Below are 60948 nucleotides of genomic sequence, written 5' to 3'. Positions count from 1 at the left end.
ATACAGTACCCCCATTTACCTGCCCCATTCATACAGCACCCCCATTTACCTGCCCCATTCATACAGCACCCCCATTTACCTGCCCCATTCATACAGCACCCCCATTTACCTGCCCCATTCATACAGCACCCCCATTTACCTGCCCCATCCATACAGCACCCCCATTTACCTGACCCACACTTTTAACCCCATTATGCTGCACTTTGCAAATTTTCACACCAAAACTGACATGTCCTTATTGGCCAAATTAAGTTAATTAATAATTAGTCAAAAATAATTCATTAAGGACGGTGACCCAATGGTTCTGAACTAAGGGCCTGATTCAGACTTGGGAATAGAAAGTGATATCTCTCTCTCAACTGTGAACCTGAATAAATCATATTACAATGCAAGGAGTGTAGATACATATTCTTTTTTACATGTGGGGTAAATACTGGCTGCTTTTGCATGTAGCCCTCAAATACTGCACAGCTTTATTATTACTCTACAATTTAGATGTCAATTTGGAAACACTCCTCCCAAATCTAAATCTCTCTGCACATTTTAAATCTGCCCCACCTGCAGTGCAGCATGGTTTCACCAAGATGATCAGTTGAGAGAGATATCTCACTCTATTCCCAAGTCTGAATCAGGCCCTAAGTCCTAACATTTTTACTTTAAATTAGGGGTTTTGCAAAACATAGTACGTGCTCAAGGGGTCCCGTTAAAAAAAAGATACCAATACAGAATGACCGCGCGGTAACAGGCCACCTATTGTATTGTGTGAATTATTTTTTAACACCTTTTTATGCTATTTAACATGCAAAAACAGGTTATTGAGGCTAATTGAATTCTGCCCTTAGACTCTACTCCCACTGTATAAGGCATAACAAGAGTATAAAAAGAATGTCTTTAGAAGTAGAATTAATATATAAGCACTTTCCCTGCCAAGCATGCCAAGACCACACATTACACATTCCACCTTCCTGTAATATAACCCCGTAACAAAGTGTAAATGTTACTCAATGACTGGTATCCCGAATTGACCCATGCCGCCAAAATGTTTTACCTTGGTGCTGCCCCACCTATTTGCAAAATTTAGAACACGAGTATTTTGTACCCGTAAGTAAATGCAGTATACGTATCAGAAAAACTTAAAACTAACTTCAATCTATATCCCTTGGTAGAAATAGATAAAACTTTGTGCAGCCCCCAAATCTTTACATCAAATTGGGCGTACCAGTAACCCACGGAATAATCAGGAAATTTAGTTTCCATTGTTCTAATTATTTTTATAAGACCAACCAAAATAAAATCACATTTACTGAAACACAAATATAAAGTGTACTTATGAGGACTAAAGCTGCATACACACACAACGATTTTTTCAAACGATATCGTTTAACGATAATCATTTAAAAAAATCGTTCACTTTCTGGGTCAAACGATGAACGATTATCGTTCATGCGCGTTCACGTTTGTAGTTCAGTCAGACTTGTCAACTGAACGTTTTTCATTAAGGGAATATGCAAAAATCGTTTGTAGTTCAAAAAAATCGTTCATTACACTTCAAAAAATCTGACAGAAAATCGTTCATAAAATCGTTGGTAACAAAATCGTTGTGTGTGTATGCAGCTTAAGAATTAAAAAAAATAAAAAATAAAAAAATTCTTATGAAACTGCAATACAAAGATATTCCTGCACTTACTATACTTAGTACTCCGAACCTGCATGTACCACTAGTTGGTATATCCAACATTAGTAAGTCATATAAAATAATTTCAGAAAAAGGCATTTTGGGCTCCAAGGTTCTGGCCCTGTAAGTTGACATTCTGTTGCTTTCAGAAAATTCTAGGTTTTATTGTAATTTCTGACAAGCCCCATGAAATAGATGGCTGAGGGGAAGGAGTGCACATGTCTGACCTACTAAGAAGACCATAAAATGTGGAAGTGCAGTTAATGTGAGTAAAGACAAAACGTAAAGGCATAATTAAAAACAAACGTCTTAGGGGTTTATATACGAAGTGTTGGGTTGTAAAACTCCATGCTTTTTATAGTGTCTATACCAAAAGTGTAAAAGGGCAATGCTTTACTTGCCGTGACTTGCTAGTAAAAATAAATATCAGGCATAAACACAATCGGAAGCGCCAGGTTTTCCAACCCAGCGCTTTGTAAATAAACCCCTTAAATTTTTGTAGAGAAATAAGTGTTTATACACATGCTAAGACTTCGTAAGCGACAGGACCCTGCAAGGAGCCGGCGTCGGTAAGTGCATACACACTTGCCGGTGACGGCGGGGGTCATGCTGCATTCTGCAGCATGGCCCTCGCTAACTATGTTGCACATGGGACCTCGTGCAGGTCCGATGGGCGATGTCACTGATAACATGCATTGTTGGTGACATTGAGGGTACACACTAGACTATGAGCCCGATATGTCGTCCGATCCAGCCGGATCGGACACATCTAGTGTGTACCCGGCTTAACTGTTCTTCCTTAGGACTAAGGGTGGATCCCTCCTGGCACTTTAGAGATTACTGGAGTCTGCCTAATGCATTTATATGTGTTAAACACAGAAAATGGTACTGCAACACAAGTAAAAATGCAGATTACGCTTTTAAAAGTTGTCATTAGGTAGGAGGTCTAAGATGACAGCTGCAACACATTCTTTCCATGGGAGACGGTTACCTGCATTGAAAACCTTCATTGCCTCCAAATTACACCTGCCTGCAAGAACTGAAATGCAGTTTTTTTTAACGTTTGAGACTATCCACTAGAAACACCCTTATATGATTTATTAATAATGTCATTGTGGTTTCTGTTGGAATGACCAATCCTTTTAATGTCAATCATCTTTTTTTTGTTATAAAATTCCTAAAAATCATTATACTATGTAACTTCTCTAATGTGTTACTTACATTGCACAAGAAATATTGTTTGGCTATTTGACTTAACTTGGCCCCTTTTGGTCCTGTACTTCAGCCTGACCAAATAACCACAAGTAATCAAGCAATCGTGCCAGAACATTGAATTCCAACTGTCTTGTAACAGCTTTAGGGGTCTGTTTACAAAGCCTTGGATGGAGATAAAGTGAATTGAGATAAGGTACCAAACATTCAGCTACTAACTGTCATTTTTCAAACAGCCTGTGACATGGCAATTAGAAGCTGATTGGCTGGTACTTCAGTTCACTTTATCACCAGCCAAGGCTTAGTAAATAGACCCCTGAGTGCGATTTGTGTGTAGGTTACACAGATGCTTTAATAGAGCTGTTTTTTTTTACCAATTAGCTTCTACAGTGGAGTATTAGACATGATATACTGTTAAACATGTTATCAAACACACCTCATTTTTATTCATACCCAGCACATCTTGTGGGTTGTCAAATTAAATTGATGCCATAGCTGTAACTTCAACCCACATAAATGGGTTACTTTGTGTATCTGGATCAGCGATTTTATGCAAAAAAATAAAGGAAAACTGCAATTGCTTGTGTTTGGGTGCGGTCTTACAAGCTGCTCTGAGAGAGACAAGCCTAGAAACCAGAAGTCACCATTATCAAAGTAAGTTTCCATAGTGTTGCTGTTTCCATAATGTATATTTATTGCCAGTTAAGACATGCTAGTAGCCCATGAAAAGGGATCTGGGGTGCTGATTTTGAGTGGAGCAACTTTTAGTTCCTGCTGCAGGGTGTCCAAGGTGGACTGTGGAAACATTACATGCAAATATTTTGGATAACGTGAATAATTCATAATTTGCAACATTAATTTTTATACCGAATTGTTAGATATAGTGGTCAGGACGAGCTGATAACTAAAATAGCTTTAGGTAAGGGCCCTGCTTTGAGAGCTCAGAGTTAGAATATAGAGAAACGCGGTCCTCAAGGCTCCCCAACAGTTCAGGTTTTAGAGATATCCATGGTTGAGCAGAGGTCATAAAAAATTTAATTGACTGAGGTACTAATTAAGCCACCTGTGTTCCACCGTGGTTATCTTTAAAACCTGAACTGTTGGGGAGCCTTGAGTCCCATGTTTGGGAACCTCTGATATAAGCATTACTGTGCCCTGTGCATTGATGTACTCATCATAAATATATATTATCTGTTTTAGAAGTATGAAGAGATATAAAGATAAAGCATTGTTATTAGCAAACATTACAGAAGAACATGTACAAGACAAATCTAAAATATTGTGGTAAACCCCTTCAGATCTTTGTTAGAAATTAGTGTATTGTTATTGAGTATGGAATTAGTGCAGCAACACTCAATGATTACTCTGCAAGTTGGCCAAAACCTGTATGTAAATCTGTATTAAAGGATTGTTATCAAACAATAGTGCAAGCCCCATTGCTTAATGTCAAATATTTTCATCCAGATATTAATCCATAAGGAAATAAATATACATGCTGCTCCTTGCAGAGCCCCGTCTCTATGACAAGTTGGGAGGCTTGTCACTAATACCCCTTTTACACCAGAGCAAAAACCTGGGTTTTTGCTGGCTCTACCCGGGTCGCAGGTCAGTGTTAAAGGGTCCCTGAAAAATAACCCGGGTCAAGTGACTCGGCAATCCAACCCAGGTAGCTACATGGGTAATGGTGCAGTGTAAATGGCGCAACCCGGGTTATCCGACCTGGGTCATGCCTAAAATGAGCTGATTGGTGGTTGTGGAGCAGTCACCTCCCAGTTTTTATGACCTCACAAGTTTAGCAGGGCAGACCCAGGCTCAGTGTAAACGGGGCTAACCTGAGAATAACCCAGATCAATGGTGCTGTGAAAAATGCGGTGTCTGACCTGGGTTGGAACCATCTCTGAAAACCCAGGTCGGACCTGGGGTTTGGTGTAAAAGAGGTACTACATACAGAGCAACTTCACTCTGATTGGTCAGTGAGTAAGAATCATTCCAGATTAGTTAGTAGCAGCTACACTCCATGTACTGTAGGTTATAGCTAGTGTGAATGCCAATGATATAATGTACAGTAGTTTGTTGCATTTAGAACAATGGTACTCACTAGAATTTTTTTTAAGACCCACCAATCAGCACTAACAAGTCTTAAGAGGGCAGCAATTGTTTTTGTAATGAAAAAATCACAAGTTAGCCATGAATTAAACTAGAAATGTTAATTCAAACTGAATAGATTTAATTCTGATTTTTATGTTCCATTTTAGTAGTCCTTTTGTATGATTTGTTTTTATTTTATATGTTGATGGTTAGATGAATTAATAAAATAATCAAGAATAGCTTAAAAAATGTTTTCCTAAGAGCATAGTCTTCTAGCTGACAAGCTTCTGTTTTAAAAATTAAGAATTCCCTTTGACATGCCCCCTCCTTACCAAAAATGAACATTTTGGGACAACGTTCTGAACAAAATGGAATAGCTGGCTGGTGGCAGACTGGTTATAAACCGCGATCCAAAACACACAGCAAGGTGACTGTCTCCAATGAAGAATGCAAACTCCCTATAAGCTGATGGTTTACTAGCGGACATGGGAAGTAATGGAATAGTGGTCGCTAGGCTGTTAAATAGCAGCGTTCACAGTAAGTAGCAAAATAGCGGTCAAAGATAAAAAGATCCCTTACGTGATTCTCTGCTTAAAAATATAGCAGTTGCTTCCCTCATTGAAGACTGTCACCTTGCTGTGTGCTTGGATCATGGTTTATAACAAGCCTGCTGAGAGCCAGCTATTCCATCAACAGTGCACATCTAGATCCTAAGTGCGGTTCATCGCTATTGAAAGCTGCTTGGTTTATTTAACAATGCTGAGGAGCACCAATTAAAGGATAACATTTTACTTGTGATTGCTCCCTGAAAAATAACATTACAATGATATTTTCACATAAGCTATTTTAACCTATTGGCATTTGATTTAACACCTACATTAGCAGCTGAAAGGTGTGCATCTGATGTGATCTTACTACGGATCATCATGGACTAATCCTCTCGAGATCACAAGTAGTCTCCAAGAGTGAATTAATTACTGATTACCTTCTTTTAAGGGGGTTTTGATCCATCACCTATGGTCAGCATACAATCACTTCTGAGGCTATGGACCAATTTTTTTTTTAACATATATTACAGGTGCTCCTATGAACAGTTATAGGTTTTTTCTGTCTGAACCATGTGGTGTGTTTCACTTGCAATCTATTTTAACATTGTGGTATTTAATATTACATTGTTATTTTTAATACATTTTGTATTCTCGTTAGCACTCTTTGGATGTTCTATTTTCATTTATCATATCTCTCTCTCTCTGTATATATATATATATATATATATATATATATATATATATATATACACATATACACACAGATACAGTCAGGTCCATAAATATTGGGACATTGACAGAATTTTCAGATTTTGGCCTCTATTCACCACCACAATGGTTTTGGAATGAAACAAACAAGATGTGCTTTAACTGCAGACTTTCAGATTTAATTTGAGGGTAATTACATCCAAATCGGGTGAACGGTGTAGGAATTTCAACAGTTTCAATGCCTCAAACTTTTTAAGGGGCCAAAAGTAATGGGACTGTCAACTCAAAAGCTATTTCATGGACAGGTGTGGGCTATTCCCTCGTTATTTCATTATCAATTAAGCAGGTAAAAGGTCTGGAGTTGATTCTAGGTGTGACATTTGCATTTGGAATCAGTTGCTGTCAACTCTCAATATGAGATCCAAAGAGCTGTCACTATCAGTGAAGCAAGCCATCATTAGGCTGAAAAATCAAAACAAACCCATCAGAGAGATAGCAAAAACAGTAGGTGTGGCCAAATCAACTGTTTGGAACATTCTTAAAAAGAAAGAACGCACCGGAGAGCTCAGCAACACCAAAAGCCTCGGAAGACCACGGAAAACAACTGTGGTGGATGACAAAAGAATTATTTCCCTGGTGAAGAAAAACCCCTTCACAACAGTTGGCCAAATCAAGAACACTCTCCAGGAGGTAGATGTATGTGTGTCAAAGTCAACAATCAAGAGAAGACTTTACAAGAGAGAATATAGAGGGCTCACCACAAGATGCAAACCATTGGTGAGCCACAAAAACAGGAAGACCAGATTAGACTTTGCCAAACAACATCTAAAAAAGCCATTACAGTTCCGGAACAACATCCTATGGAAGAATGAGACAAAGATCAACTTGTACTAGAGTGATGGGAAGAGAAGAGTATGGAGAAGGAAAGGAACTGCTCATGATCCAAAACATACCACCTCATCAGTGAAGCATGGTGGTGGTAGTGTCATGGCATGGGCATGTATGGCTGCCAATGGAACTGGTTCCCTTGTATTTATTGATGATGTGAATTCTGAAGTGTTTCGGGCAATATTATATGCTCATATTCAGTCAAATGCTTCAGAACTCATTGGACGGCACTTCACAGTGCAGATGGACAATGACCCGAAGCATACTGCAAAATCAACCAAAGAGTTTTTTAAGGCTAAAAAGTGGAATGTTATGCAATGGCCAAGTCAATCCCCTGACCTGAATCCGATTGAGCATGCATTTCACTTGAGGAAGACAAAACTGAAGGGAAAATGTCCCAAGAACAAGCAGGAACTGAAGACATTTGCAGTAGAGGCCTGGCAGAGCATCACCAGGGATGAAACCCAGCGTCTGGTGATGTCTATGCGTTCCAGACTTCAGGCTGTAATTGCCTGCAAAGGATTTGCAGCAAAGTATTAAAAAGTGAAAGTTAGATTTAGGATTATTTAGTTTGTCCCATTACTTTTGGCCCCTTAAAAGTGGGAGGCACATATAGAAACCATTGTAATTCCTACACCGTTCACCTGATTTGGATGTAATTACCCTCAAATTAAATCTGAAAGTCTGCAGTTAAATCACATCTTGTTTGTTTCATTTCAAAGCCATTGTGGTGGTGAATAGAGGCCAAAATATGAAAATTCTGTCAATGTCCCAATATTTATGGACCTGACTGTATATATAGATAGATATCTCAGTCAGACACCCTTTGGCCACCGCTACTGAGTCTCGGACAGCGCTTTAAATTTTTTCCCAAGTTCCTCCAGGGCTGGTTATAGACTGTCCCACTTCCTCACTGAATCTGTGACTCAGTCTCAAACTGTGAGGCACGCCAGACACTTAAGACACCTCTCCTCACGAGTGTTGGGCATGATGACGGCACACACCGTGAAGTCATCACATCCAACATTCTTGGAGGGAGTGGAAGACACAACCTTCCTTTATATCTGGAGTGGTGATTGGGGAAGTGCGGCTGCACTCCCGGCCCCAGGCTAGTACAGCACTGGCGAGGGGACTGCAGCTGTGCCCCCAGGCCACCCTGGGTGAGTGCCCCGTCAGCCCTTGACCGCCCTGATTGGATTATTGATCTATATATGTTTAAAGTATTTCTTTAGGTGTGTCTTTAGGCAAAACCATTTGCTATTAAAATGTGTTTATAAATAGAGAATAGCTTCAGTTTGAAGACTGTCATGTGGTAAAGTCAAACATTACACAGAAAATATTTCCATTTCAAAATTGAAGATGCTTCTAACTATGCATTAGAGTCCGTAACCTAGAGCACTTTTCTGAACATTTTTTTGTTCAATTTACACTTTTTTTTTTATTGTATATATCATGTGGAAACCATTGAGTTATCCATTTTAGTGTGAAAAAAAAGCGTGAAAATTCAGCCATTTTGTTTACAAACTCCTATTGAAAATCTTTAAATTCACAAAAAAACAGCTTGGCCTAGCTTTCTATAATGGTTTGTTTTCAGCGTAAAATGAAGTATGGAAGTATATTTATGGCCTGAGTCAAGTTCAGATCATGTGGGTCACAACTTTTCAAAGCAAAATTGGCATGCCACTTTTCCTGAGCATTTAACATAGGGATCCTTGTCAAATTGGCCGTACAGGGTTTGCCTATAGAAAGAGTTTTAGGGGTCTATTTACTAAGCTTTGAATGGAGAGAAAGTGTACGAAGATAAAGGTCTATTTAGTAAGCCATGGAAGGAGAAAAAGTGAACGGAGATAAGGTGCCAGCCAACCAGCTCCTAACTGTCATTTTTCAAACACAGCCTGTGACATGGCAGTTAGGAGCGGATTGGCTGGTACCTTATATCCGTTCACTTCATCTCCATCCAAGGCTTAGTAAATAGACCACAAAGTACCATCCAATCAGTTTGTAAGTGCCATGTCACAGGCTGTGTTTCAAAAATGACAGGAGCTGGTTGGTTGGTACCTTATCTCCGTCGACTTCATCTCCATCCAAGGCTTAGTTAATAGACCCCACAATCTCTGAGAGCTTGGGCTGAGCAGCTGGATCTCTTACAGCTGTGCAACGGCATGTTACCGAGACCAGAAGATGACCTTGGACATAGACCAATGAATGTTAACTTCTAACCACACTTACCAATGCCTGATAATCTGAATGATTTTTATTACTTTATCAGTCTCTTATTGAAGTCACACAAGTGCAACATTGGGTTGGTTCCCCATATTTCTGCCAGTAATGTAGCCTGTGTGGCTAGTACAGCCTGCCTACAGCTGCCTTAACCCATTTGTGTTCCACAGGAACCGTGTTCAGGTGTTCCACAAAATATTCTGTTAAGGGTAAGATCCAATCACATGGAAGTGTCGCCTTATGTGGCCAGGAACTGGCCAACATTTTGAAGCATGGTACTTAGAGCGGCTCTTTACCTCTGCCAGTGTCACAAAAGCAGCTCACAGCCACTCTCCCTTTGTCCTTCTTTCAGAAAGCTCTGTATTGCCTTGCACACACCAGCTTCTTTCTGCTACTTGCGGATTTCTTCTTCCCTTCAGGTATGGTCAGTGGATGCTCCCAATATCCATATCTTCCACAAACAAAGCAAACACTCCACCTTTGCCTCATCAGTCATATACCACCCCCCCCTCCGGGCTGTGCAAGTGTGGTGCCAGTGTTACAGGTGCCTCTTCTCCAATATACATTACATTCCTGCTCCCTGTGAGCAGCTCAGAACTTGTATTTATATCCTAGCCTACCTTAATGCAGTGGTTACCTGAGAGTTGAAATTTATTTCCAGGGTTCCTCCAAGGTAAATGGTTGAGAGGCTGTATTCTCTGTGTGTTGGAAGTTGAGTGGTATATGCTATATGTTAGGGATGTGCAGGCTCGCATAGGTTCGAGTTTGCACGTTGAGTTCGGATTTTTCCCTCCAAAAAAACGGAACTCAGAAAGAGGCTAAACGTCATCTTACATGGACGAACATCATCATTCCTGGACAAAAGTCCAGGAATGATGATGTTCGTCCATGTAAGATGACGTTTAGCCTCTTTCTGAGTTCCGTTTTTTTGGAGGGAAAAATCCGAACTCAACGTGCAAACTCGAACCTATCCAAGCCTGCACATCCCTAACATATGTCATAGTATTTGTTCATGAGCCCACTTGTAATTGTAATACATTTACCATGAAAGACATCAAAATATTGATAGAACTGTATGTTGAAACACAACTGGTAATGTACTGCATTGCCATGAAAAGCTATGGTCATTTTTTTTTTTTAAACACATTATTTCTGCACCCTTTTTATGATGGTAGATTAGTTCCTATCTACAAAACTGCTTATCATCTGTTCCATTTGCCACTTGACAGGTTCATACATTCAGTGATTTGCATATTAATAATGTAAAAATAACCAAGAAATTGAGCTTATATTGGTTTTGCTCCTGCTTTCTTAAACATCTGCCATTAGGAAACTAGTCATTCCATCCCTACCGTATTATACTATTAATGGTTAAATGTTTGGGCAAATCTAATTGCCAACACACACATTCTCTAGCAATTGATTGTAAAATTAGATATTTCAGTCAAGCAAACAATAAACATTTACATACAAGCTTAAATATAGTAAATTGTTGAAGATAAATTTACCTTTTACAGGTATCTTGGTACAATTTTCTAAGCCAGCATTGATTTTTATTTTCTTCTCTGACTATTATGAGTTCACAGGATGGTATTCCTTTCTGAGGAGATAGAGAAATTGTGCCAGGAAGTTCTAAAATATGAAGGCACAAAGTCCTTGCATTGCACAGATATGTAGTTTGCAGCTTCTTAAGGGCAAGATGTTCACCAGTTGAGTTGTTGCAGCAATTAATTACAAAAAGCAGTTTGGTTCATTTGACATAACTGAAGATAATGGTAGCAGGGTTTAAATGTTCCAAAAATACATTAACCACAGATCTATGGAACAAGTATGAGGAGATTAAAAAACGAATAACATTTTATACTACATTGCTGACATTTTTGATCATTTACACCTGGAATCTAGATTGCCATTAAGATATACAGAAAGCTCTGTACTCTGCTCTATACAAGACCTACACTTGGGGCAGTGCCTTATATTCCTGGCTTGTATTTGGTTTTATTTTTTCTTTGTCTTTAGGGCGTAAAATGTTGCAGACTTCAAGAATACCCAGTGTTTGCCCGTTATTTCCCAAACTCTGATCCTACTTGATGACTAACGTTTTGATGGCTGTTGCAAATGCACGCTATAGGTCAGCTAGAATGTCCCATGTAAATACTAGATGAGATTTTTGAAATGCTGGTTTTATTTAACCTCTTGACTCAAATGCAGCATGCAGGAAAGGTTTACTTTGTGTTTTCCATGAGAAGCCGTCAAAGTGCTGAGAAAATGACTAGTATTCATGCACAGTGTTCAGAAGTTGAGGCCTTTTTAAACGTCTTGTACAGGTCTAAGCTGTCAGCGAGCAATCTCTGAAAACAGTTTTACAGTTCCACAACTTGTGTTTCTAGTTCATCCAGTCTGGCAGCAGTATTCACCACAAACCTTCTGTTTCTCCGACTGCATTGCTCTTGTGTAAACATTTGTTGACATGGCATGTGAAAGCAGTATACTTGTGTCGATGCCACACAAAGCCAATGAGCAGGATCGCCGCTTTGTGTTCAGCCCTCTTTTTTTATACTTTATGGACAAAAATGAGGAACAGATCCACATTTGGTGCACAAAGACCTGGGAGAAATCTCTCTTCCTTGTTTATCTCCATCCGTTTCAGCATTTAATACCAAAGAGCATACAGGTTGAGTTTAAATAGCTCCTGCTTCTCCTGTTCTTGGTCTTTAACCATGAACAGCAGTACAAGCCCAAAGCAAGATACAAAAAAAGCAACAGTAAATGACTGATGCCAAAAATGCAGTACTTAGAATAATATACTGCACAATAAGGGTCCAAAACGCAAAGAGGTATAAGACATCATGGCACTGTCCATGGTAGGAGATAAAGTTACGGAAAACCCAGACACTGCCTAAAAAAAAAAAAAAAAAAAAAAATTTAAAACAAAACATCATAATTTTGTATCTTAAAATAAGTCGTTAACTGTACTCAGTTTATTTATTTAATCATGAGACATGATTTTAAGGTTATATGAAGTAACCTACATGAGATATAGCACAGGTTCTCAAACTCGGTCCTCAGGACCCCAAACAGTGCATGTTTTCCATGTCTCCTCACATAATTGCAAGTGAAATAATTAGCTCCACCTGTGGATTTTTTAACCTGTGTCAGTGAGTGATGAATACACCTGTGCACCTGCTGGGTGACCTGGAAAATGTGACCTGTGTGGGGTCCTGAGGACCGAGTTTGAGAACCACTGAGATATAGGGTAGGGGGACCCAGCCTATGAAGCAGTAGGTGAAGAGGGACAGAAGTGTATCTGGTTGAGGAAGCAGATATAGTTTATATAGTTGAGGGTCTAGGTGTTGATAGGGTGAACAAACATGAAGAGGTAAGTTTTGAGGGAACATTTGAAGAAGTGTCGGTCAGGAGAGTCTTCAAGGACAAGGCAATGATTTTCATAGGTGGGGAGCAGTGTTGGAGATGGCAGTGACTTAAGGCAATATTCAATTTGGCTGCGAAAAGCAGTTACGTCATTTTTGCATGTTTCAATTATCCCCGTATTCAATTACAAAGACTTTTCGCCAGTGTAAAAAGTATTTGTTAAAAAAATGGTGAAAAAAGTGCAGAATTGGGGTTTAGGCTTTAAAAAAAAAAAAACTTGCACCCCTGGGAGACTCCCCTAAAAGTATACGGTGTCAATTTAAAAAAAAAAAAAGGCTTCAGGACCCCCCCCAAAAAAGGTACTTTAATTTTGTGGTACAAAAAAAAGAAGAAAAATGGGGGGGGGGGTGTTTACATTAGCTAAATTAATTCAGGGAGGGTTCCCAAATACGCGGCAGGTGTTTTCTTCATTGCGGGTGGTTGCGGCAGGTGCATTTATTAAGAATTTAAAAAAAATGACTTTAGGGACTTAATAATGTGCTTGCAGCACCCATTTTCAAGTACCCCAAATTTGATGGGACAAGTTATTTTTCACCAAAAAAAAACCTAAGTACTATTCTCTATTCTTCACCCCTTCCTCCTAAGCTGCATTTATGCACCTGCCGCAGCTATTAAAAAGCCTGACTAGGGACATTTCCCGAAAATTCCCAGGATTTTTCAATACTTACCTTTCCACCTGCTCCCGTTTTTGCCGATTCCTAATTGAATACGGGGATAAAGCGGGCACGCGCCCCATAACTTTATCCCTGTCAAAACCTCCAATGTGGAGCGAAAAGTCCAGCACAGACTTTTCGCTCCAAATTGAATACCCCCCTATGAGTGTGGAATAGAGTTGAAGGAACAAGGCAGAGTGGAGTGGTCAACCTGGGGTGTATTTCATGAGTGAAGTATGGAGGGGCAGTGTTAGTAAGGGTGAGCAGCTTGGACTGCATTCTGGAAGTAACAGGGAGCCAGTAAGAGACAATGTAAGATGAGCACGTGGAGAGGTAGATTAGTTTGGCTGTAGCATTCAGGGCGGAATGTAAGGAGGATAGGCACATAAATGGAAAGCAAGGGGGAGTTGCAGCAGTAAGCAAAGACTTTATTCCTGATTCTGACTGAAAAATGGACAAAATTTTACAATGTTGCTGAGGAGAAGCTAACAGGACAGGTCCAGGATGTGAATAAGTTCAGTTTAGAAATTAGAATGGCACTGAGGCAGCATGTTTGGGGGACATGGACATAAGCGATGCTGTAGACCACAGGTTCTCAAACTCGGTCCTCAGGACCACAAACAGTGCATGTTTTCCATGTCTCCTCACAGAATCACATGTGAAATAATTAGCTCCACCTGTGGATCCTTTAAAATGTTTCAGTGAGTAATGAATACACCTGTGCACCTGCTGGGTGACTTTGAAAACGTGAACTGCGTGGGGTTCTGAGGACAGAGTTTGAGGACCACTGCTGTAGACTGTAAGGGAAGTGTGTATAGGTTCATTAGCAGGGGAAGGGCAGATAATGAGCTCCATTTTAGTTGATTTGCTAAAGAAATGTTCGGTTATCCAGTTGGTGATGATGTAACATCAGTTGGACACACAGGATTGGATACAGGAAGAGAGGTTAGGGGAAAATTAATTGTGTAAGAGTATGTGTTCACCAAGAGAAGAGTAGAGGTGTACATAGAGAAGGGTAGACGGACAAGAACAGAGCATAGGAACCCCAACAGAGATGAGATGACCAATTCAGAAGCAGGATCACTTAAGTAGTGAACTAAGAGGTATGAGATGAACGTGGAGAGGACAGTGTTGTGATGGTCAATGGAATGAAGGGTGTAAAGAAGGGGGAAAATATTTAAAAGCTGCAGAGAAGTTGAGTTTGAGAAGAGGGGAGTGGCCCTTTGACTTAATGAAAAGTAAGTAATTGGGCAGTTTTGGGTGAGTGAAGAGGGTGGAAGCCAGAATGAGGGTGAGTGGAAGGAGAGAAAGTCAGACAGTTGAAGATACGTTCTTCAAAAATTTTTGAAGCAGAGGAGCAGAGCCAGAAAAATGTAAAGGCAACCAGCGCCCCACAAACCGCTGCTTAGTCCACTCTTAGGGGCACCACGCCTCCAAGTCTTTGTGCAGAGGAGCAGAGCAGTAACTAGACTTTTTGGTGTCCTGTGCCAGAGAGAGCATTGACGCCCCCCCCACACAATTTTTAAATAGGGACATAAGTGCACCTGAAAAAGGGCCATGGCCTCATGGGGAAGAGATAGGGGCAGCCAGGAGATGCTGGGGATAAAAGAGGAGGAAGCTACAAGTGAGAATGATAATAAACAGGAAATTTGAGCGGCCCAAACAACGCCCCCTGCCCGGCGGTGCCCTGTGCCATGGTCGCACCACCCTAGTTACGGCACTGCAGAGGAGAGCAGAGAAACGGGACAGTAGTTGGAGAGGATTTTTTGAGAAAGGGGGACATAAAAGCTTATTTTAAGACTGATTGAAAAGTCACTGGTGGAAATGGAAAGATTAAAAATGTGATGAAGGTGCAGGCAAGCATTGGGGCAGAGAGAAATTTGGAGTTTGAAAGGAAGTGGGTTGTGGAGTAAAGGTGGTAGGGTACAAGGAAAAGAGGACAGTGATATCAGGAGGGAAGGAACTGTGGGTGGCTGCAAGGGAGTCAGAGAGGGTAGGTAAGGAGTTTGTTATGGATTTTTTCGGGTTTATTTAAAGTAGATGGTAAATTCTTCAGCGGTGAATGGTGTTCAGGTGACAGAGAAGAGAATTGACAGAATGGAGAAGCAGTGTATGGGACAGAGAGAAGAGGAAAGGCAGCAATTGTTTGCTATTATTTACAACACCTTTATGCAATTAATCCCATGCTATTAATGAACCCTTATATGTTGACTTCAATCATTATGTTTAAATTCATTCTGTAAATATATTAAACATTTTTATAGAAGGTTCAAAATATGACTACGGTTGTACTTACCAGTTATCAACCAACAGAACCAGAAAATGGATAGTGTGCATAAGATTAAGAAAAACAAGATTAACTTGTCACTTGAAAGCAGGATCACAAGCGAGCATCCAACTAGAAGGAAGATTATTCCTTGTACCAGCACGTAGATAGGTATGTATCTCTCCAGCTCGCACTCATCCAGGTAGAATGTCCCTGTGTGAAGGCAAGGCATTAATCCCTCTTCACATCTTGAATCTCCCCCCCCTCAAAAATAAATAAATTAAATTAGGAGTCTGCTTGCAGAAGCTGATATTAGCTATTTGATATACTTTTCCCTGTAATTACTTTATATCCTCCCAGAGGTGTCCTGTCAATCTTACCGATATGTGATAGTGCTCCAATGATACAATAGCTTGTTGATGTGACTTTGAGGTAAAGGATGTGTGCGACATAGGCCCGTATTCAATTTGAGGCAAAAAGCAGTTTTCGTGTATGTTTGGCGGAAACTTTTTCGCCGATGACGTCATTTTCAATTTGGAAGACTTTTCGCCTAGACGGAAAGTCAATGCAATGTAATGCGCAGAAAAGTTTTGCCTATGAATAGCAGGCGGAAAAAAGTGCAGAATTGGGGTTTGGGGGTGCAACGTTGTGGGAACCCCCGTGCAGCCTTCAGACAGTCCCCCAAAGATAAACTGTGTTTTAAACATTTTTAAAAATGTTTAAAAATCACTTTGAATTGCGAGAAAAAAAATATGCCCCCGGTGTTTTTTTTCATTGCAGGTGCTTGCAGCATGTGGATTTTTCACGATTTTTTAAACTTAACTTTAGCTACTTTAAAATATGCTGGCCCCCATTTTCAAGTACCCCAAATTTGCTGGGATAAGTTATTTTCTGCAAAAAAAAATCATGAACACTATTCTGCACCACTTATACAAAAACGCTATTTATCAGCTATTGAGCCAGTTTAAAAACACCAAATACCTTCAGCAAACCAAATCGGGGGGTACCATACCTAACCTCCATGTCAGAGCATCTTTTGGGGGGTGTTAGGCTGTTTTCCCCAAATCTGACAGTACTTTCCGCTTTGTTTAAGTTTCGCCGGGTCCCGTTTTCGCATACTTTCAAACTGAATATGGCGATAAAGCGGGCGCGCGCGCGATACTATTCCACCTACAAAACACATGATGTAGGCGAAAAGAGTGAGGCGGAAAAGTATCGCGGATCCGCTCAAATTGAATACGGCTCATAATTAGAGAGCAGTTATGTTATGTGATCTTTTTCAGTACTATAACAGGTAATTAGGTGGGGTCTGTCTGCCCGTAAGTTCTCATGAGCAGGGCCCTCTTTCCTCATGTGCTTCATCTTCCCTCCATTACACCATCCTCTCCTCCCCACTGCCTACAATGTCACAGATACCTTGGGCATTATGACAGCTGATGCAGCAATGTTTATAAACCATGTCCATGTTCTATACTGTAAGTGACTTTGTACTTGTTTTGTTTATACTGCTTCTGTCCATGTACTTTATAAGGAGCTGCGGAGCCCTTGTGATGCCATATAAAGGATAATAATAATAATAATAATAATAATAATAATAATAATAATAATAACTTAGCCTCTGAGTTTGCCAATAACCTGCTCTCAAATAAAATATAACTATCTGGTGGACTTAATTAACATTTTTTGTGTGTGTTTAATAGTTAGAGGAATATTAACTCACCTATGCTTATGAAAGTAATCCCTGCTATGCACAGTACAGTAGTCGCTAAACACACACCAACTGGAAGAGACATGTTAGGTGTTACTATTGAGTAGTATACATCCATATATAAACTTCTATGGATAAAAATATGCATTAAAATATTTAAAAGACTATTCAAATTACAAGATGACGACCCTGTGCTGACAATTTTCCTATAAATAAGCAGTGATTTTTTTAAATTGGGGTCATGTAGGGTCTGATTCTGAGTCACACAGACTCTCATTGGCTGCTGCACGGAGGGAGCCGGCTGGAGCTCACACATGAGCTCCGTCTTCCGGCTCCCTCCTCAGCGTGTGACAGAGCGGACGGCGCGGGAGCGGGGATACAGGTAAGTTTTTATTTTTTTATTTGTGCAAGGGCCGGGGGCACTACTGGGGGGGGGTCTGCTACTGGGGGGGGCCATACTACAGAGGGGCCTGCTACTGGGGGGGGCTATACTACTGGGGGGGCTATACTACAGAGGGGCCTGCTACTGGGGGGGGGCTATACTACTGGGGGGCCATACCACAGAGGGGCCTGCTACTGGGGGGGGGCTGCACTACTGGGGGGGTATACTACTGGGGGGGGCATACTACTGGGGGGGGCCTACTACTGGGGGGGGCCTGCTACTGGGGGGGGTCTGCTACTGGGGGGGGTCTGCTACTGGGGGGGGCCTGCTACTGGGGGGGCCTGCTACTGGGGGGGCCTGCTACTACTGGGGGGGGGGGGGGCTGCTACTGGGGCAGCCTACTACAGGGGGGGGGGCATACTACAGGGGGGGATACTGCTGGGGCAGCCTACTCCTGGGGGGGGGCCTGCTACTGGGGCAGCCTACTACTGGGGGGGCCATACTACTGGGGGGGCATGCTAATGGGGGGGCATGCTAATGGGGGGGGCCTGCTAATGGGGGGGCCTGCTAATGGGGGGGCCTGCTAATGGGGGGCATGCTAATGGGGGGCATGCTAATGGGGGGCACTGCATAGTGGACCCTACTACTAAGGGGACTGCATAGGGGGCACCACTGCTGGGGGACATTGTGTAAGGCATTGTGTAAAAGGGTCACTACTGTGGGCATTGTGTAAAAGGGGCACTACTGTGTGTCGTAACATAAATAAGAGACACTACTTTATGGTGTAATGTGAATCAGGCCCTATGTGCGGTGTAATGCTAATAAGATTGTGCACTGTGACTCCTAGGGCCGTAGCCCACTTTGTAAACAAGTACTGTGACTCTGCTGGCCGTACCCCACTGGGTGGGTGCACTACTTTTCATTTCTGCCACTGCTGTGTGGCAATGTGTCATAGATGTGCTTTATACTGTGGTGTCTGTGTCGTTGTGCCGCTGCTTTGTCGCTTAGTAACCAGTCAGCTCACTGCAACCTTTGGCCAATAATGTTGAAAACAATATTATAAGCTGTGATATGGTCTAAATTGACTGGAAATTAATGTTATTGAGGTTAATAATACTCTAGGAAGAAAAAAAAGACCAATTTATGTGATTTTAGCTTTTTTTGTCAATTTTTGTAAAAAAATCCAAATCCAAAGCCAAAGCCAGTCACCGCAGTTTGGCAAATCCAAATCCAAAGCCGGACGACGAATTAGAACCAAATCCAAATCCGGCAAAAATGGTCCGGCGCACATCCCTAATGTAGACATTGCAGTATTTTATTAAAAGTGAAGACTAAGGGCCTGATTCATTACGGATCGCAACTGATATCGTACTTGCAATTACACACGCAATCTGACTGCTAAGATATGATAATGATTGCGATCGTTATGCCATAACCCCCAAATGGTACTTCCTGTCAATGACTCTGCGATCGCATTCTCGATCACAGTAGAGTCTTCGCGCACTGCGATGCATACGCAAGCGCAGAACGCAACAATTGCGTGCCTAATCACACTAGCAATCCTTGCTCAATCAGGCCCTAAATTCAGTCCAATAACCTGCACATATTATATTTGTAATATTATTATATCATCCTTACTCAGCTGATGTCCAGTATGATCTGAAGGGGAAACCACAAAAAAGACCAGCAAATATGTTGATGAAATCTACACTCACTGGCCACTGTATTAGGCACACATACTGGGTATTCACTGGGGAATTAGATGCTAATTGTCATTTCCTAGCAGGAGGTCTGATGAATAGAAAGACCTGTGAACACCAGCAAAGCATTTTTTGCGGCAGGACACAGCACAGTGTCGGTCATATGCAGCCTACCCTGTGTTCCAACTCCACTGCTAAGTGGCGCTAATTACAAACCACCGCTTTGGATACGATCCAGTCTCCCAGCGAGAGAAAGAGCCGGACTGGTCCTCCACGTGTGCCCTGCCACTACCACCACACTTTCCAACTTGGTGCTGTGTTACCATATACTCTCCCCGCAGAGAGATGAAGGCGGGGATCGAGAGGTCCATTCAGCACTTAACCCTGGCGGTCCCCTTCTGAAACGACGGTGAAAAGGAACCGGGCATTTCACCATCTGGACAGCTATACGGAAGACGCAGTTACCCACCGAATGGGCTAAGAGTGTTGTCTATCACAGGGTCTGATACTAACAACCAGATACTGCTTTCCAGCAGTACAATAGGCAAGTACAATGGCTTCTTCCCCCCTTTTTTTGTATCAAATGGTGCTGCAATATTCACAGGGGTATTCAATATGGAGCGAAAACTCAGTTTTTGCGATGTTTTCGCACCGATGACGTCATTTTCGGAGGTTTAGGTTTTACACCGTATTCAATTTCAAAGACTTTTCGCAGGTTCGAAAAGTCTTTGAAAAAAAAACAAAACGGGGATAACTTTCACCACTGAATAGGTGGTGAAAAAAAGTGCAGAATTGGGGTTTAGGGGTGCAGGCTTTAAAAAAATAGCCTGCACCCTTCAGAATGACCCCTTGAAATGATCTGTGTCAAAAAAAAAATTGGGTCACCACAAAAAAAGCACTTTGAATTTGGGGGTCAAAAAAAAAAAAATGTTGGGGGACAAAGTTAAAAAATAGCGAACTTGACTCTGGGGGGGGGGGTCCCCAAGTATGCCCCAGGTGTTTTTTTCATTGCAGCTGCTTGCGGCAGGTGGGTTTTTCACGATTTTTTCAAGTCACTTTAGCAACTTTAAAATATGCTGACCCCATTTTCAAGTACCCCAAATTTGCTGGGCATAGTTATTTCCCCCCCCAAAAAAAATTCTAAATGCTCTTCTGCATCACTTTCTTCAAAGTCGCATTTATGCACTTGCCGCGGCTATTAGAAACCCAGACTTCCTTCAGTAGTTAAAAATGGGGGTACCCATAGTGATCCCGCATGTCGACACATAGTTAGGGGGGTCCCTAGAATATTTCCCAAAAATTCCTGTTTTTGTTGAACCTGTAAAAAAAAAAAAAAGGTCCCCCCCCCCCCAAAAGCCAAAGCAGCCCCAGGCTTGCCAGCCAGTGGTGGTTTCTAAAAATACGGGGAACAAAATGTGCAGGATCCCACCGTATTTTAGAAACCAACACCAGGCTTGAGGGACTAGTGCCGGTTTTAAATATAGGGGGCAAAAAAGACGTGGGGTTCCCCCTATATTTAAGACCAGCACCAGACCCAACCGACCGGGGTGTAATGCCACAGCCCGGGGATCCAATCACCGGGGCTCCAGGTCCAAAGCATTACACCCCAAGCCGGTCAGCGCAAGCCGGTGATCTCGGGGGAGTCTGGGGTCCCCCATTCACACATACTTTTGGGGGGGGGGACCTTATGTCATTAATTTTATAAATTTTTACTACTTATTTACTACGGGAATTTTAGGGAAATATTCTAGGGGCAATTTAAACAATACCGATATAGTTAATCATTTGATTGTTTAAATCGTGCTTTTTTGCCCCCTCAAATGACCAAACGATGCGTATGCACGGATGGTTGATATCGATCATCTCCCATGCATGCAGGCCAACCTGGTCGATATCGACCAGGTTAGCCCAATTACTATAGGGACCCTTGATCGTTGATCAAAGGTCTTTATAGTAGTTGGGGGAATGGTGCATGTGCTGGATGTTCGATAACGATCATCCAGCACATGTAGGACGATCAGACAACGATACCTGATCGTTGTCTGATCTGACTGTGTGTAGGGTCCATTACACTGTTGCTGTGGACATTTTATTTTAATATATTTTTTCTTTTTTTTACCAATATCTCTCATATAGATTTGTATGTGGATTATGTTTAACAATAGATGTGGTGTATAGCTACATGTATTTTAGAAGTACAAGTGTCAGAATACAATTATATGGGCTCTGACAGTATGTGCTATTGGTATTAAGGGGCATAAACACACCATTCCCCAACACAATAAAAAATTCCCCAAATCATCGCGCCGCCACCAGCCTGAACAGTTAAGACAAGTAAGGTTGGAACCATGGAATCATTTTGTTTATGCCAAATCCTAACAGTTGATCCTAGTTCCCCTTCAGCTAAAGGACCTGGACGTGATGTCGAGTAAGGAGGGAAGTTCGATTCCATGCACTTACAGTACTGTTATGTTGTCTCAAATGTAGTATCCTGTCACAAACAGTGCAAACTTGTACCCTCGCGGGCTCGCTTCACACTCCATGCTTCGGGCGTGGTGGCTCGCTCCTGTCCACATCGCTCACCACAGTTTACAATTCCCAATAAATATTCACGTGCATAGTAACTGATGTCAGGTTCCTTTAGCTGAAGGGCATCGAGCCGCAACCAAATCCTAACCCTACCATCTGCATGTTGCAGCAGAAATCAAACTTCAGACCAGGAGAGGTTTTCCCAATCTTCAGCTGTCCAGTTTTGGTGAGCCTATGCCCACTGTAGTCTCATTTTCCTGTTTTTATTTGAACTAGTGGAACTTGGTGTAGTCTTCTGCTGCTGTAGCCCATTCATGGGCCTGATTCATTACAGATTGCAACTGTGATTGCGCACGCAATCGGATGGTTGTTGCATTCTGCGCATGCGCAAACACTCCACTGCGATCGGGACTATGATAGCAGTCACTACGACCTATCGCAGAGTGATCAACAGGAAGTATTGTTGGGGTGGTGACCGTGCATTTGAATGCCGTTGCAGGGGAGTGCATAAATCATCCACTGCAATTACTTACGCAGCCTGAGTAATCATAGCGTGAGATGAAGTTAGCAATTCCTGAGTAAGGTCAGAGCTTGTGCAAGTGTGCGTGAGGCTGTGATGGTACTCTAAGTTACAGATGCTTTCACAGTGTTGCTAAGGATTACGAATGTGTGTAAGGTAAAGTGGGCGTCCTTATGTAGTGCTGCGATGGCATAGCAATCGCAATGGATTATCATATCATCGCAGTGAGACTGCAGCGTAATCGCTATTGCAATCACAGCTGCAATCCGCAATGAATCATGCCCCATATCACCTAATAATGTGGTCACTGAGTGTATATTCAGGAGAAATATATAGCTGCATACAAGCTTATCAGCAAGAAAAATATTTAGTTTTGTGCACTGCTTAGCAAATTAGTTCCAACATTATTAGAGTTTCTGTTCCATGAAATATGTTAGCCTTGATTCATATAGTGCAGACATGCTCAGCAGCTCTTTACCCAAAAGGAGACAAATTAAACATATCCTGATAACAGTGCAGATATTAACCAGAGACCCTGCTTACTACAGCTTACAGTTATAGGGCTAGCAAAGAAAATTAGTATAAGGGGACGGGAATCATTTGTAAAATTTTTCTTACTAATTTTAAATTCAATTAATTTGTTAAACCACAGTGAAACTACAAAATAACTTGAATTGTAATGAAACCTTAAAGTATAATTTTTAATATATGAAAATTGAAATGTAATGTTCAGCCTTGTCTGCAGGTCTATGGGGGAAATCAGTAAAGCCACAGGATTTTAGCTCCATGGATAAGTTTCCAGAGAAAGTCATTTACTACCCGTGGTAAGACCACGACTAGCCCCAAGGGGTGCACTTAACATGGATTTCTGCTCTCACCCTCCGGAGGTGCGAACAGAGGGCCTGATTCAGAGCTGAACTCTCTGACCAGAGCGCTCGCTCTGAATCAGGGCCCTCCTACCTTTTTTTGGAGCGTCCTCATGGACTATATGGCTATAGCGAGCGTCCATGATGATGGTCGCAATGGTCTTGACCATCGGGCTTGCGACGGAGACCCTGCGGTAGGGTCTCGCTGCTGCAAGCCCTGGAGTGATTTTGGCTCTATCAGAGCCAAAATCACTCCCACTGACATCACTAATGAGGTCAGTGGGGCCGGCTTGAGACGGTAGGCATTCCCATGGGAACGCCTCCGTCTGGCAGGCATGCCCCCGGCACGCCCACCAAAGGGGGTGTGCTGTCAATCAATATCGACAGCACGCCCCCTTTGGTGCGAGACCCGATGGAGAGCCCGTCGCTCGCCGGGTCTCGCGCATGGGCACGACGGAGCTCCCTCCGTCGTGCGCATGCGCAGTGGGGGGGGGGGGGACATCGACCCGCTTGCGAGCGTACTGCCGCTCACGAGCGGGTCTGAATGACCCCCAGATATCCACCTAAAGAAGTGCTTACAGGCAAGTTGCGGGCTTACCCTCGGCAGTAATTGCATAGTTCTGTGCACTTTACCTGTTAGCTATTGCTTACTGCACATTGGCCATTGGCTTATCGCAGGAGATAATTGAATAGCTTCAGGGACTTAACCCGGGAGCTAGAACACTGCAATAAGTCCAGCAGCTAAGTAAATTTACCCCTGTGTGCACATCTATATCTTACTCCATGAATGAAATAGCAGTCAGACTTGAAACATTTCAGTTATATCTGCTGTCATCTGCCATTATCCTGTGAGTAGGTGTATGGTATGGGTTTTCTTTTACCCAATAGCCTAAGGCAGAGGTTCCCAAATGCGGTCCTCAAGGCTCCCCAACAGTTCAGGTTTTAGAGATATCCATGGTTAAGCACAGGTGGCTAAATCAAATTGACTGAATGAAATCACCTGTGCTCAACCATGGATATCTCTAAAACCTGCACTGTTGGGGAGCATTGAGGACCGTGATTGGGAACCTCTGGCCTAAGGTGTTGGAACCGTGGACAGTCACCTTTCATACCTTGTATCTCGCAGGGGCATGCTAATGCAGAGCATGTGCTCCTGCTGACCAGAGAGAGCTTAGGGCCTGATTCAGAGCCGGACGCTATTTGCGCTCACTTGTTCAGAAAAAGGGGCTGGCTATTTAAATGAACCGTTCGCTCTTTGCGGTCTGTTCATGCCTCTATGTCTGAACGAGCGAACAAAACATGCGAACGTTATTTTGAAAAAAACGCCCCCTGGCCGCTCGCATCATACGTCCGCTATTTATTAGATTAATCGAATACATCGGACGGCGTATGAACTGCTGGCTATTCTTGTGGTTGGTTTTTCCTACCACAATCATGCGAGCAGTTCTGACTATAAAACAACCAAGTGACGTGGTCGATGACGCTGCTTTGTTAATTATGCACACATTTAAAACGCCCGTTTTGGCCGTTTGGCACGCCTGCGTTCGGATCTCCACTCCCCGTTTTCAAGCACCTTCCCCTGTTACCACCCACAAACGCCTCATTCTGTCAGTCAAAATAGCAGGCATTCGCTATTTAGCGAGCACACGATTTTCGGCCGCACTGACTGGTTCGCGCATGTGTATTAAAATCCGTACGCATGCGCAGTTGTGCGAACATCGGTAGGAACGAACGAGCGGCCGCTTACGAGCGGCTCTGAATCAGGCCCTTAGCTAATACAGCAAGAGACTCAGGTAAGGAGACATGTTGGAATACTGTGGTTATGGATGTAGTGATTGAGACACATGATCTCACAAATGTTTTGGAAGTGTACTGTGCAGTGACAGAGGTGGCTATTCAGATGCACGGAGATGCAATGTCTTATGAATGTTATGGGAGTGTCACATACAGATGTTTCCTCCACCACTGTTTGGCCTAGCCCCGTACGAGTTTACCTATGCCGAGCATCTTTTCATGCATCTTTTTCCCCACAAATGCATCTTATTCGCGATAGATGAGGAATGACATATATGTAACTTGATGCAAACGCAAGGGCTTAATCACTTACATACTCTGACGGCGAATCATGCCTAGCATGGGGCAGGTGCTAGATTTAATGGTAGCCTCTAAAGACACACTAAGCCGGATTGTTGCACCTAAAGACACACAAAGTCGGCATCTCAATCCAAACACATTGAGATGCCTGGCTGTACACCAGGGGAAGGGCTTTTACTAGCATTAGCATAAAGTCAGAGATGCGGCTACAGCAAAAGACGCTAAAGTAGCAGCTGACTAATTAGAATCAGCCCCATTGTCTGAAAATTCCATAGGTATAAATGTAGCCACATTTGTACAGCACAGAGGGCCTGATTCTGACCCGCTCGCGAGCGGGTCGATGGTGCCCAAGTGCGCATGCGCACAACAGAGGGAGCCCCGTCGTGCGCATGCGCGAGACCCGGTTCGGGCTCTCGCACCAAAGGGGGCATGCTGTCGATGGGGAGTGACAGCACGCCCCCTTTGGTGGGCGTGCAGCGGGCATGGCTGACAGACGGAGGCGTTCCCACTAGTGATGTCAGTGGGAGTGATTTTGGCTCTGATAGAGCCAAAACCACTCCAGGGCTTGCGGCCACGAGACCCTACCGCAAGGGTCTCGTCGCAAGCCTGATGGTCGCGATGGTCTTGACCATCGTGTCCAAGAGGCCGCTCCATTTTTAGGTAGGAGGGCACTGATTCAGAGCGAGCGCTCTGGTCAGAGCGTCCGGCTCTGAATCAGGCCCAGAGTTCTATACTTGTGGTCTGTAGTGTTCACTCTAGCTCCGGCGGCAGGCAGGGCGCCGGTGCTAGAGAGGGCACTTCCGCGCGTGCCCCCAAAATGTGAGTGTGGTCATTGAAAAGGGGGCGTGTCTATAAGACGCGTCACCTTTTCGACACTCTTGGGGGCATGCCCGGCACTTACAGACACACCAGGCATGCGCACATTCACCGGCCGTGACTGGGACAGCGCACATTTCCCCACCCACGGGACACTGTGACCCGCGGGTGAAGACGGAAACCCGCAGGCTGTTTTAGTGGTGTGCTGCATGATGAGGGCAGAGCGCTTTTTGCACTCCAGAAGGAGGGCAGGGCACAGCACCCCGCTAAAACAGCCTAGCGGGAATGCTAGTCTGTGAGTGAGGTGGTTTTTACTTTACTGATGTGCCCATTATCTAACACAGCTCTATCACACACTGGGCCTGATTCAGAGATGGGCGCAACACCAAAATATACGCAGTGTAGCAATGCTTTGATACTGCACGTGCACAAACATGTCACAACTCCCTTACTACACACGCGGGAAACCAAGAGTCCTATGCCGTTTGCAATTGTATACGGCATCGCTAACACTTGGGAAGGGGTTTATGATCTCTGGGTGTTTCAGGGTGGAGACTGGGAGGTGACCTAAAGTGATTGCAAAAAGGGGACGTGTCATGGGCAAGTCACGGGTGTGTCTGGTGATGCTGATGCATTCCCAATCACAAATCCACAGCTTCAGAGGCCATGTTTAGTTGGATTAGAGGAGAGTAGATAGAATAGACCCTAGGTTACCGCAAATATCAGTCATGCGACCGATGTTGTGTTGATGTTGGAGTGTTTACATCCCCATCAGGGCCGGATTAAGGCATGAGGGGTCCCCGGGGCAACTAAGATGTGGTGGCCCCATCCAAGCCACACAGCACCTGTGCCTTCCACCCCCTCCCAAGCCAAGCCAAACGGCGCCTGTGCCTTCCACCCCCCCCCCCCCCAAGCCACACGGCGCCTGTGCCTTCCATCCCCCCCCCCAAGCCACATGGCGCCTGGGCCTTCCATCCCCCCCAAGCCACACGTAACCTGTGCCTTCCATCCCCCCCCCCCCCAAGCCACACACCGCCTGTGCTTTCCATTTCCACTGCACCCCCTGCAGCCACACGGCGCCCGTGCCTTCCATTTCCCCCCGCACCCACATGGCGCCCGTGCCTTCCATTTCCCCCCGCACCCACACGGCACCTGTGCCTTCCATTTTCCCCGCAGCCACACGGCGCCTGTGCCTTCCATTTCCCCCGCAGCCACACGGCGCCTGTGCCTTCCATTTCCCCCGCACCCACTCGGCGCCTGTGCCTTCCATTTCCCCCGCACCCACTCGGCGCCTGTGCCTTCCATTTCCCCCGCACCCACTCGGCGCCTGTGCCTTCCATTTCCCCCCGCACCCACTCGGCGCCTGTGCCTTCCATTTCCCCCGCACCCACTCGGCGCCTGTGCCTTCCATTTCCCCCGCACCCACTCGGCGCCTGTGCCTTCCATTTCCCCCGCACCCACTCGGCGCCTGTGCCTTCCATTTCCCCCGCACCCACTCGGCGCCTGTGCCTTCCATTTCCCCCGCACCCACTCGGCGCCTGTGCCTTCCATTTCCCCCGCACCCACTCGGCGCCTGTGCCTTCCATTTCCCCCGCACCCACTCGGCGCCTGTGCCTTCCATTTCCCCCGCACCCACTCGGCGCCTGTGCCTTCCATTTCCCCCGCACCCACTCGGCGCCTGTGCCTTCCATTTCCCCCGCACCCACTCGGCGCCTGTGCCTTCCTTTTCCCCCACAGCCGCACAGCGCTGTTACAAAGGGGTCTATTTACTAAGCAGTTTTAGGAAACAGAGTGAAAAGTGATAAGAAAGTGATTAGGTGCCAGCCAATCAGCTCCCAACTGTCATTTTTCAAACACAGGCTGTGAGATGGCAGTTGGGAGCTGATTGGCTGGCACCTTATCACTTTCTTATCACTCTGTTTCCTAACACTGCTTAGTAAATACACCCCTAAGTCTGGTCCCGCACGCCTCTCTTACCTTAAGTGTCCCCGCTGGCGGAGCTGCTCCTGGGTTCCCTCCTCAGCATCATGGACATGTGTCACATGACACTGATGAGGGGATTCGGGAGCCAGCCCGCTCAGAGTCTGACAGTGCTGTCGCATGCAATAGAACATCCGCGGCTTCTGAGCCCAACCCCCATCCAGGAACAGGTTCCGCTGGACACCTGTGCTGAACAGGGTCAGATCGACCCTGTGTGGGGGCTCCTTTATGTGTTGATGCTCAGGGACGACCGCCCCTAGCGCCCCCAAACCCCCCCCCCCCCTTAATCCAGCCCTGATCCCCATTAGAAATGCACAGACCATAGAGCCTGGAAGTGTGCGTCTCACTGCTCGTACAAAGTGAAAGCTGAGATTACAATTTGCATATTCCCATAACTGCTATTGCAAGAGCGGTTGTGAGTGTGGCTGATTTACCAACTATCTCTGAATCAGGTCTATTGCTCTAGATACAGATGTGTCCTGCTAAATCTTTGCTGCATATGCAGCAAATCACATGGCGCACGGTGTGTGCCCGCAAGTGGATACACGCACTGCATTCGCACTCACGCTGCCATAGGAATGCATGGTGCGATCGCAGTGCATGCCGTAGCATAGTGTATGCTGCTGCAGGTAATCACACGGTGTGATGCGTGTGCACGTTTGCAGCGCGATCGGCAAAGATGTAGCAGGACAAATCTGTAGCCATATTTCTCCCTTAAAAACAATTTAACCCACAGTTCATGCACAGTGGAATGAATTTTGCCTTTTCACTAGTTTATCCCTGGGAAATGCCTCATTTTGCTAAACATCAACTCATATCTACTTAATCATTAACAGTACTTACACTTCAATCAGCAGTCATCATTGCATAATCAAAAATGATAATCAAAACCATTATTTACTTTATAAACTACTTATTCTTTACTAATAACTAATACACTGGACAACTCACTTTAGTTACTATAACAGAAAATAGGACCCCCTCCCCTCTGAACTGAAGGGCTGAAAGAAAGGTATGCAGGCCTATGATCAGACTTCATTATAGCAAAATATTAAAGTTCACTTACCAGTGTAGAGATCTGGCTTGCAGCATAGTTTGTTCTAGAAGGAAATATAAAAGACGTTAGACTACTGTGTTGTAGTGCTGGGAGCCTGTGTTCTGCAGGCGCTGGTGAGCTGCAACTTTGTGAATCATCTTTCATCCTAAAAGCAACAGCTGTGTAGCTGAAGTCAGTCGGTGGGGACTACCTGCATTCCACCACCTTCAGGTGACTGTCTGACACTTGGCATTCAGTCTACACCTGCGAGAAACAACGTAGCAAGCAGCAGCTATGGCAGACGGCCATTATTTATCATCTGAGAGCGCTGCTCAAGCTAAGGACACCTGTTGCTTGCTAAGTGTGTGTTTGCTGCCAGCGTATCTTTTGCTTGGTCCTGAGGGCCTGCAATATCTTACCCCTGCCATTGGTGACTGAGTAGAGGGTAAAGACGTCTGATGAACCAGGTTATGTTTTTTCATAAGTTAGAAATAATCTAGGAAAAGGAAAACATGGAGACAAAGTTATTATAGTGACCCTGAGAACATCGGATCAGACAAGCAGAAATGTTACCTTTTGAAGATGTGGAAAATCAAAATAAAACAACAGGTTCATGTTGGTAATGAAATGTGGGGATTGGGGTATAAATGAAGTGTGCTATGAACTGGGTCTTGTCCTATGGAAGAAAATAACACACCTTGACTCATCTATACACCCCAAATCTCTCCCACTACATAGTGTACTATATATAAAACATTTCTCTCTGCAAGCTTTTCCCTTCATCTCTCTGTCTGTATTATCTCACTTTCTCATTTAATTGTTATCCTCTTAGCATCCCCCTTTTTTATGCTCCCAACACTCAGTGTTATGTTCGGCAACCCTCATCCCCTTCCTGTCTCCTTCCTTCTGTTCAGTCACTTGTAGAAAATAATTTGCAGCTGAGGTTCCTTCTGCGATTTCAAAAGGTGTAAGTCCTGCCCCCGTGCTTGCCCTCACAAGCAGTGCTCCCCTCCCTCTACAATCCCATTCCCACCAGCCGTCCTCTCCCACCCCTGGAATCGAAGTACCGTGCGTTGAAATGTCTTCTTCCATAGCAACAGCAGAGAGAATGAGCTGAACAGCAGAGCTACACCTACCTCCCTCTCAATATATCACCCTCCCTCTATAGGAGACTTTCTCTTTATCTCTCCATCTGTCTATGTTTGCATCATGTCTACCTTCTTTCCTTTTTCCCCTGCATACAGTATGTACCTGTTCCTGCATACTGCAGTTATACAGTACACACAATAAACGTATAGTCTTCCCTGCATCCTGTCTTTCTCTATGTGACCCTCTCCTGTTAGTATGATACTTTCCATCCTCTGTAACTGACTGCCAGACACTAGTCCTTGTAAATTATTCTGACACATTGTATGTAAAACAAGAAAGAGGTACTCACCCTACCTAGGCACAGTCATAAAACTGTCAGTCTGCGCACAAAGTGGCACATTTGCCTTTTTTGAGTCATCCGCACCTTTTATGAGTACAGAGATCATACAGTAGTTGCACAATCCCAAGTCACATTTCCTGCTGAAATGAGGAAACCTTATTAACCCCTTATGTTATAGCTGCAGGAAAAGGCTATAGCTCTGGTGATAAATTACAAATGATGCTCCTGATATAGTAAATACTGCTAATTACCTTTATGAATATGTGTAAAGCAAAATGAGTGCCCCAGGTACACATCACGCCATGAGCGGGATCGGTATGAAATACCGCCGGCCCTCTGGCCGGCAGTTCGAATCCAGGCAGTGGCAGGCCGACAGAAGCAGAGATCCCGGCAGCGGAAGCTCGACAGCGCTGGAATTTCCGATCGTCCTTATGTAAGTAAAAACTAACCTAACCCCTTAACCCTAACTCTCCTTAGGGGTGCCTAACCCTAACCTCCCCCCCAGGTGCCTAAACCTAATCCGCCCTCTAGGTGCCTAACCCTAATCCCCCCCCTTCCCCGCTACCTAACCCTAACCCTCCCGGGGGGGTGCCTAACTCTAAGTCTCCACCGGGAGTGCCTAACCCTCCCCCCCGTGGCTGTCCGCTCGCGGCGCCCGGCATCCCTTCGATCGGGATGCCGGGCACCGGTCTCCCGGCGTGGGGATAATGACATTTATCTCTCGCCGGGATAAAGCAGTCGGGAAGCCGGCTGTCGGGATTAAGACAGCCGGTTTCCCGATTGCATCCCCCATGTGCACTCCCTTACAAAGCCCTCACCCAATTCTCTCCCATTTACATCTCTGACCTTATCTCCCTTCACATTCCCGTCCGCCCATTTTGCTCCATAAATGCATGCCTCCCCCACCTCCTGTCTCCAAGATTTCCCCTGTGCTGCTCCCTACCTCTGGAACTCTCTCCCTATCAGACTCTCCACCTTTCTACTAAACTTGAAACAGGATCTCAAACCCACTTCTTCATCAAACTCTCATCCTATCCCACTGTTCCTTGCTCCTTCCTCACTGTCTACCCCATCTGTGTCACCCCTGTCTGTCTGCCCTTCGCCTTTAGAATGTAAGCCCTCATGAGCAGGGCTCTCTTGCTTCTTGTGCCTCTCCTTTCCCTTATATTATCATATAATCCCTACAACAACACCTGACCCTTGGTTGCTGCCACCTTGATGTTTATTCGAGTGTTATGATCGTAGTTTTAGCACTATTTATAAACCATGTCGTACTGCATTGTTTTTGTACTGTAGGTCACTGTTTTCTTTTTTTACTCATTTCTAAGGCGCTGTGGAACCCTTGTGGCGCCATGAAAATAAAGCATAATAATAATGAACAAATGTAAAGTGAGGGATGGTTCCCTGCATGTTATATGAAGAGTTTAAAAAGGATAGCTAATGCTGGTGGATGTCCATGGAGCCTTTAACATGTCTAGTTTGGAGATTTATAATTCAGGACATACATTTTAGGGGCTTCAGAGCTGAAACGATAAGGCCAGTTTGGGAGAAAATTGCTAAATAAAATAAGTAGTTTTTTGTTTGTCTTAACAAATGTCAGTATGGAACAGCCTGTGTGCTGCTTGGGCCAAGGGCAAAGTCACTGGGCTAGTTTCCAATTTAGCCACATGTGCTTGGATCATTCAGTGTGTCTGAGGCCTGTTAGTAAAGGCAGAGGATGACATACATACATATCGTTAGTGGACATTTTCCATGTATGTTTTTTAACATGGCTAAAATGAACCGATTGGCTTGTCATAGGGCACCATGCTGGTGATAGTTCCAGCTTAGGGACTTGTTTTCAGAGCAGGTTGAGCTCCAAGGCATACTGAAATTAGTGTGGCTCTAAACTGTCTTGAATGACTCTACATCAGATTTTCTCTCACTATTTTTCTCCAGGACTCTCTCTGACAACATTTTTTTTACATGATCCCAACAATACACAGATCAATCTTTTCTAGCAGCTTTAAGAGGGCACCTGTGTGATGGTTTGAGAGGCCGCAGGAAATTGAAGTGGCCAGGCAAAATTAAGGCTTGGGTATTGCCCAGTGTCCCCCGACAGGATTGTAGAGCTTTTGGCTGCGTAAGTGCCCTGTCACAGTGAAAAATTTTAATGGAATACCTCTGTCCTCCTGACATCTGGGTAGAAACAGGTGGACAGATTGGGAGTAATACACAGTTGTCTGGTGATTGTTAAGACCTACTTCGGACAATAATCAGTCCGCTCCCCATTTGCTGGGGCACACTATTGTATGCCACTGGGGTGCTAGCAGATGATATAGGGAGGGTATTTTGTTTAAGGACACAGATTCTCGCAGTTGATTATAAAATTGTGTTCAAATAATTAATAATAAATAACTAGCATTTGTCCGCAGCTTCGCTGTCGTGGATGTCTGATGTCTCAGCAGAACTATTTTTACAAAGTATTGTGATGTATATTTTATATTGTAGACATTGATCACAAAATGTCTTTGTAAACAATATTTTAAGTTTTTCCTTCAGGGATAAACACAAAAAGATGCTTGGGGCTACTAACTCGTGAGCAAGCCACTTAACCTACAGTAACATTGAAAGGTTGCAAGTAACAGGTATACTTGTCTCAGTGTGCCATCCACTGTATTGTCCAGTCCAGGTTGCCATAAGCAGAGAGTGGCTTCCAGTGGAAGCCACTGCTCTGCCTTTCAGGAAGCCTTAAAGTGCTTCTCGGGGCTGCTACCAATGCAGCCCCGAGAAGCTGGTCCAGTGTTATGCGCATGAACGGCGCTAACGCCACTCATGTGCATGGCAAGTCCCAGTGCCTGACATTCATTGTGCAGGTGCCAGGACCAGAAGCAGCGGAAGCCCCCCTCAGGTAAGAGGGCAGGAGCCACTGCTGGATGCCACCATTGGTGCACCATCGCCACTTGAACCGGCTTCCGATGCCTGCCACACTTTTATCACAAGCCCAGGAGACAGAGTTTTGCGTACAGTTCTAGTACCGCCCAGGAACGCCCATCTCTTTTCCGCCCTATTTGTTTGTCGGGAAGCTTGCCACCTAGCAACAGCTGGTGGAGTAGGATGGCAAGAATCCCAACTGCTGCTGAAGAAGGGAAGTGAAAAGAATTTTCACTTACCTTCTTCCACAGCGGGGGAATGGGCTGGTGCGGCTACTGTGATGCGTGTATGTGCGCGCTCGGCACGCGCACGTCACGTGCACAGCCGTGTGCACCCGCTGATAAGTGCTTATGAGCCAGCAGGCTGCACGTACATACAGGTCACGTGCGTGCGCGATGACCTGCGCTTTACAGCCCGCCCTCTGCAGATTTTACCTCAGCGCTGAAGTGTCCCCATCTGTCAGCCATATTAGTAAAAAATATAGGCGAAAGCTCTCCACTGATTATTCCTCATCTGAGGAATTTATATTTAAAAGGAAAAGATTGCTGATCTCTGCCAGGTCAGAAGACAGCAGGGACAGCTCTGAGGCAGCCTCTGAAGGTTCACTCCCCCTCCATTTAACTGTTCTCACACAAGGTTGTGAGGAAAAGTACTTAAAAAAAGAAAAATGTGAGTACTACAAGAGACACCTGTTCAGGAAAAAAAAAGTTTCATTCCCAGGTATTGCCCGTTGCTGGAATATCTCTATGGTGCATAACAAACCACCATCTCCTGCTCATGGCCGGCATTTATCTCCAGCTAGTTACTGGCACCAAGCTCTGCCACGCTCCCACAATGGGTCCAGTAAACAGCGTTCTCTGGCCCTTATTCAACACGACGATGTCAGTCACCAATCAGTAGACTGGGAGTCAGAAAAAGTCACCAGAACTTCAGCATCCTCTAAGAGAGGCGAATGTAGTGACCTGCAAATTGCCAGAGTGCATTAGCAGGCCTAATACCTCCTAATAAGGTTTACGCCTCACACTGGGCACTGAGCGAATGCTCCCAACTATATAATTTTGCCCAGTTAGCATTTAGAACTGCCCTCGTAAAGGAGGATGAAATGGTTCTGCGAATCCCAGATATTCCTGCTCTTTTCGCCCCAGCTATTGACCCAGCACTGTCTTCACTCATTGGTGACAGAACCCAGAGTGACTATCAACAAATTACTCAGAAAATTGCAGCTTAAAGTGTCTGACACTGCAGGATCTCTGCAGTTCGTACTGGACAAAGCAGAAATAGAGGGATCCGCTAGCGGATCTCTAGACTCATTGGTAACCTCTAAGGCAGCTCTCCTTAAAGCCATAAGCAGAGCAACCCTGATGGTCGGGCAGACTTTTGATTTCATATCGAATACTCGTAGAATCCACTGGCTAACTAGAGCTGGTTTAACTGAGTTTGCCCCCAGGCCAGTAGAAGTCCCTAACTTTGTAGACTCCGATCTTTTTGGCCCAGAATTAATTGACGATTTTAAAATTTGTTACAAAGCCCGCAAATCCTTTGTGGATCTTAAAGGCCATCAGTCCTCCAAACGGCCCTTTTGCCAGGAGGGTCGTCCTGCAGGATCCAGCAGTTCGACCCAAGACCAGCGAGGTGCCCCATGAGGACAAAGAGGAGGCTACAATAGGATTCGAGGTGCCAGAGGTGCATCATTCACTAACCACCAACCCCTCCAGAAGAGACAGAGGACATGGTAAGTCATTTACAGATATCCTCCCGCCTTGGCCTCTCTCATGCAATAGTTTTGTGGAAGGAGATTACCACAGACAAATGGCTGAAATATCATACAAAAAGGCCTGTCTCTCCCATTTCTAAGATTCCCTCGCCAAACATTTCCCTGCTCTACAAAAGCCAGCCCTCAGCTGGAGGACGATTTGACCCTAGCATTATCTCAGGGCAAAATAGAATTGGCAGACACTTCCAAGAAATGTTGGACCAGTCACCTCTTCCCCATAAGAAAGCAGGATGGTTCTTACAGACCCGTATTGAAACGTCAAATCCCTAAATCGGTACATAAGACATTGCACATTCAGAATGGAAGGTCTGGCAGAGATTCTTTTCCTCCTTACTCAAAATGACTATTGCATAAAGATAGACCTCAAGGAGGCCTTCCATGCAATTCAGGTCCACCCAAACCACAGAAGGCTTCTGAGATTTCTTTGGTATGATGTGCTCTGCCAATGGACAGTGATGATCTTCGGGTTGTCCAATGCCCCTTACACATTCACCCGGCTTATGAAAGCAGTAGTAACTCATCTCTGGCAAAAACAAATTAGCTGCATAATTTATTTGGACGACCTTCTGGTAGTCCATGCAGAACGCGAGAAGCTGCTCTCTCAGTGAGACTTAATCGTATCCCTGCTTCTCAATCTAGGCTTCTCAATAAATTATGCCCAATCAATACTAACCCCTTTCCAATGTATAACCTTTCTAGGTTTCCTAATAGATTCCCCTTCTTTCTCTATAGCAGTCCCATCAGACAAATGGAAAGACATTCAGACCTTTATTTCTCATATTCTCCACCGGCAGCTCATCATGAGAGATCTCGACAGATTTATTGGGAAAATGAGAGAGTTAGATCCAGGGTTTCTACATGCACCCCTCATTTGCAGACACTCTCAGGACCTTCTGGGATCTCTTCTCAAAAGAGGTCTCACATGGTCAGACAAAATTCTACTCATGGCTATAGCACACCAGGAGATAGAGAATTGGCTAGTTCTTCCCCTGCCTCTTCCCATGCCTCTCCTAGAACCCCTATAATCTCCTCAGATGCTTCCCTCACAGGCTGGGGAGCATTCAGACGAGACAAAGCCATAAGAGGCAAGTGGTCCACTCAGGATTCGGAGGCCCATATCAACCTTTTAGAACTAAGAGCAGCCAAGTTAGTCCTGGAGGCTCTAGTACACCCTCAGCTGCGAGACATTCCGGTTCAGATTCGCCTAGACAACAAGACCGCAGTGTCTTATATCAACAAGATGGGCGGCACATGTTCACTACTACTTTGCCGAAAATCAATAGACATCTGGAGCTGGGCATTACAAAGATCTATTCAGCTGTCTGCCGTGTATGTACCGGGTGAACTAAATGAGCTGGCAGACTTCCTTTCCAGGACTTGCCTCACTCTAGACAGAGTATCCCTGAAGCCAGAGATTTTTTCACAACATTGTGACAGCATTCGGCCAACCGCAGTTGGATCTATTTGCAACCTCATCCAATGCTCAGGTTCCAACCTTCGTACCCAGAATCTGGATACAAACTGCCTTCCGCACAGACGCAATGTAATTTCCATGGACAAATCTCATCCTCCCATATGCCTTTCCTCCCCCAGCCATGTTGTTGACAGTACATCACAAGATAAGAACAGACAGGGTACCCCGAATCATTCTGGTATACCCAGTCTGGCCATCCAGAATTTGATTCCCCATAATCAGTCTCCTACGCATAGGACCCAAACTTCCCCTGGGTCTATCCAAAGACTGCTTCCAAGAAACTCAAGACCTGCTTCGGGAGCTACCGCATTGCATCTGGATGGCGATATTGCTCTGTTATTGACAGGTTCACACCTCTCAGCACTTATTAATGCATCTCTTAGGCCAAGAATGAGATCTAAATATAACACAATCATAAAGGAATTTATTTTCTGGCAAACCACACGTCCTACTCCTCACTTATCCTCTGCTGTAAACTCTGCCATAGACTTCCTAGTTGCAGATATGAGGCAGGGTTGACTTCGGCCACCATACGCTCATACGGCTCTGCCCTCACACTCCTAATTCCCGGACTCTCTGAGAATAAATTATATCTCCTCTTGCTCAAAGGCATTTTCTTATCTAGGCCATCATGTCCACGTTACTCTTCCACTTGGGACATCGAACCCTTTCTGGATTTTTTGGCCAGTATGTCTTCAACCTCAGATATTTCCTGTGTGTCAAGGAAACTGGCATCCCTCCTAGCTTTGGCTTTTGCAGCAAGAGGAGCGGAAATCTCCTTGATAGACATTTCAGACCCCTGGATGACACCAACCCCAGCAGGTTACCACATAATATTCAGAGGACACACAAAAACCACTTAATTTCAAAATCCTTTAGTGGAGTTTGACCTCGTTAAAGATGAGTCGGATACTGCCCTTTGCTTAGTGGAGTGCTTGTCTTCTTATCTTGCTATCACTGCTTCACACAGAGGCAACATTTCCCAACTCTTTATTACTTCTCATAAACCCTTTCGCACTGCCAGACCTTCCACAGTACAAGGATGGATAGGATCGGTTATGCGTGATTCTGGTATAGACACTTTACTGTTTAAGGGTCATTCCCTCCACAGCGCGGCAGTCACTTCGGCAGCTGCAAAAGGGCTACCTTTGCAATCTATAATTCAGGCTGCACATTGGTCCTCTACACGTACCTTTGTTAGGCACTATTGGAGACCTTCTGATTCCCAGAGGATAGAGTTTCTCAGAGCAACCACCAGGTATATTGGTAGTCTGCCCACCGGCTGTTGCTAGGTGGCAAGCCTCCCAACGAACAAACAGTAGTTTGCAGGAATCTATGACCTGCAAACTTTCTTTGTTCTAGGGAATAGGATTGCCACCTAGCAACAGCACCCACCCCACCCTACCCTCCCTATACCTTGCTAGGTGTATTGGTGTCTCCGTTTATCTCCAATACTGCTAAATGCTCTTCTCTCCTTTGGTTTCAGGTGCTCTAAAGGGTCCAAAGAAACAGCAAGTGCAGCCACCTAAACAACAGGACTGACTTCACTGCGTTGTTCTTCGAATGCCGAAAGTCTGCTTGAAATCTTCCTTTAATTCCTGGTTCTAAGACGTTTCCTAAGTTTAATAGTTCATTCCATTTATCAGTTCTTCTTCTACTCCTGGTTGTCTAAGTTGCCAAGACTACTATTACATACTGTTCACTCTGCATCCCTTAGTCTTCAGTCCTTATTGGTATGCGAGCACAGTTCGAGGTTACACACCTCACACCTATTGTTCTCCTCAGGATTGCCATCCGTAAGCTTCCGTAAAATCTGCAGGGGGCGGGCTGTACAGCGCAGGTCATCGCTCGCACACGTGACCAGCATGCGCGTGCAGCCTGCTGGCTTATCAGCGCTTGTGTCCGGGTGTACCCGTGCGTGCGTGCGGCTGTGCACGTGACACATACATGCATCACAGGAGCCGCACCAGCCCGCTCCCTCGGCTGTGGAAGAAGGTAAGTGAAAATTCTTTTCACTTCCCTTCTCCAGCGGCAGTCGGGAGGCTTGCCATCCTACCCCACCAGCTGTTGCTAGGTGGCAATCCTATTCCCTAGAACAAAGAAAGTTTGCAGGTCATAGATTCCTGCAAACTACTGTATCTGATATCGTCTGTTTCTATTACTGCAGCACCTTTGTGCTCACACTGTGCAGCTGCAAAAAAAAAACGCTCAACTACATGAAAATTAGCATTACATGTGTAATGTGTGTGACTCAGAATCAGACACTATGTCTGCAACTCGTGTAGCTAATAATCACAAAAAGACCCAAGTAATTTATTTTATTTTATAAATGTACCGATCATTTTACTGAGAGACATTAAGTGCTCATCCTCTTTTACAATGAGAAACATTGTCACATACTGTACACATAGGGAAATTGTGTTTGTAGTGACAGAAGACTCAACCTTCAGTGACAACCATTCATACTGTATTAGTCTCTTGTGCCAAACCACTGTATCTCTGTTTGTTGTTCTTGATACACCGCAGAACGGCACAGAAAATGTGTCACTTTTTTCTTACATAGAGTAAAAAACCCTCCTACATTCTCCTCGGTTGCTGCAAGATATAAACAAGCGCAGATGGCAAGCAAAATAAGGCTCATCTGTGAGAGAAAAGGCGTCAGGAACAACGTACATATTGCAGATTATTTCCTTAGACAAAGCCTGCCCCCCCCACACACACACATACACGTATACACACAAGCTACTGTACATAAGAAAGGAATTTGCAAGTGCCAAGCACTGCCAGAGTGTGACTCACTAACAGCCAGCAGGGACCTCTAACTTAAATCATTCTCTGTCACACAACCAAGCAAAGACGGGGACTGTTAGCTGCAGCATGATGCAAGCAATGAAGAGCAACAAGTCTCTCTCACATTATTCTGTGACACAGACAAGAGCCCTGGATCTGTTCTGTCTACAGCAGTGACTGAAGAGACTGTCTGGCTATAACCATTGCTGCAGCGTTATATAGTAGAGCAGACAGTAATTAGTATTGATCTGAATAAGCCTAACTCTAGCACCTAAATTAATATGATTATAAAATACAACACAAAACACATTTAAAAAGCAAGAACATTAAATTTACACACATAGTGTTATTGCTGATTATACATTTACCAGGGTCTCCTTTTCAAATACTCAAACTGTGTTACTTCAGAGGAAGGCAAATTTGAAACGAAAACTTCATTAGGTAAATCTTATTATTAATCCTCCTAGCCATTGTTTATTTGTATAGTGCCACAGTGATGCAGCACTTGGTATAAATACAAATCATGCATAAAACAAGCCAAACATAAAAAATAGAACACATATAATGTATGTGAGGTTGGTAAAGAAGGTGCAGCCATGAGATAGAAGGGTTGAGTATGATACGTCGACAGTCATAATGTCGACATGCCATAATGTGGTTGTTGATCATGTTGACATGCATCATGTAGACCGTGATGAAATGTCAACATAATAGAATCTCAACAGTCCTTGGTGGCCCAGCAGTGACTTTCTTCTCCCAATGGCTGCAGCGAGTCCAGTGCAGATTTAAGCTCCCAGTGGTCATGTGACTGTGACTTCTTGAGCTGTGATCCCCCGGAATTATGGTGAGTATTTCTCCTCTATCCCTATCTCTTCCCCTAACCCTCCCTCTAGTGCCTAACTCAAATCAAGCAATGTGAGGTGTTTCATAAGTGGGAAGCAGCACAGGAATAGTCTTAGAGGCAGGAGTGAATGAGAGGTGGCAAGGTACAGATCTAAGATCGACTTGCTAGGGCCAATTTAAGGAGGGGTATTAGGCGGGCCAGAGCAGGTTATTCAGCAAAAATGGAGGTGAACTTTAGTCAAAATGGTGACTCAAGGCGCATTTTGCAATGTATGCAGTGCCTTACAGATTATGGTGAAACCGGCTGGTGCTAGGAATGTGTCACGGCCAGGGTTTCTCGGCATGGTAGTCACCGGGTATTACCTGTGAGGTCGTTATGGTGGGGGGTCTCTGGCAGCAGTGCTGGTGTTTGGTGAGGGGCATTGGCTGCACGTGGTTCTGTGCGGGCACATTGTCACTAGGCCTGGTGAGGTCTGGCGGTGTTTCTGTTCCGTTGGCATGGGCGACGCCATCTTGCCTGCGACCATGTGATTCCAGCTGTCCAATCCTGGTAGGTCATGTGCTCATTCCAGCCAGTCACAGTGCGGCACTGAGTATTTAGGAAGGTCCAGAACCTTCCTTCCTTTGCCAATGCAACGTGTTTCTCAGCTGCGGCTGAGAGAGAGTACCTGTACCTTACCTGCCTGCTTGTAAACGCTACTAGCCTGAACCTTGCCTGCTCCAACCTGCTGGACTTACCCTGCACCCTCCATACACCTTTTGACCTGCCTCAGTACCTGAACCTGCTGTTTCCCTGCACCTTGCTTCCATTCACTCCCAGCTGGACTTAACTACCTCTGCCTGCATTCTGTTACAGCTCACCATATCTACATACTGGACTGCCTCTGCCTGTCACTATCTGGACATTCTCCCATTAACCCCCACTACAGTTATCAAGTGCACTTTAGTGCTATACCTGGACTTTTTCATTTGCCATTCCCATGTCTTCTAAGCCACTTATTAAAAACTTCACTTTTTCATTTAAGGCTTCTTCTGTGTCTGCTCCTATCACCACCCCAGTTCCACAACAAAATCAGAACCTCACAGAATGTGAATAGCTCTTTGGTAGATGATCTAAATGTGTTCTACTCCAAGGTGTTTTGACTCTGGAGCAGAGACTAGATGAGGTTCGGATGGCATTCAAGGTAAAGTTTTAAGGGAGTGCAGTGACCAGTTAGCTGGGATTTTTACATTAATTTAAAAAAATTTCCCTAGCATACAGTGTGGTCCCTACCTTTTTTAATTCCACTACCATAGTTGCCATTCCCAAGAGTGGAATACCAAAATGTCTAAATGACTACCGGCCAATAGCCTTGACATATTTAGCGATTTAATGCTTTGAGAGGCTAGTGTTGAAGCATGTAAGATCAAATTTTTTTGTGGGATTTGATCCCTCTCGATTTGCCTTCAGGCCAAACCGCTTGACGGAGGATGCTGTCCTGACTGTTTTGCATCAGGTTCAATCACATTTAGAAGTTAGGAATACCTATGTAAGAATTTTATTTGTTGATTTTAGTTCAGCTTTCAATACTATTATACTCAGCTTGCTGGTTGCTAAACTATTCTGCTTGGGTTTAAATAGTTTTACTTGTAAGTGGCTGCTACATTTTTTTATCTGATCGGCCCAAGGTGGTTAAGCAGGGGCGATATATTTCATAGGAGAAGAGGAGGTAGGATATCTGCGCACTGAGAATGGGTATGGTTGGCGAGCTGCAGTAAGTGGGACAGCTGACACTGTAAATAGGCAAATGGATAAAAAGATATACGTACTGCGCTCAGCTTAACCTTAATCTAGGCTATGAAGGTGGTCTCATATGGACTGATATGTAAACCGTGAGAGTCAGTATGATTATGAAACAACGAGGGGTTTTAATGCAAAAAACGGGGGGCATATACAATTCATATGTATATATCACAAAATGTACAAAAACAAATAAATGAATAGGGAAGGTGATAAGTATATCACTAATTATAACAAAGACAAATAGATGGGTAGAAAGGTGATAAACATTAATCATATATAATGATCAAATAAGATAGACATGCATAGGAGATCATGAATGAGATATACTGCTGTTTAAACAGATGGTTCAATATCAGAGCTCAGAATGGGTCCAAAGTCATATAATTAGTGAGATGAGGGTTCTGGACAGATCGGTCTATAGGAATGGGGTTGTAGCAGCATCCCGCTTGTTATATGGTACAGTCTAATGTAGCGCTAGATGAAACTTCCTGAGGAAGGGAGTATGGAGAGATCGGCAGCCAGGGGGTAAAACTCTGAACGGTTGCTGCTGACTCCCGTGCAGATGCCGGTGGTGCGCCTGTTCCCAGGCGTCCGCCGGAGCTGCAGTCCGGAACAACTGCTGCCCTGGTGTGGGAGATGCTATAGTCAGACTCTGTGTAGCCAATGACCATACATCCCCCTCACATCAGAGACTTAACTTCCTTGGTATCGCCGCTGTCCGCTCCTTCCTCTTGCCGGCTGTGCTGGTCTGCAGTGCTTGTCTGCCCTTCGTTCTGCCTGGTCTCCTGGTCTAGTCACGTGTCAGGCCCTTCTCCTCTGTATGTTTCTCCTCCGCTTCCGGGTATGGTCACGTGGGGGTTGTCTGAGCTGCGGCCGCAGAAGTAGCAGTAATTCTCATGAAGATCTCTGATTATAGAATAATTGTAATGATCTTATGGTGGATTAGTTGTCCTCCAACGCGTTTCAGCCCAATGGCCTTTTTCAAGGAGTTGTCTGTCAATGTAGGGGTTCCTTACAACATAATATAGGAAAAATCTTCTGATTAGATTGGTCTCATGTGAATCAAGCGTACCCTGATTGGTCCATATGCTAATTATGTCATTAGACCAAGATGATACAGGTGGTTATATGCTAGGCTTGATTTTAGTGGTAAATCTCTGGTTGCAGGTATAAGTGGCTAAGTACATAGCCAAATCCATGGGTTGTACAGCAACAAATGTAGATAAATGCGTAAGGAGTAACTCTTATTGATAATAGGATGATTAATAAATACAACTTGTAGAGATAGTGCTAATGTACATATAGAAATCCCAAATTGAATAAAAAATACATATATTAAAATGAAATAATATGGGTAAAAGTAAAAATGGAAAAAACCTTGGAAACTGATTGACTATCTACATGTCGCTGTTCACATAAATGTTCATATCTGGGATATGAATAGTGTTTCTATAAACCTCTTATATTGAGCGCAAGTATAGACATATATGGAATTGAAAAAATATATATATGTATACGGACGTGCACGTATATAACATATAAGTATGTATATCTGCAATAGCCTAAATCCATATATACGCATGGTGGCATAGGAGTCAGCACTTCCTGTGTAATGAAGTCACACTCCTATGTAGTGTATTGATGCTGGTAAAACTCATGTTTGGCCCTATATCTCACAAGAGTGGAGGATGGTATGTGTAAAGATCATAATGGTTATAGTGGATCCTAGTAAAAGGCATGGAGTTGTAGTGGATCTAGTATCACTTGTTACATATTATTGATTTTATCTCGTTATCCATGTTGTGTCCTTGTGGTGCGAATGTGTTAAGTTCGTACATCCATTTGAGTTCCCTTGTATTAATTTTATGTTCATAGTTACCACCTCTCCAATTGGGTTTCACTTCTTCTATTCCTAGGAATATGAGTGTTCTGGGGTCGCTATTATGACAGAGTTTGAAATGGTTCGAGAGATTATGATCCACACCCTCTTTTCTGATATTTCTAATATGTTCATTTATCCATGTTCTCAGCGATCTTGTGGTCCTCCCAATGTATTGTTTTCCGCATCCACATTCTATTAGGTATATTACCCCTTTACTGTGGCATGTGATTCTTTTAGTTATTGGGTATTCCTTTCCGGTGCTACTAGATTTGAATGTGGTAGTAGGTTTTGTTGTTCTTTGTCCCATATTCTTGCATCCCATGCATCCACCACAGTAGAAAAACCCTGTGAGTGTATTATTACCAATAGTGGTTTGTATAAGTTGTTTCGGTGGAATATGGTTGTGTACTGGTTTGTATTTTAAATCAGGTGCTTTCCTGTACACAATTTTAGGTTTTGCTGGTAAAATGTCTGCAAGGTTATCATCCCCAAGTAGGATTGGCCATTGTTTCTTTATAATTTGTTGCATTTGTTTCGCTTGTCTAGAATATTGTGTAATGAACAATGGGGTGTCCGTGTCTTTTTGGTTATCTTTCTGTTTGTAATCAAGTAGGTCGTTTCTTTCTGGTTGTTCTACTTCCTTAAATGCCTGTTCTACTTTATGTTTATCATATTGTTTTTCCAAAAATTGAGTGGATAATACCTGTCCTTGTACCTGGAAGTCTTGTAGTTTTGAACAGTTCCTCCTTAATCTGAGGAACTGTCCCTTTGGTATCGTTTCTAGCCATCGTGGATGGTGCCAGCTACTAGATAAAATAAAACTATTGACATCCACTGTTTGTCTGAATGTATTAGTGTGTAAAATTCCTTCTTCTATGAAGATATTGAGATCTAAAAATGTGACTTGTGTCTTACTATAGTTGGAAGTGAAGTATAGGTGATTGTCATTGTTGTTAATTGAGGTTAGGAAATCGAGCAGTGATTGCTCATCTCCTCGCCAGATAAAGAAAACATCGTCGATGTATCTTTTCCAGAGTACGAGATTTGCCCCAAGTTCTGGTCAACCCCAAACATTGAGGTCTTCCCACCAACGCATAAATAAGTTGGCGTAACTTGGGGCAAATCTCATACCCATCACTGTCCCTGTCGTTTGTAAGTAGAAAAGGTTATCGAACCATACATAATTATGTTTAAGTATGAAATGAATACTATTGATAATGAAATCTCGTTGTGTATCTGTCAGAGAATTGTCTTGATCTAGATGGTATCTAATGCTTGAAATACCTTGTTGGTGGTCAATTATGGAATATAATGAGGTAATGTCTGTCGTCACAAGCCATAATCCTTCTTCCCATTTAATATCTTTGAGGATGTTCAAAATTTGAGTGGTATCTTTTAAATATGCTTTTTGTCTGCAAACGTAAGGTTGTAATATATTGTCTAAATATTCCGATAGGTTAGAAGTTAAAGATCCTATACCCGATATGATCGGTCTCCCTGGAGGTCTAAGCGGGTTTTTATGCATTTTAGGGAAGTAGTAGAATACCGGAATTATGGGATGAATACTCCAGTTAAACTACCTGTCTGCAGATGGTCAGTAAGTTCCTTCTTGAACCTGTCTGTGGGGTCCATATTAAGAATCTGGTAGGTTGTATTGTCACCTAGAATCCTGTGTGCCTCTTCTAAATAATCTGATGTGTTGAGAACAACAATACCACCCCCCTTGTCTGCTGGTTTTATAATTATTGAGTGGGTGTCCTGCAGATCTTGTAATGTTTTTCGTTCATTCTTCGTTAGATTATTGTGTTTGGTTTTGTGGATGGTGATCTTATTGATGTCTTTTCTACTAATTTCGTAAAGGTCTCTATATGTGGCCCTTTCATATGGCTGGGATAGAATGTACTTGGCGGTTTTAAATCTGTTAAGTTCTTGGGGAAATCCATATTAGCATTTCTGATTGCACTGGGTGTTGTCATTGCAAAGTATTTTTTAAGTGTGATCTTCCTGGTAAACTTAAGTAGATCAACATATGGCTGGAATTTATTCATATTGTTGCTTGGGGCAAATTTTAAGCCTTTGTCTAATATTTTAATGCAATCATTGTAAGTATTTTGGTTATGGTTAGGCACTAAGTGGAGGGTTAGGGTTAGGCACTAGAGAGGGAGGGTTAAATTTAGGCAGTGGAAGAGAGGGAGAGGGTTAGGATACTGACCGAAAGGTGTCTGTATCCTAATCTTGTCGGCATGCCGGTGTCGGGATTCTTACACATGGATATACTCCAGACAAAGGATTTGTAGCAGCATTTGCATAAAGTCACAGATGGGCAACCACCAAAAGACGCAGAGTCTGAATCAGGCCCAATGTGTTGTGGCTAGAGATACTTTGTCTAGGGCTGCGTTTAGTCTTCAGCAGTAATAAAAGAGAGGCCCGATCCTTTAGCACAGGTGAGAATGAGTAAAGGATCGGGCCTAGAGTGTTTAAGAAGATTGTGGAGAATGTAAGCAAAAGGAGTTTAATATGGTGGTGTCATTACAGTTGTTAATGGGGAGGTTGATATCAGAGCCAGATTAAGACCTAATGGGGCCCTAGGCAAGATATTACTAAAGGTGGGTACACACTATACAGATATATTTGCAGATCAAGTGATCTGCAGATATATATGCAGGTGATGGTTGTTCGTACACACTGAACAACCATCATCTGTGCCTGCCCGCAGGTCCCGGCGACCAGGGGGTGTGTCCCGTTGGGAGGGGGGAGTGTCCCGCCCCCCTCCCCGTGGCTGCCGGTGTGTGTGTACGGGCGGTTTGCAGACCGCTCGTACACACCTGCTGATGGACAGATATGTCTGACATTATGTATTACTTAAACCTTAGATCAAGCATGGTTGCCAAAATTTAGTGATCCAATTGCAAGATCAACCCTTTGGTCCTGTCGAAGTGAATAAAGAAGTTGATTTACATACTGTTACGTTTCTCACACAAGATGAGAATCGTAGGACTGCTGACCAGGGACAAGGCTGGATGGAGATGTGGCAGTCCTTCCACTACTGGTACTTACTGGAGTAAGGCTGCAGGTAATAGTACTAACACAGGTGTAATGGACAGGGTACACCAGCAGTGACTGATGATGGCTCTCAGGAATGTCTAGGGACTACGGTGAAGCTAGGACACCAGACAAGGAGTGGCTGGACAATAATAACTAGCTGCTTGGCAGGAAGGACTTCTCTTGGATATCACCCTCACCTCAATGATCTTTATTGGGACATCATTTGAATTTTCATTTCTATTCCAATAGCTCTTGGAGCTAAGGACTCAGCGACTTGAGAGACTAAAATTTTCTCATTGTAAGCGAATACTGCTGTCCATTCACCACATTCCAGTAGCCCCTGAAGCTAAGGATTGAGTGATATGAGAGACACCATCTGTGCTGCATACAGAAATTTGTTGCCCAGTCACCGCATGTACTGAAGACCCATTATTGGAACCATCATATGTAAGGGATATTCCTCTAGCGGCAACCAGGCAATTGCGCTTATAGGACACCGCACTATTTGAGTACCCATTAATTGGACTACAAGACCATAAGGGATATTCCTCTAGCGGCAACCAGGGAGAACACTTAAAGAACAGTCCCCACTCAATGTAATATTGATGGTATCCCACAAAGATCTTATATGAAAGTTATATTACAGACTTGAGGTTATGGGTGAGAATTCATGATTTTAATGTTATGTGCTGACTGTATCTATCCTATTGTGGAATCAGTAGCATTCTTATATGTATTAAATCTTTTATTTACTAAATACCACAGTTTACATGCTATATATGTTATTTAAATTTCACCAGCGCTACTTGCTCTTTTGTGTGTGATTCTATATGAGACCGGAACTGTGGTATTGCAGGATTACAGACTGGACTAGACAAGACAGGACTGGCAAGGTACAGACAAGGAAAAAAAACAGGCAAGATACGGACAAGGACTGGACAAAAAGACACAGACAAGATACAATGATGAGGCAAGAACACTGGCAGTAGTACAGACACAGTTCAAGGTTCGGCCTAGCAGGTCGAGGTGCGGCTAATGAGCCGCCGAGATGGTAGCAGACTTGAGACTTGAACTAACAGAGTGGCCTTGAGGACCAATGTGCGACTGGGACACACTGATGCGACCTTGAGGGCCAAGGTGTGGCCTTGAGGGCAGTGTGCGACTTAAACCAACCGATGCAGCCTTGCGGGCCGAGTTGCAGATTTGTCAGCTGAGATGTACTTGGCAAGATGCGGCCCAGTGGCCGAGGTGCAGCGTTGTGGGCTGAGATGTACTTGGCAAGATGTGGCCTGGGAGCCGAGATGTGGCTATGACAGCCGGGATGGACTTGACAAGGATGCAGCCTAGTCGCCGTGATGCGACTGAGACAGCCGAGGTGCGGCTACTGAGCTGTGATAGTACTAACACAGTTTGAGGCCTAGCAGACCATAATGCAGGAGCCAGACAGCAGACAGAAATACTCAGATGCGGCAGGAACACAAACTGGAGGCAGCGAGGTGGAGAACACTGCTGGCAGAATAGCTGGGAATAAACTGACAGGGCTAGATGCGGCCTTGCAGGCCGAGGTGCAGGAACCAAACCGCAGACAGGTGTACTCAGACATGGCAGGAACACAAACTGGAGGCAGCGAGGTAGAGAACACTGTAGATAACATTAGCTGAATGCAGACTGACACGACTAGACAGGACTGTGGTAATAATACAGCAGGGCTGAATACTGACAGGATCAGGATACCATAACAGTAGCACTTTGTAGACCGGCAAGAACTCAGGTAACTGAACAGAGCAACATACACTGGTAGTCAGACACAGGGCCGGCCCAAGCCCAATTTTTTAAGTAAGCAAATATTTTTGAGGGCGCCCCTAGGGGTCCTGTTGTGCATGCCGAAGGCGCGTGATACTGAAAACAAGGGGGCGTGGTCTCGTGGAAAAAGCTGTACACATACCTAAAGCATGCTCACATATGTATTTAACTATGCAACTACATATCTACACAATCGTATAAATAATTACTCTGTAATATGTATATGTATGCAGTGGGTATGTGTGCAGTATGTGTGTAGTATGTATGTGTGCAGTATGTGTGCAGTGGGTATTTATGCTGTAGGTATGTGTGTAGTATGTATGTGTGCAGTATGTGTGCAGTGGGTATTTATGCTGTAGGTATGTGTGCAGTAAGTATGTGTGCAGTGGGTATGTATGCTGTAGGTATGTGTGCAGTATGTATGTGTGCAGAGGACCTGAGGCCTAATGGGGCACTTTCCACCCCCACCCCAGACAGAGCCCCTATAACTGACCTTCACAGTGCTCCTAAACTCAGGAGCTGAACAGTTCCCCTACACCTTGGGGCAGCACAGTGCCCCCCGCAGGAACACACACAAACACTCCCCCCTTCCTCTCTGTCATGCTCACACCCAGGTATCGTACTTACCAAGTGCTGCCTCTTCCTCAGCGCCAGAGTACTGTAGTGTGCTGCATCCCAGTGACAGCAGGAAGCAGTGTGATCCCCTCATAGAACCAGCAAAACAGTGCTGCCCTCCCCTTCGGAGCCCAGAGGAATGGCAGCCCCGCCTCCCTCATGGCAGTGGGGGCCGACCATACTCAGAGATCCATGAGGAGACAGGAGAGCTAGCCCGGCAGTGTCACAATGGTCACATGACCAGGAGGCAGAGGTCTCAGGCGGCCATTGAATAAGGAGATCCTGTCAGCCTGTTGGTGATTGATTGAAGATGCTGTTGAGGTTATTGACAGGCTGCAAGTTTGCAACATCCCCTCCCACCACTGGCCCACAGCACCCCACACTTGCTGCCCCCCGGCAAACACCACAAGCACCCCCCATCCCCCAAGGCACCCACACCGGCTGCCCTCATGCTAAAAGCAATGGCAGCAGGCGCACCTCACCTCCTATCATCTCGGTTCAGACGAGTCTGTCAGTGTCTGGTGATCATACCCATCAGGACCTGCCACAGCATCCTCTTCAGTCTGGCACTCTACTAGAGGGCTGGCTGTAACTTATGAGATGCAGGATCCAATCAGAGCCATTCCCTGCAGAGAGCCTTTTCTAATGACAGGGTAGTGTGCAGCTGGGTTCAGCACACAGAGAGACAATCAATTAGTGGGCAGCTGAAAACAGACTAGACAGGATTTCCAGCTGCTTTCAACAGCCGGAACAAGGACAAGACAAGATGCAGTGTCCCAGACGCAACTATGACTGGGAACTGCCACCAAGATGATCCGCTGTCGCAGATCCTACCACATACTTAGTGGAATCACTTTGTTTAATCTCCTTCAGTTTCTCTAGCTCCTTTTAAAGTAGTAGTTTTATTAAAGGAATCACCTGACTCAAGCTGGTAGTGTCTGAATTCACTTCAATAGTTACTACTTCAAATTGTTTCAGTAGCTTGCAGAAAACATAGATATATTTTCCAGTGTGCTGGACTAATGGTGCATACACACGGTCAGATTTTTCTTCAGATCTGAACGATAATGATTAAAAAAATCATTCAGTCGTTCATATCTGAAGGAATATCTGACATGTCTGAACGATGAACGATGCGCGTTCCCGATGGTTAGATAACGATATCTGACATCTGATGTGTTTGCTTTCAAATTTTAATGATTCCATTAATTTTAATGCAGTCAGAAATCGTTCAGTCGTTGAAATCGTTGGTAAAATCTTTCAAATCATTCAAATTGTTCAATCGTTCATCTGACACATCTGACAAATCTGACCGTGTGTATGCATCATTAGGTACATTCCCTCTCCTCTCCCTATGTCATGGCTTGTTCTGTAGGTTTGGATGGCTTGCTGATGTTCCTCCTTTCGCTGAAGCATATAAAGGGTGGTCACTACCTCTTGCTTCCGTTGGTGGCAGGGCAAATGGAACTGTTCTTGCAGCTGCTGCAATTTTCTACATGCAGTTGCTGAATACTGAAAATGTTCAGAAATGTTTTGGGCCACAGACAGCATCTCCTGCATGCCCCTTTCTTTAAAAAAAAAAAATCTGAACAACCAAGCTTATTGTGTGAGCAGAACATGGGATGTGTTCAAATTCAACCAGTTGTAATACTCTCAAAATGTACTTGTGTTATTGGAAATGACAAATCCTGAGGAGAGTATGCCTCTTAATAAAGCCAGTGATGCAGAGAGTAGCCTACCTGTGAATGAGCTGGCATTGTGTGTTAGATACTGCTCCTGCTGAAAGCAATACACTCACCCAGTGGGCTGTAATATTTAGTTTGACCAGTACCGCTTGCCCACATATCTGTGGTTAAGTGGACAGTGTGTGTGTATATATATATATATATATATATATATATATATAATTGGTGACCTTACCAGGAGTGGCCAGCCTGCCAAAATTTATACAAGAGCGCATCAACAATTCCTCCATGAAGTCACAAGAGACGAACATCTAAGGAGCTACAGGCCTTGCTCGCTTTAATTAATGTCATGATTCTACCTTAAGAGCAAATATGGTATCCATGGGAGAGTGGCTCGCCGCATCATGGTTGGTTCCACCCACTGCATCTGACGTCAGAAGCCATCGGCCAGAAAAGACAGTTCGGCTGTGGGTGGAGAATGTAGACTTTATGGGAAGAGCTCCAGTGGCCCTGGAAGAGACCAGAAGATGCCAGGCTCAAGACAGAAGAGCACCGGCGGTGGTGTCACTGGCCAGGATGGGCCAGCGGCAGAAGACTGCAGCTGAGGACAGGAAGGCTACCATTAATTCCTACCTAGACCACCAGGTTGTCTGGCACTAGGCCCGTGGGGTAATTAGGGGGGCGTCATTTATTCCCTTGCCCTGGGCGCCAAACCCCCTAGTTACGCCACTGGCAAGACTTTAAAGGGGCAGTTCATGCTCGTAAAACACTCTGATGTGGACTTCCAGTGATGTGAAACACTAAAGTGTTTGGTTACAGTTGTTGCTGCTAAAGATGGCACAAACAGTTAGGGGAGCAATTACTTTTTCACATGGGTGATATAGGTGTTTGAATACCTTATTCCTTTATTAAATCAAATGATTATATGAAATCATTTAGTTTGTATTTACCTAGGTTGTGTCTTATATTCAATTTTATCTAAAAACAACTGTGACAAATATGCATAAATAAATCAGTAAGGAGGCAAAAACATTTCACACACCACTGTATGCAGGGGCGCCGAGGGGGGGGGGGGGGAGTGGGTACAGATTACCCAGGCAAAGCAGGGGGCCCAGGCCACCCGCAGCACTTCACTGTTTTTTTTTCCAACTTATTTTCTATTTTAACTCTCCTTTACTAAATCACCATGGGTGGTGGCGGGTGTCAGTTCGGGGGGGGGGAGGGTTTAACCGCACTGTCTGTGTGACTGTCAGTGTCACAAACAGTGCGTGTCACTCACAAATACAGGCTGCAGCCGCGCTGCTGCGGAGCTGGTGCCTGCTGAGAGAGAGCCTCGCGAGATGATGATGTCATCGTCTCACGAGGCTCTCTCTCAGCAGGCACCAGCTCCTGCCCGCCGGGCGGCGGCGGGCGGAGGCGAGACATTAAATAAAGGCAGCCAGGTGAATGCAGGCATCATTGGTTTGTTTTTGTGGCACAGACAGTGAGTTGGAATAAGGGTGTGAGACTGACTGTTACCCACTGTCTGTGAAGGGAAGAGCTGACTGCTAGGCTCAGGCTGTGGATCTGTGGAAGTGGACTTTGACACTGTGCTGCCTGTTGCTAATAGTTGAAAATCTATAAATTGTATATATTTTATAAATATGGTGATGGATGCATAATGTATGTGTGTATATATATATATATATATATATATATATATTATATCATATTTATATAATAGGTATATCTAAATGTGTGTAATATATACATGTATTATAAGGGCACAGTCGTACCCTTATATTAAGGCTGCATCAAAAAGAACGGATTTCTCCATAGAGAATTCTGAAGGGGGGGCAGGGTGTTCAAGGGGCTACACCTCAAAAGCTATAGGAGGTATGGATCTGAAATTTGGCATGGCCAGGTAGAACTGTCACTGGGTCCTGCCTGCTACATTTCAAGGCATAAACATAAAAAATGAGGATTTGGGAGTAATCTAAATCTCCAACTGTCACTTTATTCTGACATTCTCAATTAGGACAACTTTTCTGCTATAGTCTATGGGGGTTTGTTTTATTATGTAGCTATTGTGCCAGGGTAGGTGCTTTTGGGGTTCAGGTAAATTAGAAAGTTACAGTTTTTAAACTATTACCTCAAGAATGCGCCATTATAAAGATAGGACTCTTCAACTTGTTGCGCAGCCGCAGTAGGAACTTCCAGCAGGTGTAGTCATAATGGCTTCACTTGAGTGCAGCAAGATGGCCGTCGTTTGCGGGCAGTAGCGGACAAAGCAGCGGCGGGGACATGGATGCAGCGGTGGGGACCTCAGCGGCGGGTCACGGTTGTTGGCGGGTGTCGGCGGGGGCTCGGTGTTGGCGGCGGAGGGTCCGGCAGCGGTGAGGGCATTGGCAGCGGGCTTAGACTGGAGAGGATTCAGACCCCGCCAGCCGTTATGCCGAATATGGCTCGCGGTGGCCATCTTTGAATTTTAAAATGGGTGCCGCTATTCAGCAGAATGGCTGGCGAGGACTAGATCCTCTTAGATCCAGGCCCGCCGCTGACACCCGAACAAGCGCCGGTCCCACAGCTGCCACCGACGATGACGTCGCGAGTCGTGATTGGCTCGCTGCGGCCATCTTTGATTTTCACGACTCGTGACGTCATTGGAGGTGGCGGCACCTGCAGAGGACCATAGAAGCCCTGGGGAAGTGGCAGCCACCCCCTAGGTGAAGACACCAGAAGCCCTGGCTGGTGGGTGCCCACCAGGCGAAGACGCCGAAGCCCTGGCGGTCACCCGCCAGGCGAGTACGCCGAAGCCTAAGTCCTCAGGTGGCGGTGGCCATGCAAAAGAGCTTAAAGGCCGTCCCCCAGGTGAAGACCTGTAAAATAAAATATTACAATATTAAAGTGTGTTGTGTTATTTTAATATTTTTTTTTACAGGTGGACTACAGGTGGCAGTGGGCCCTAATGCCCAGCATGCTGGTACTTGTGGTTTTCCAAGTACCAGCATGCAGGGAGACATTCTGGGACCTATAGTTCACCTGCAAAAGAAAATATTCTTTAAAATGCACCACACAACACAATCAACCCAGCACCCACCTACCAGGGGTGCTGGGGATAGCCCCGGGCTATCAGCCTGGGCCTGGGGTGCCCTGAGGAGGGGGAACCCTTTATTGGGGGGGTCCCCAGCTCCTCAGGGATCCCCAGCCTGGACTGACTAGCGGTCAGGGTTGATGCTGCGCTGGTGAAAAGGCTCCCCTGGCTATGGCATCAGCCCCCCATTAGAAATAGTCTGGTGCTGGTCCTGGAGAATACTGGGGGACCCTACTCATTTTCGTTCCCCTGTATTTCCAGAACCAGGACTGGATCAGAGCCCAGTGCTGGTTGCATAACTTATGGGGGAACCCTACATCGTTTGTCCCCGTATTTTGTCAACCAGGGCTGGTTCTGACTAGCCCAGTGCTGGTTGTGCTTAATAATGGGGGAACCCTATGTCATTTGTTCCTTGCATTTAAGCACAACCATGACTGGCTGCCTGTGTTTAAAAAAAAAAAATGGCATGGCCCCACCCCCAAGAAAACAACCAGCCCCGTGCTTTGGAGCCCCAGTATTGGTTATGCTAAATACAGGGGACAAATGATGTAGGGATCCCCTGTATTAAGCACAACCAGCACCAGGCTTTTGAGAACCTGTCCTCGTTGCCAAAATATGGGGGACAAATGACGTAGGGTCCCCCGTATTTAGAGCAACCAGCACAGGGCTCTGAGCCGGTCCTGGTTCTGGAAATACAGGGGCAAAAAATGCATAGGGCTCCCCCTGTATTTCCCAGAACCAGCACCGAACTCCGTCTAGCGGGGGAGGGGGGGTGATGCCACAGCCAGGGGTGCCCTTTCACCGGGTCCCCCAGCCGCAGCATCACCCCTGACCACTAGTCAGCTGAGGCCGGGGATCCCTGGGGAGTTGGGGACCCCCCAATAAAGGGGTCCCCCTCCTCAGGGCACCCCAGGCCCAGGCTGATAGCCCGGGGCTATCCCCGGCACCCCTGGGCAGTGGGTGCCGGGTTGATTATGTATAGTGTGGTGCATATGAAAATATAAATAGTAACCAATGGTACTACAGGTCCCAGAAGGCATCCCCCACATGGTAGTACTTGGAGAACCACAAGTACCAGCAGGCAGGGGTATTAAGGGCCTGCTGGCACCTATAGTACCCCTGAAACAGAAATATTCAAATAAAACACACAGAAACAGTCTTCTAAATCTTTTATTTACCGGGACCTTCACCTGGAGCGCGGCGGCCAGTAAACTCTTTTGCGTGGCCGCCGCACATCCGGGGCTTTCCGACATCTTCATTCTTCAGCTGGTCTCTCCAGCTCCCCGGTAAAGTGTGGTGCATTTGAAAATATAAATATTGGCTTTTGCTGTGGAACTACAGTTCCCAGCAATCCTCCCCTGCATGCAGGTACTTGGAGAACCACAAGTATCAGCATGCGGGGCATTACGGGCTTGCTGGTACCTTTAGTTCCACAGCAAAAGCAATATTGAAAAACACACACACCATAGAAAAGTATAATTTTATTAAAACATACATGCACACACACATGTACTCACACATGCATACACACTATCTCACATACTCACCTATGTGTCCCTGAAGCCAATCTGTCCTCTTCTCCAGTAGACAATCCAATGGATTACCTGTGAAAAAAAATTCCATACTCACCTCCTCCTATGCGTGGATCAGGTCCTCTTCACACAATCCAGGGTCTTGGCAAAAAAAATTAAAAAATGGAGATAACCGGAGCTGCCCGAATGACAGCTCCGCCCGGGATTTCAGTACAGAAATCCCGATGCTAAGCGCTCATTGGCTGAGAGAGGCGAGCCTTCCACCTATCAGCCAATGAGCGGTTCTCACCATTGAATTCAATGGTGAGAACCGAGCGTGCCCTTTTCAAAAATGGCCTCAGCGCCATTTTTGAAATTCAAAGATGGCCGCCGTAAGCCAATCACGGCTCGCGACGTCATCGCTCCGCTTAAATACAGCCAGCAGTGCAAGCTTCCTCCATTCAGTCCGTCGACCGGGGAGCTGGAGAGACCAGCTGAAGAATGAAGTCAACGGGAAGCCCTGTATGAGCGGCAGCTGCGCAAAAGAGCTTACTGACAGCCGCGCTCCAGGTGAAGATGCCGCAGAAGCCCTGGATGTTCGGCTGCCTCGCTAAAGAGCTTACTGGCCGCCGCGCTCCAAGTGAAGGTCCCGGTAAATAAAAGATTTAGAAGACTGTGTCTGTGTGTTTTATTTGAATATTTCTATTGCAGGGTTACTATAGTTGCCAGCAGGTCCTTAATACCCCGCCTGCTGGTACTTGTGGTTCTCCAAGTACCAGCATGCGGGGGATGCCTGCTGGGACCTGTAGTACTATTGCAAAAGACAGTACTTATATTTTCTTATGCGCCACACTATACATAATCAACCCGGCACCCACCGCCCAGGGGTGCCGGGGATAGCCCCAGGCTATCAGTCTGGGCCTGGGGTGCCTTGAGGAGGGGGACCCCATTATTGGGGGCCCGGTGAAAAGGCACCCCTGGCTGTGGCATCACCCCCCGCTAGAAGGAGTCCGGTGCTGGTTTTGGGAAATACAGAGGGAGCACTTGCATGTTTTTCCCACTGTATTTCGAGAACCTGGACCGGCTCAGAGCCCTGTGCTGTTTGCACTAAATACGGGGGACCCCTACGTCATTTGTCCCCCATATTTTGGCAACCAGGACAGGTTCTCAAAAGCCTGGTGCTGGTTGTGCTTGATACAGGGGACTCCTACGTCGTTTGTCCCCTGTATTTAGCACAACCAGTACTGGGGCTCCAAAGCCCAGGGCTGGTTGTTTTCTGGGGGGGGGGGGGCTACACTTTGTTGTTTTCTTTTTACACATTCAACTTTTAACATAGATGCGTAGCTCTCACTGCTGCATTCATCCGTCTGTGGCTTATTGATTTGATTTTCTCAGGTGTATACGTACTACCAGTGAGCCCTCTGTCTTCCACTGATGCCCCCTTTGCACTGCACCACTGCCACTGCTCTGCACCACTGCTGCTGCCGCTACCCCACACGCCTACATCCGTCTCGCACTCTGCACCTCCCAAACCAACCTCCTGTGTGCTGTCCCCTCTTCTACCTGCGTTAGAGTACCATTTTGTTGCCCTTGTCCCCTGCAGGTGGCCCGGTTTGCTCATCCAAACCCTGATAGTTAATAAATTTTAAAAAAGCTATGAAATTCCATAGACAAAAAAAACTTACGGTTTCATATGTCCCATTAAGGCTGCTTAGACATGATCTGAAAATTTACAAAACCTATTGATTTTCTGCCACTCAAACTTCAAAAAGCAATAAAATTACAATCATTAAGGCTGACGTCTTAATGGACGTGTTCCTTGCACAATACAGATATGGTATGCCATCACACCCTGTGGTTAATGGCAGATTCAGCACTCTCACAGAATGAGATTGCTGTCACTAACAAAATGGTGGAGCTGCTAATTCACAGAATTGTGTGCTCATTGGAATACACATATGCAGTCTATGCAACTGAGGTCAAAACAGAAAATAGAATTGTACAGATGGGATAAAAGTGGTGTGGATGGGGGGAGGAGACACAGCAGTGTGGATAGGTGAGACACAAAGGCGTATAGAGGAGGGAAGGTTATGCAGTACAGAGGTGGGGGGTAGCCAAAGTAATGCAGATGGATGGAAAACAGTGGTGCGGATGGGGGGAAACAGAGTGGCATGGTTTGGAGGACAGCAACGTGGATGGGGAAGAGAGTGACATAGACATGGGAAGACAGAGCAGTGCAGATGGGTAAAGACAGATTGGTGCGGATAAGGGAATACAGACTAGCACAAATAGGAGAACACACAACAGTAGGGATTGGGGAAGACAGATTAGTGTGGATGGGTGGGGGGAGGAGACAGAGTTGCACAGTTGGGGGGGACAGAGTGGTGCAGATGGAGGAAGAAAGAGTGCCACAGAGGAAAGTAAGACAGTGGCGTGGCTTAAGGGAAGGCAGTGGTGCAGAAGGAAACAGAGTGGCACGGATGCAGGGTGGTGCAGATGGAGAAAGACAGATTGGTGCGGATGAGAGAACACAGACTACCATAGTTCGGAGACCACACAGCAGTAGGGATTGGGGAAGACAGATTGGTGTGGATGGGGAGGAAGACAGAGTGGTGTGGGTGGTGGGGGGAGACAGAGTTGCACGGTTGGGGGACCAGAGTAGTGCAGATGGAGGAAGAAAGAGTGCCACAGAGAGAGAAAGACAGCAACGTGGCTGTGGAGAAGGCACGGATGCAGGACGGTGCGACTGGGGAAAAACATTGGTGTGGATGAGGGAACAGACTATCACAGTTGGGAGACCACACAGCAGTAGGGATAGGGGAATATATAGAAGCATGGAGGCATATAGAAGAAGAAACTGTACATGCATAGACCGAGTATGATATTTAAAAAAATAAGGGAACTGAACGTGTATTCTAAATGAGATAAATGTATGCAGTGACAAGGATGTTGGAGGCCAGTGAGATTGTTTTGGTGATCAAATGGGAAGATTGTGGGCACTGAGTGGGATGTGGGATAACTGCTCAAACCTCAGTTGCATAGACTGCATGTGTGTATTCCAATGAGCACACAATTCTGTGAATTAGCAGCTCCACCATTTGTGAGTGACAGCAATCTCATCCTGTGACAGTGCTGAATCTGCTGTTAACCACAGGGTGTGATGGCATACCATATCTGTATTGCGCAAGGAACACGCCCATTAAGGCATCAGCCTTAATGATCGTAATTTCATTGCATTTTGAAGTTTGAGTGGCAGAAATCAATAGGTTTTGTGAATATTCAGATCATGTCTAAGCAGCCTTAAAGGGACATGTGAAACCGTAAGGTTTTTTTGTCTATGGAATATATATATATATATATATGTATGTATATATATATATATATATATATATTACACACACTCAAATATAATATATATCACACACACACGTGTGTGTGTATATATATATATATATATATATATATATATATGTGTGTGTGATATATTATATATTTGAGTGTGTGTACTATATAGTATGTATATATATATCTATATACACAAAATAATGGGGTCCTGGGGATTCGCTATGCAACTGATGACAGCTTAGATGCAGTGGCGTAAATTCATTCCAGATGCCCCGGAGGCAAGCTATAATTTGGTGCCGCTGACACTGTAATTTAGCAATTTGCATGCAGACAGGCTATAGATAGATGATGGCAGCAGCTCTCACATGGAGCTCTCCACTAGTGTATGGTGGCTTCTCAGGTGGCAGGAAGGGGTGCCATGTATTGGGCGGCTGTGACGGTACACTCCGAGTACATAGTTACAGCCCTCAGAGCTGGAGCCCGATGGCAGGCGCCTCCATTGTCTCCCATAGTTCTGCCCCTGCATCCAGCTGCTATGCACTGCAGCCCAAAAAATTCTGTCCTGTCTCCCCTCCTATAGCCAGCGAAAATGTCATGCGCTGCGTATGGCTGCCGGAGAATCGGCTCAAAGTAAGAACAGCCACTACAAAATAGCAGCCAGAGACTGTGCACCCAAGAAAGAGAGGGCAAACAAGGGCAAGGCCTCCAATTCCAGCTGCATGCTCCCAGCAGCCTCCTGTTTCCCCGCGGCTGGGTCAGTGGTTGTCTCTTTGTGTAGTGTGCTGCTGCTACCACCAGTCTACGTGTGTCCCAGCACAAACGTGAAAGTGAGATTGGGATCTTCCAGCAGCACACAGATAATAAAATATAACTGGGCAGAATGAAGAGGCCATAAATACCCTAGAGCAATGTAAAATGATATATTAATTCTCATTCTCTCTCCCCCCCCCCCACACACACACACACCCTCCATGGGGGGGGCCCTTGGAGGTTGCTGTACCAGGGCCCAGGATTTCTCTTGGCAGCCCTGACTGTATGTACAATAAAGGAATAAAATAATAGTTCCTAGTTTATGGTGACTTTAAGGGTGCTGTTGTCACCACTGTAGTGTTGGTAACCCAGATTATTGTGATGTATTTGCACCATTGGGGGCACCAAATAATACTGTAGGAATACTATAGAAATGCAGCTGTATAAATACAAGGTGAGAATCAGAATATATTTACAATAAAATTATATCTCAGTGCTTTCCATGCCTCTCTGCAATCTTAAATATCAAAATTGGTGCCTCAATGCACTATAGTATATTGCAGCAGTATGTACCTTCACTTTAACTTAAGGGTCTCTAACTTTAGATCTCTGGGGTCTATTCATTAAGCAGAGAAAAGCCCTGTTTGGCTGTAAACAGGGCTTTTCTCTGCTTGGTGCAATTCACAGAGTGGGTTACCGTGGAGAAGTTCATTACTTCTCCAGCGGCAGCCCCACTCCATGGCTGAATCGCATCACCATACTTTAGTATGGTTAGTGCAATTCATTAAAGCACAGAAAGATCAGCTTTCCACTTCTACTGTGCATTCAGATTCGCCATCTCAGGAAAGCGTAATCTGAACACTGTCACAAAGGACGGGCAAGGAACTTAATTACCTCCCTGTCTTCTGTCTG

The 60948-nt window shown here is 44.9% G+C and overlaps 1 protein-coding gene and 1 pseudogene across 6 annotated transcripts; one reads left to right on the top strand and one right to left on the bottom strand.

The window, feature by feature from the left end:
* Positions 1 to 10296: 10296 nt before the first annotated feature.
* On the bottom strand, positions 10297 to 30830 carry LOC148529663 (uncharacterized). Of its 6 annotated transcripts, XM_088468418.1 has the most exons (7): positions 30127 to 30299; positions 29895 to 29997; positions 29741 to 29817; positions 29352 to 29385; positions 17411 to 17470; positions 15721 to 15903; positions 10297 to 12238 (listed from the first exon to the last, which is right to left on the bottom strand). In XM_088468418.1, the coding sequence occupies exons 3-7, from the start codon at positions 29801 to 29803 to the stop codon at positions 12054 to 12056; spliced, it is 525 nt and encodes a 174-aa protein (XP_088324544.1). In that variant the 5' UTR covers positions 29804 to 29817; positions 29895 to 29997; positions 30127 to 30299; the 3' UTR covers positions 10297 to 12053. The 6 variants fall into 6 exon arrangements, with proteins under 6 accessions (XP_088324544.1, XP_088324546.1, XP_088324545.1 ...); XM_088468420.1 differs by lacking the exons at positions 29895 to 29997; positions 30127 to 30299 and adding an exon at positions 30760 to 30830; XM_088468419.1 differs by lacking the exons at positions 29895 to 29997; positions 30127 to 30299 and adding an exon at positions 30389 to 30451.
* Positions 30831 to 34058: 3228 nt separating this feature from the next.
* On the top strand, positions 34059 to 47611 carry LOC148529662 (uncharacterized; annotated as a pseudogene).
* The last annotated feature ends 13337 nt before the right edge of the window (positions 47612 to 60948 follow it).

The sequence above is a fragment of the Taudactylus pleione genome, unplaced genomic scaffold (genome assembly GCF_031769625.1).
Source record: "Taudactylus pleione unplaced genomic scaffold, aTauple2 ptg000085l, whole genome shotgun sequence".
NCBI lineage: Eukaryota > Metazoa > Chordata > Amphibia > Anura > Myobatrachidae > Taudactylus > Taudactylus pleione.
The sequence above is the reverse complement of the archived record's forward strand: the minus strand, read 5'-3'. Positions and strand labels throughout refer to the sequence as shown.

Bases quoted from the DNA above. Each gene is read 5' to 3' on its own strand.
- LOC148529663 (XM_088468420.1), bottom strand. From the start codon at position 29,803: ATGAAAAAACATAACCTGGTTCATCAGACGTCTTTACCCTCTACTCAG. The intron at 29,386-29,740 runs GTAAGATATTGC...ATTTCCTTCTAG, and splicing joins CTCAGTCACCAATGGCAGGG to AACAAACTATGCTGCAAGCC. The intron at 17,471-29,351 runs GTAAGTGAACTT...TGTCTCTTCCAG, and splicing joins CAAGCCAGATCTCTACACTG to TTGGTGTGTGTTTAGCGACT.